Source organism: Amblyomma maculatum, chromosome 6, assembly GCF_055883805.1.
Source record: "Amblyomma maculatum isolate TAMU_Amacu chromosome 6, ASM5588380v1, whole genome shotgun sequence".
NCBI lineage: Eukaryota > Metazoa > Arthropoda > Arachnida > Ixodida > Ixodidae > Amblyomma > Amblyomma maculatum.
This window is the reverse complement of record NC_139349.1, coordinates 155,968,766-156,040,854: the sequence shown is the minus strand read 5'-3', so window position 1 is coordinate 156,040,854 and position 72,089 is coordinate 155,968,766. Positions and strand designations below refer to the sequence as shown.

The 72,089-nt window shown below is 46.2% G+C and overlaps 1 long non-coding RNA gene across 1 annotated transcript; it reads left to right on the top strand.

The window, feature by feature from the left end:
- Positions 1 to 23,258: 23,258 nt before the first annotated feature.
- Positions 23,259 to 49,909, top strand: LOC146187123 (uncharacterized). Its single transcript, XR_014707908.1, has 3 exons — positions 23,259 to 23,295; positions 43,249 to 43,310; positions 49,593 to 49,909. It is a non-coding gene; the product is annotated as an uncharacterized LOC146187123 (long non-coding RNA).
- Positions 49,910 to 72,089: the final 22,180 nt, after the last annotated feature.

Genomic DNA, 72,089 nt, shown 5'->3' with positions numbered 1-72,089 from the left:
TCTGATTCCAAAGACGCTACCCACATACATCTGAATAGTAACCACAAAGAACATTATGAGAAATACAATTGCCAGCAATAATCAGTATGTTCTTTGAATGCAATATATCACTAGAACAATATCACTTAAACAATGCAATAGGGGGGGAGCACACTGTGGAATCGCGATATCAACTGCAAGCAGTTCCCAGTCTAGTCGTAGAATTTTGTGTCACGCCTTCGCCCGATGAAATGCTTTTGAAGAAATTAACGTTAGGTAGCCGGCACCCAGGCCGCTAGTGGTACTGGACCCTGAAGTTCTGAAATGTCTTAACGAAAATGAGTGATTTGGTGAAAGCCAAGTTTCTTGAAGCAAAATTATATCTGGCCTGGCTGAAATGAAAGATACGATTCCGTAATCGTGAAACGAAAATGCAATTGAACGACATTTTGACTACACTACTTTAACCTCGCCATGGGTACTGTAATATCCAGGAGGCTGTAACAGGCTGCTTTAACTGATGACTTCTGGCGCTGCAATGTTCATCACATACACAAGATATCACAACAAGACGTCCACACCGGTGATGCGCATGCAACCAATTGGCTATTTACTTCTGGCTCCTTTAAGACTTTAAGACATCAGTAATAGGCCGAAGATTAGGGGAACTTATTTTGCCTTTAGTGTTAAAACGGGTAGACACTGAGGGAAAGGAAGAAGCGTGGCTCTTCATGGATGAACATGGGATCTCAACATTTGATGGGCACATGGTGGACAGGTGGGTATTCGCAGGAACCTGACTGTGCACTTTAATGGACACAGAAGGAGTCGGCGACGACAGGCTAGAGTCTCTAGTTACAGAGTCTATAGCAATATTAGAGCAGACAATTCTTGCCAACTGGTACAGCTGCAATTTTGTTAGGCTCAATCTGTATAGAAGTGACCTGCGACACGTCTTCAGTAGAACACTCCATGACTCCCTCAAGTGCTTTCTCCATGACTTAGACAACCGACTTTGTTAAGCCTGCTTCGACATCCGAACCTTGTATCCTTGCACAGCCTTAACCTCTGATGGACAGTTATCTCCCGCAAATGTCGCAATCATCGATTCTGTCAGCACTCTGGAGCCAGCACTATCTTTGCTGCACCAGAAGAGTAGCATGATGCCCACGTCAGCATCGTTAAATTACTCAATCATTTCCTGCTAAGAAGTCGATGAATTTATGCCAAATATATTAGCTTTTGAACATGCAAGCTGTTCAGGGATGAAAAGTTTCACTGGTAGTGATGCAAACGATGTGCGTCGAAGCGAATTCTACACACAATGTTGATCTCAGAACTTGCGGAGAATGCCACTCCTGCCTAAAGGACCCACCTCAAATTTTTTTAAGTACCAACTAAGGATAGCCTTTAGCTGCTCCTGGATTATTTTTAGGTTTTTCAGTTTCAGGGCTCCTTCTCAAATTGGCAAAACGCCACTGGTGTCACGCTTACTCCATATCACTCAAAAGATTCAAGGTCCGAGCTTTAGGTTGGCCTACTTTGAACCAGGATGCCAAACGCCTTGGGAGGCTAGGGACGTTATCCAAGACCTATGGAAACATGAACCCTATTTTCGAGTTTAAAACTCTCACCAATTCCCCAAAGTGTAACGGCCTCACCGGAGATATCTGTCAGGCTAGCAGACTAGACAGCCGCCAGCAATCAAGCGAGGATAGCAGAACACAATCACTGAACTTATTCACTTCAGTAATCTTTCACCAATTTAGTGGTCTTTATCGTCTGCATTTAGCCATGTTAATTGTTGGCTTCACCTTTGTTGTTCGCGAGCATTTTCTTCTTCTTTTCTCAATTGTGTTTGGTGCTCTTCATGCGCGTTTTCATCTTTTTTAACCTTTAAGTTTGTGCGCTTCATCTTCTGCGTTCAGCTGTGTTAATTGTTGGCTTCACCTATGTTGCTCATTATTCGTTTACTTACTCGATTACCATTTTGTTCTCCTTTATTCACCAGATTTTTGTTACACGTTGTCGGACCAGTTCTTGAAAATTGTTCTGGTTATTTCTCCCCTGTTTCGCGTGTTGGCGGTTTAAAATTGACTTCACTATAATGTTCTCACCTTGTTCCGGTTTCGTCCCTTCCGGTTGTATCCTTTTGGCCTCTTAATTTTGACTTTTCTACTTGTCATGCCATTTTTTGTTGCCCCAAGCGTCAAACATCGCCGCTAGTCGGTTTTGTTTTTTATTGAGGGAGTAGTCTGAAAATCAATGGACCTGGCACGAAGGCCTATTCAAGCGAGAGGGGGTAGTAGGATCAGGAAGGTCACATTTTGGCGTGAGTGCATGCCTCAAGTGCGAGCACCCAGAGGGGTAGCAGCGTGGATCAGGCTCGAGCGTTATCGCTGCGCGGCGTTGTCCAATCACTGAATGTGGTGACATGGCCCAGTCCCACAACATGTGTTGCACCGTTGGGCGGGCGTCATGTTGCGTTTTCTGCATTTAACTGCAGCCACGTTTTCACCGTTGTAATCCTGCTGATCGTCTGGCTCAGCTGCTAGCTTATGGTGCCTGGACTTTGAATTCGACTGCCATCTGACAGTCGCATCAGCGGTGAGTGCGTAGCCCCAATCACTCTCTATGTATGAGAACTTGGGCACCACGGGGAAGCCTAGGTGTTAAGAGGTTGGGATTAACAGGAGTCTGCGCTGATAATAGCGATAGGGTTGGAATCATCTAGTGCAGGCCGGACAGAGTGTGTGCATGGGACGAATCGGTAGTCGTATATAATCTCGCTTGTCAATGCGTGCGCGGCTCGTTGCCGACGTCGCCCGCGTGTCCCGGTACACATTACACTCTCAACTCCAAGCAATGGTCTCGCGAGAGTACATGGCTCCATGTTTTGATGTTGCCCAAGGTTGTGCTCATTCCAGGTGTGTCTCTAAGGCGCTTGATGGCTTTTCGGCGGTCCGTATATATAACTACTCAGCCTCCGGATCCTCCCACTTAATACCTCCTCTATTATTTTATGAACTGCAGCCAAGATCGTTGAAACCTCGATTTCAGCGAGCTGGCAGAGTGTGGTCGTACTGATGCGTAGTTTTTCAGCTATCATGAAGCGACACCACAGCAAATGTTGCGCGATTGTCAATGGGTCTGAAGCTGCATCTGTAAACACTGAGTTCTCTGTTTTGTCCAAAAGTGCTGCCGCCAGTTCGCGTTCGTCCCGGTTGTCTTGAGTATGTAAGCAGTGTTTTGGGCGGTTCTGGAATGAAGTTGAATTTCAGCACCAGTGTGTGTGTCGTCGTCATTTGTGTGTTCTGTGCCCTGTCGTGTGTCTAAGCGCTGTCAACTTACAATGAATCAGCACCAATTAGCCCGACAGCTTCTCTTATTGAAATGCTGCGTGCCATAGCGCATGTCGGAGTGGGTGGTGTTCCTGCCACGATCATTACTACGATGTGGTATCAAGGTAGTTTTGTTTAGTATGCAGATGCATGCGAGGTGTCGCAAAGTACAATCTGTAGATCTTAGAAGAGAACTATCGTCCGTAATGTACAGCACTAGACATCTGAAGTGACCCTCTTGGTGCACATCTTAGCCTCCAAGGCTACCCATTCAAACTGAGAGGTGAGTGATATTGAATCTGGCAGCCAGACTTCTTAGTACATGGCAACTCAGGCTGGGAATGCTGCAACACACCTTCAGAAGATTCACACCGTCACCTGAAAATTTATAGACACCGTGCTTCGTGCATACATTATATACACAGATTCACACGTGGAAGATACAGGACTCCGAAATTTGTAAAATTGTCAACGCTAAAGGCTAAATAAACTCCAGTCAAGTTTTCATATGAATGCAAGGTGTCACCAATGTAAAATAAATCACCGATTTGATTTTTTAATAGTTAGATGCATTTGGCTAGAGACACTGTAAACGGATGTTGTGATCAATTTTGAGACCCATTCCAACTAATTTTACTTTTTCTTTCTTGCTCATCCTATTGTGCAAAACTTTCTTTTCGCTGTCAGAAAACGCCTTTATTCGGTCGGGCTTCACAGCATGTCTTGCCAGGTGCAAATTTTGACGCAAAAAGGTTACTTCAGTTCAGCTTGCTACTAACAATTTTCTTTGAGTGCTGAATAGCTGGACATAGGGCTCAGGGATGAATCTGCATTTAGCATTAAGTGGGACCAACCGTGGCATGTTCGAAGCCAGATTGCTCCCTCTAGGTCATATGGTTGTCCGTGTAAAGAAACATAAAGCAACAATTTGAACTTCAGAAGGAAAAATGTTTGGGCGTGTTGGTTCATCGTCAACACAGCGAAGCGCTCAAAATCACAAAGGACGAGGAGGGGACAGGACAATAGAGCACTTTCAACAAATGTTTATTGCGGTTGCGGAGCATATATATATACACTTCAGAATCACAAAAAGAAAGAAGGAAAAACATCTACACGTGCCGCCAAAGGTAAGAAATCCAGCTCAGTTTTTGATAGAGCCACCGACGGTTTGCTGACGCATTCATCCCCTGATCGTGCTATCTGCGATGCTTCCACTATCTCCCTAGTTAGGCTGGTACGGTGGCGATACAAAGCAATAGTTTTGTCGAACAAAGGCTTGCAAGGTGTCTCGCTGTCACACTATTTGCAATGCGCAGCTAACTGTCTGTCTATGGCAATATTGCCGACCTTTTTAGAGTGCTCTTGCAGCCGAACGTTCAGACATCTCCCAGTTTGGCCGATGTAGTGTCTACCACACGAAAGCGGGATCTTGTACACAACATCCTTCTGGCAAGATACCAAGGGATCCCTATGTTTGATATTGCATGCTGGTTTTTGCGTACGTGTGGGACAACTTAACCTACAAAGGCTCATCAGCTTCTTTGGTGCCGAAAACAAAACTCTTACTCCGGATCGCTGCCCAACTTTCTTCAGATTGTGCGAGAAACCATGCACGAACGGAATGGCAGCTACCTTCTCTTTATCATGCCTTTCTTTTCTATTTTCTGCTGTCTGCTCGTTACTCAGGCTCGCCTCTGATTTCCGTTTGCGATTCAGGGCCTGCGCTACAACGCTGAGGTCCAAGCTCGTGCTTTTTCCTTCTGTATCCGATCCAGGATCCTCCCTCCCGCCGTTAGAGCCCTGCTTGGTGGCTTTCCTCCATCGGTTAACCGTTTGGTCGGCTGTGCAAGGTTTTCCGGGCTGAATGGCGGAGGCAGGCTCGGTTCTATCGTGACTACTTGTTCTCAAGTATCTTCAGCGACGGTAACCTCGGACGAGCCCGATGGAAATGGCGCCAGGTGTCAAGGTTGCTCGACCTGGCCACGGAAACCTTCTGGCTCCGTGTTTTGGAGTGCCTCCGCCTTCTGGTGCCTCGCAATGTATCGGTATGTGGTCAAGGCTTAGAGTAAGTGGTTAGAGCGCCCGTCTCGGCTGCGGGAGGTGGTCAGTTCGAAACCCACCGCCGGACACCCACCGGTAAAAATGGGTACAAGCGTCCCCCGGCCTGGTGCTCGGCTTTTACAGGGGTGTGCGTTTGGGAGAAGCTCCGTAAACCCCGCTGCGCGCCCCTCCTCCGCAGTGGGCCCAAACCCAGTTTCGAACCTCGCAGCCTGCAAAGGTGGTTCTGTTTGTCTTGCAAAGGTACTTCCTTTGACCCTCACCTGAAGTGCTCCCTTAGAGCCTCAGCTGCAGCAGTCCTAAAAAAACAAAACGAAAAAAAAAGGGCCACATAATGGGCTGTTGCCGCGCAAGGCGGACTTATTGTTGTCCGATGGCGGAACGAATCACTGCCTTTGTATGTTAAGTTGTCCCACACGTACGAAACCAGCATGCAATATCAAACATAGGGATCCCTTGGTATCTTGCCAGAAGGATGTTGTGTACAAGATCCCGCTTTCGTGTGGTAGACACTACATCGGCTAAACTGGAAGATGTCTGAACGTTCGGCTGCAAGAGCACTCTAAAAGGTCGGCAATATTGCCATAGACGGACAGTTAGCTGCGCATTGCAAAAAGTGTGACACGTTAGGGGGCGTCGACGTCCCGGATGATGTCTCCAGGACTCTGGCGCTCGGCCCCAAGTTCGCCGTACCACCGAGGCAAGACGCCGCAGGACTTCTCACCAGTGTCCAGGAAGTGGCAAGGAGGGCGACGTTGGACGAGAGTGAATCCTGTGTATCCCAAAGGGTTGAAGGTAGTTGCAAGGTGCAGACAGGAGCGACCTGACATGCGGCTGGAGCACGCGGCTACGTCTCTCAAGGAACTTGGTCTCTGTGTTCTGCCTGCTGACAAGGAAGGCGGATTTGCTGTGCTCAGGCAAGAGCTGTTCTGTAGTAAAGCGTCGCAAGCAGTGCTATCTGTATTTAAGCCACACCGAAATGTTTCTTTGAAAAGAGTAAAGTCGCGTGCTAAGAAGCTGTGCGAACAGCTCAACCTGTTGAGTGTCGTTAAGAAGATTGAGAGCAGCGATTATGACTCTCTTCAAATGTTTTTCTCAGCTAAGACTCTAAAGTGGAATGCCCTTTTCGCGTGATCGTGTCCGAATCGGGTACGTGGCAGAAGTGCGTTGCTGACTTCTTGCAATTGAGTCTTAAAAGGCTTGACGTGGACGACCCGTTTGCGACGAGGGACTCTGCTGTATTAATAGATTATCTTAGGTCATGCGACAACAACGCTCAAACAGCTTTTTCAGTAGATATAAAAGATTTGTTTTATTCATTGCCACACGATGGTCTGTTGTCCTGCGTCGAGGCAGTAATTGACGAGTACGGCGCGGTAGACTTTCAGAACGACTGGGGTGTAAGTGTGAGTGGTTTTTTAGAGCTTTTATCTTGTTACCTGACGTCTACTTTTGTTACCTTTGACAAAAGCATTTACCTGCAAAAGCAGGGTGTTTGCATTGGTTCTTGTATCGCACCGATTTTAAGTGAATTATTTTTGGCTCGTTGTGACAAGGCTCTTTTTGAACGGCTTGATGATCTTAAGATTTTAAAAGTGTTTCGTTATGTTGATGATTTTTTTTATTTTGTTGGATACTTCTGTTTTTATTGACCCGTTTGACAGCAGTCTTTCGGAAGAGTTTATTGCTCTCGGAGACCCTATTGTCTCGCGGATTTTAGCATCCTTTCATGCATGTTTTAAACCACTCACATTCACCACCGAATTGCCCGAGCAGAACAGCATTAGGTTTTTGGATTTGCGATTGTATTTTAAAGATCACGCGTGTTGGGTGTATGACCCAAGGGCCAACAAGCCTCCCCTACCATATAGTTTGTCGCATTCTAAGGTGGTCAAGAGGAATATCGTACTGTCCTTCTTGTCGAGTGCTATTAGAAAGTCATGCCAACACACCGTTGATGAGAGTCTTAGCTCACAGGTGGCTCGATTGGAGGCGGCAGGTTACCCCAGGCACGTGATAGTTTCTGTAGCGGAGGCCCTGAATCGCAAACGGAAATCAGAGGCGAGCCTGAGTTACGAGCAGACAGCAGAAAATAGAAAAGAAAGACATAATAAAGAGAAGGTAGCTGTCATTCCGTACGTGCATGGTTTCTCGCACAATCTGAAAAAAGTTGGGCAGCGATCCGGAGTAAGAGTTTTGTTTTCGGCACCAAAGAAGCTGATGAGCCTTTGTATGTTAAGTTGTCCCACACGTACGAAACCAGCATGCAATATCAAACATAGGGATCCCTTGGTATCTTGCCAGAAGGATGTTGTGTACAAGATCCCGCTTTCGTGTGGTAGACACTACATCGGCTAAACTGGAAGATGTCTGAACATTCGGCTGCAAGAGCACTCTAAAAGGTCGGCAATATTGCCATAGACGGACAGTTAGCTGCGCATTGCAAAAAGTGTGACAGCGAGACACCTTGCCAGCCTTTGTTTGACAAAACTATTGCTTTGTATCGCCACCGTACCAGCCTAACTAGGGAGATAGTGGAAGCATCGCAGATAGCACGATCAGGGGATGAATGCGTCATCAAACCGTCGGTGGCTCTATCAAAAACTGAGCTGGATTTCTTAGCTTAGGCGGCACGTGTAGATGTTTTTTCTTCTTTATTTTTGTGATTCTGAAGTGTATATATATATGCTCCGCAACCGCAATAAACATTTGTTGAAAGCGCGCTATTGTCCTGTCCCCTCCTCGTCCTTTGTGATTTTGAACGCTTCGCTGTGTTAACAATTTGAATTTATGTGTGTTTTTTTCGCCGAGCCCATTAAAGATATAGGCGTTGAAAAATCAGTGTTTTTATTTATTTTTCTGTTTTTGCATCTTTTACCATCTTTGAACACCCTACTTTCATGTAGCAAAATATGAAAGCAATATTTGTAAGATAAATTTGATAAAAATGCGTCTAAATCAGCCGCGGTGACCGAAAAGGTCGTACGTGCTGCCCAATCTTTGCCATCTTTGTCGAGCACTCCTGCTGTCACGTGACGTGAACCCGAGGCTGTCATTGGTTGTCGCCGTGCGGTGGAGTCACCCCTGCAATTTCATATCCGCTCGAGTCGCACCGGCTAGCATGATGCTCAGCGTTTCTTTGTTTTATCTGAAGTTTTCAATAGCCGGACTGCATACCCGTATAGGGGAAAGCGCAAGCAGAAGCGAAAGGGAGCCACGAACGCAATGGACGCCGCAAGCGCCTATACGCAAGTAGGGTAGAATGGAAGCATGTATTCGACCTCTGTATAGTCGAACGCGTCTGATTTTATCAGTGACGCTTTCGACTTCATGAGCACATCAGAGAAGAAGTTGGTAGCGCTCCAGGATGATGAGAGCTGAGAGCAGAACAGGTGCAAGCGACGTTATCTGCGACGTTGGAGCGCTGACCCGTCTCGTTAAAGGTGTCATTGTGGCATGTGCGAGAAGAGCGAACAACTCGTGCTGATTGAGGGTGAAAAGAAGTGGAAAGGCCTCGCTACGCTCCTGGATCTGAGGTGTAAAAATGGAGGATACCAGGCAGCAGTAATTTCTGCCATGTTCACCTCGCGATGGACTGGTACCGGTGGCGGGGAAGGCATTGACGCGGAGCGGTGCAGTAGAAGCCCTAGCGATATTTTGGCGATTAGCGTGAAATCAGTGCTCGCTGTGTGTTGAATAAAGGCTGGACATGATGACCTAACGAGATTTTGCGGCGTCCTTAGCCTTCAGAAAAGACTTCGCGACAAGACATTTCGCAACATAGAAAAGAAAATAGACACCGCCGAAAATCATGCAGGAGCAAGGCAATTAACTGCATTAGATACTGCTCAGACTGACGTTGCTGTCATGTTTGATGGGAACTGGCAGAAGTACTGGCACAAGAGCCACATGAAGTTAGCACTGCTATTTCTGTGGACACTGATTTTTCTGAGCTTTTGAAGTGCTGAGCAAATACTGCCAAGAATGTAGCAGCCTCAAAGCCCTGGGTGCTGAAGGGGAAGAAGTGTGAAAGGCCTACCATTCAGCGGTGTGCGAAACGAATGTTGAGTGCGCATGCCTTGCTATGCAAACACAAGAACTACGCATCTGGGGCAGGATACAGCACAGCAACATGCCGTTCACATTTTTTTGAGTGATAGTGACAACAAAGCATATGCTGCAGTTTCTGAAGGCGAGGTTTATGGGCCGATGGCAGTGACCGAAAATCACTGTACAAACCGTGTTTCTAAACGTTCTGGTACTGTACTAAGAAAGTTGAAGATACCGCTGCCACGTGGACAGAAACATGGTAACCAGGCCATCCAAATGCTGCAGAATTATTACCAGACTGCAGTAACGAGCAACAGAGGCAGTTTAAGAGGCATTGCTGGTACAATCAGGGCTTCTAACTCCATTCGTGCACCAGCAATGATGCAAGCAGCCACAAGTTTTGCCCTGATGGGAAGGAGTCGTGGTGCAAGCAAAAGAGAGTTCAAGCCCTGGGCAAACAGCTCCGGACCATACACCCCTCCTACTAAGTAGGAAAAGTGCTGCCAATTTACAAACATTTGACAGACTCTAAACATCTTAACCACATTTTGCAAGGGAAGACTCCGACGATGGCGAGTACCTAAGTAGTAAAATTGGGATTTGTGTTCAATCAGAGGAGATTGCCACCGCCATTGTAGTCGTGTGGTGCAACAGGGGTCAAACTAGCTTTGAAAGTGGGCTATAAAAACTGTGAGTCCTCCCTTCAATGCAGGTGCTCAGGCTCAGCTTGGAAGTGACCAGAAAAGGATCAAGACGATGTCTGCCAAGCTTGCTACCCAACCAAAATCTCATCACCGCAGCCAGGTGAAGTTAGCCCGTACGGAGGACACCATTTACAAGAATCGTGTGGGGAAAACATTTGCAGCAGGAGAATTCTCGTAATGTGAGCTAGTGGCCGACATTCAGAATTGTTGTAGGCGCGAGCGACGAGGAAAAGCCAAAAGGACGACCAACCGACACGGTTTATTCGCACGCTAGTGCATAACAGAAAGAACACGGAGCGTCCGGCATACAGCGTTTATATGAGACGCGCTATCAGTGTGACGTCACACTCTCTTCGCACAACACCACACTCCTTCCCACAAAGTTTATAGCCTGTACTAATCCGGAGGTTTCCTTGCACAGCACTGCGTCGATGTCTGTGCCCCTAGAGGAAAGGTAGGTTCTCGAAGAGGCGTCGACGGCGCGGAATCTTAGAGTAGAGCACCCGGCTGATCCAAGGGAGCCTAGTCTTCGGGTGGCTCCGCGGTATTGTCACAGAGCTTGGAGACTCCAGGGAAGGAAGAGAAGGCCTCGTATCGGAGGCCTCCGGCACAGGGTCCTAAATTGAACTTAGCACCAAACAAGGAGGATCACTGTGCCCTTGTTCGTAACTTTCAAAATAACGAGGACGTAAATTATCTACATGAACGAATCTGTTCTCCGGTCCTACACGCACAAAGTACATAACGGCACTGCACTTTTTTCGACGAGCCCAGGTAACCATTGGGCGTCACCCGGACAAAGACCTTGAACAAGAACTCTTTCGCCCTCTTCAAATGACCTCCACGACCCTCCTTTTTGGTCGACTTGGCCGTTTACCTTAGAGAAACGTTCTTTCATTCGTCTCTCTAGGTCTAGCTGTAGGAGATTCAGACGAGTGCGGGGCTTCCACGACAGGAACGGTTCAGCTGGTGTTTGCCCAGTTGTTGTGTTCGGAGTGTTTCGGTACCTGAACAGAAAGAGGTCTATGCGGTGTTGTAGGGTCTTCCTAGCGAAACAGGCATTTGTGAAACTTCCTCAATCCAAAGACTTTTTGTCGAGAAGCTGTCGCAGAAGGTCCCGATTAATCATCTGGACGCATCTCTCAGCGCTTCTGTTTAGCGCAGGATGGTACGGAGGTGTCCTGGTATGACACACTTCGTCCTCGAGCAGAAACTCTGTGAAGCTCTTCGCAGTGAACTGCGGCCCCGTTTCAGGGACGACCTCTCCCGGAAGGCTATACGGCGCCAACACACACCGCAGCTTTTCGATAGTCTCTTCTGTCGTTGTTGAATTCATTACGAATACTTGAATCAATCTGGAGTGTGCATCTACCAGCACCAAAAGCCACTGGTTGTCTGTGACAGCAAAATCCAGGTTGATACGTTGCCATCTGCGGCTCGGCCAACCCCAAATTTGTAGTTAGGCCTTCGATGGAGCGTTTTACGTCAACTAACAGGTAGAACAGCTCTTAATAGCACATTAAATACCTTCGGTTTACTGCGGCCACCATACATAGGCACGCGCGATCATTTTCATACGCGAACTGCAGGGTGACCTTCATAGCAAAGTGAAAACACTTGTTGCGAAAATAGTGAGGAACAACCACACGATTTTCCCATGTGGCGCACTGGTGATCTACAGACAGCTCATGCCGACGAACAAAGTACGGGCAATTCACTGTTAGTTACATCCACAGGCCAGCCTCTCCTTGTGTACATCAGCACTGACGGTAGCACGCCATCGGTGCTTGTTGATTTCCTGATTGTTTCATTAGACAAGGGAAGTTCATCGACACGTGATGAGAAGGGTACGTAATATAAGGTATCTTTATCATTCGCCAACGGCAACCGCGAAAGCGCGCCAGCGTCCCCAGCACTGCTGCTTTTCCGATACACTAATTTTAATCGTACGCCGCAAGCAACAAAGCCCAGCGTTGCATGCGTGTCGCTGACATTACTGGAACGGGCTTATTGTGCGCCAGAATGCCAGCTAATGACTGGTGATCCGAATAAGGGACACAACTACGCCCAAACAGGTACTTGCCAAACTTCATCAACCCAAAGACAACGGCGAGAGTCTCTTTTTCAATGCGAGCATATCAATGTTCTGATTTGATCAATGCCCTAGACGCATATTCAATTGACGTTTCCTCCCTACCAAACTTATGAAACAGAATGGCGCCAATGCCGTATGTGGGTGCATCACACACAAGCCCTAGCTATTTGGTTTGGTCGTAGTCTGTCAAAACCAGTTCTTCAGTTAGCCACCTTCTAATCTGCTGAAACGCTTGCTCTGCCTCACGCGACCACTAAAGCTCTTTCCTTGATTTACGACGTCGCACTTTGCCTTAGGGCCATGTTGGTAACAAACTTCCCATAAAAAGTTAATCAACCCCAGGTACGCCCGAATCTGTGCCTCATTTTTTGGTAGTGGTGCCTCTGTTATAAATTTCACTTTTGCATCTGACGGGCGTATCTCCTTTTCGTCAAGAATGTGCCTCAAATACAATACAGAGGTCTCAAAGAACTTGCACTTTTCTCACTCCGAACGTATGCCTCTGTCCTAAAACCGTGCAGCATACTTTCCACTTAATGAAAACACTCGTCAAATGTAGCTGCTGCTATAAGTATGTCATCTAAATAGCATGCCACACGATCAAATCCTTTCAACACGTCATCCATGACTGCCTGAAATATCGCAGGTGCACTCGTAATACCATGGGGCAAGCGCGCCCGTGTACCTGAAAAATGTAGAAGGGTAGATACTTGGGCTTGTTGGGCTTGGAAGGGAACAAAATGTAGCGCACCAAGACAAGGACAGAGAAAGAAGACACACACAGCGCTACAGTTAGCGCTGTGTGTGTCTTCTTTCTCTGTCCTTGTCTTGGTGCGCTACATTTTGTTCCCTGAAAAATGTGTGTTGATCGCGATTGGCGACTGCACCTGCGGATGCAATTCCAGCTGCTGATATGCAGTAGACAGATTAAGCACAGTTATATATTTGCACCCCGTCATTTTTACAAACAGATCCTCCAGGACGGGAAAGGGGTAATGATTCATTTAAGGCATGGGTTTAGCGTTACTTTGAAGGCAGCGCACACCCTGACCTCTCACGACATCTACAGGCATCGCCCAGTCACTCTGCTGAACATGTACTAACACTCCTGCCTTCACAAGATTCTGCAATTCCGAAGTCACTGCTTCCTTAAGCGCAAATGGCATCGATCTTGCTTTACAAAAGCCGGGTGTACTACCCTCTTTCAGTACTAACCTGATTGCACTGTTCTTGATTAGGCCTCGGGTAGGCTCAAAAATCTTAGCGTAGTTTTCGAGTAAATCCGCCACTTTATCCAAACAAACACAATGAACCATAGACCACTCCAACTTTAGTGCTGCCAGCTAGTCACGTCCCAACAGCATAGTTTTGGTATTCTCGTTTGCCTTCACGACAATTAACGGAAGCCGCTTGTGCTCACCGTGGTGCTTTACTGAAACCATCATCTTCACCTGTCGTTAACGGCAGCGGAGTACCTCCGTAAGCTCTTAGCTTTAGATTGCATGGGTCTTTAGGTAGGCTGGGCTAGTATTTTGTTGTACAGTGCCTATGGCACAACCAATACAGACGCCCCGTATCAATCTGCATGAGAACATTTTTCTGCTCTAATATTAGGCAAATTTCGTAAAGTACGGTGCTTCCCTCACAAGAGTAAATATTATGCAGCACATGTTCATCCACGTCCCTATCCTCTGGTATCGCATTCACAGAATCTCTGCTTCTGTACTTGCACATCTTCGCTATGTGTCCCTCACGTTGACACATCCGGGAACAATACTTGCGATATCTGCAGGTAGCCGCTTCATGCGCTGAGCCGCATCGGAAACAGTCCGGTGACTTCGTCGCCCTGTCCACAGCGGGCAATGTAGCAGCGTCTTTCCTCGAGGGTGGCGTGCGTTCGCCCCCATCTCCCTTGCGGTAGAAGAATGCTGACGGTTTCTTGCCCCACGCTGGGCTGAAAAATCCTGGCTTTACTTGCGGACCAAATCGATACTCTGTGATATCGAAGGTATTTTTGAACGTTAACTTGCTCATCGTTAACAACTCAGTTTCACTTTCTCTGTCACATAACCCAGCCCAAACGGCCGCGAAGAGCCTCGCTAAGAAACGGCCCGAAACCGCAAGACGCCACCGACCGATTCAACTCAATCGCGAACGCTGCGGCTGTTGCACCGTCTTGCTAGAAACGCCGGTTGAATCTGAACCGCTCGGAAGTTACTGAGGGTTTTGGTTCGCCTTGCTCTCGCAGTATTTGCATCAGCTGTGCGTGGCTTGTTTTCAGGTTCCAGCAAAGTATTTAGAGTTTTGTAGTCTTTCTTCCCTATTGACATTATGAACACCGACATATTCAGGTCATCGCTCACCTGGAAGGCCTTCAGGAAGTGTTGGCATTTTTCCACATAGTACTCGAGATCTTCATCGCCATCCTTGATGAACTGATCGAACCTTACACTCGTTGCCATCCTCCCAGTCTCCTCGAAGCACACTCCGTGACCGCTGCTAGCGGTTTTTTGTCACCCGGCGGATTTCGCATCCCATCCTCGTTGCCAGTATGTTGTAGCCGCAAGCGACGAGGCAGAGCCAGAAGGACGCCCAACCGACACGGTTTATTCACGCGCTGGTGTGTAACAGAAAGAACCCGGAGAGTCCGGCGAACAGCGTTTAAATAGCAATATGAGAAGCGCTATCAGTGTGATATCACACAAGCTTGGCACAACACCACAAGAACTATATTAGGGCTAACCCAGGTAGCACAGTTAACCGGCCCGATATTGGAAATGGGCAGGCAAAGCATGGCCAAAGGTTGGATTATTGTTGTTAGTTTGTTAGTGATATTGGGCATGCCATTCTATAAGCTGGTTACAACGGGCCAGGTATGCCATTGCTTGCTAACATTACTATGTCTGGAAACCAGTGGCATAAATATTGTCCTCCTATACGTATGGCTTGCCAATTTTTCGCATATGCTGGTGTCAGCTCGGCAACACCATCCATCAGATCGATCGGTTTTCCCACATTTCATATACTTTCGTGTGCGCTAGCAAATATTGGCAGCTTGTTTAAATTGGAATGCGAACATCTGATATACGTCCGTGCTCGTTTACAAATATTGCTCGCTCATTGAGGTATGACTGCCAACATCTGATATACGCATATTTATGCCGGCAAATACCGTTCGCTCATTACGACCGCGCTTCCAACATGAGGTACATCCTCCCATACATTGGTAAACATTGCGCGGTTGTTTAGCCAGACAGCCAGTGAGCGTTGGTCAACATTTCCCCCTTAGACTGATACTGCCAACATCTTACGTATTTTGACATGTACTTGCTGACAACACTGTTCCTTTGATTAAGAGACTTCTTTTCAGAATGCGACCTTCCTCTACGATCCTTGGTGTTCCAAATCAGTCTTTAGAGCTTTAAGATAAACAATAAACATTCCAATGAACTTACTCGTGTGCATAGGTAATGCAAACAGGCATACACAAATTGAGGGAGTAATTCTCGACAGCCTTGTCTGATAGCGGTTCATGAATAGTCAGGCAACATTAGCTACCGGGCAGTGTTATTTTAAAACTATAGAGGCAGTCGCATCTCTAGGATACTCAATTCGGTTGCATTCTCAGTTTACGTGCGGCTACGAGACATACGCCCCGAACTTTACCATTCTGCTCATGTGAATACGCACGCAAGAGAGACACAGTTCATTAAAAACATCCTTAACGTGGTTACCCTATTGGAAAAATTGTATGAGGCAATAACCTCACATTTTCTCACACAATCTCACTCAATTCACATAAGAAATCACATACAAGTCGCATATAATTGCATAAGGTCTCATAGTTTCTTGTACATTATCATAAATTATATACGATATTTTATGATATTGATGTCCACCGTATGAGAGTCTATGCGATTACATGAGCTTTTATGATGTAATTGCCCCGTAGAACTTTTGGTTTTTCAGTAGGGTAGCTTTTGACTGGACGTTTCTTGCACTCCGACATCCAAAAGCGAAAGATAAAGGCCTGTCTTGTACGCCATTGGCACATGGAGTGTCGCGAAACACTTCGTCACAGCAGAAGCCGCTTAGGCGGCTATGATGACACTTGCACATGAATGCGAGAACCGAAACTGAATATTTAGAGCAGAATCGCTGGTAACCCACGCACTCCAGAAGAGTTCTGCAAATTGGTATTGTCTTGAAATGTAACCGTCTCCAAGTTTAAAAACTAATGATGTAAGAGGCTAAATATTTTATTACTGCATAGTATTTAAATACAGGCTTGACAACAGCGATTACTTTTTTTTTTCTGTCCGCCTATCCGCATTACGTACCTGCGAAACCGCTTCGATGTACTTGTGATTATTTATTGCTAAAAATCTGCAAACTGTGTACATGAGCGATGCCGAACTATTTTACTATTGATGTGTCTATTGTTTCATGCCGACAACCAGGGCAGCCTACATTTTGTTACGCACTTTACAGGAATGGCGCTGGACTACACTCAGGAAGAGATAACACAGTGGAGATAGTTTGAAACAGAAAGAAGGATGACAATGGGAAAGTGACACTAATAAAGATCAAGACAAGCATCAATGCACACAATCAAAAAATCTGTAACAACAAAACGGGTAGGAAATGTGACCATGTTTGTACTTTGATTTATGCAGAAAGAGAGCTCGTTGGCGTGATTTGCGCGGCAAATTAGCATTGAAAAAGCTCGCACGTGACGTCACTCTGATGAAAATTACTAATGGCATTTCAGCTCCATCTCATAAAGAGAAGCGATGGCCCGGGTTTCTTTGGGCGCACTTAGCTGTGCGCTATCCCGCTCTTTTTTTTTTACCTTGCAAGAAATACAGATTACAAATATTGCCAGCTATATCCATATACCTGGCCTTCTTCCACAATATAACAAATGTGTATATGTTCATAGGCATCTAATTTTTTATTGCTCACTACTTCAGCCAACAGCGCTGATAACGTTATGCGGCCGTGTATGGGTTTACCATACGATAAACCCATACACGATAACTATGTCAGAGAATTTTATTCTCGTTAGCAGATAGCCATCATACATGGCAAAATTACTTTTGAAAGAGAATTAAAATATATTACTAATTACTTTGCTGAAAATCGTAGAAAAGAAATTAAATTAAATTACATTACTCATTACTGCTTCCAAAAAGTAACTGAAATTACAATACATTTACTTTTAAATTACTTTACAGATTTCATCCATGCAAGAACAAAGTAAAGCTAGTAAACAAAACAGAAACTTATTCTCCAGACACATTATTTCGTCTTTCCGCAAAATTCCGTCCCAGAGAGCTATTCCTTCCCTCTCTCCTACAGCGCTTGCCATTACAAAAATAAGACAAACGCAATAAAACAACAGAACAACAAAAGCAGACGTATGGTCAAACGCTTATTGCTCGCCTGGAGCTGTCTCCGCCATTTGAAGGGTCCGAAGAAGCTAGGTTATTTATTGCTTTTGGCTCTTTATAGCGCTTTCGTGTTTGCGGCGACTACAGGAGCACAGTTAACGCATTCGTCAAGAAGACGGCGTACCCGCTATCGACAATTGCGGACGTATTCGCAAAGTTGTGTGCTTGAGCCATCTTCTCAACGCTGGATCTTTACCATGGCTTCTACGCAGCTAAAGGCCGATGACGAGACGGCCGCAGCAGTCACCGTAAACACCACCAACACGCTAGAGAGATTTAGCTTACCGTGATCCGCGACCCGCTACCGTGATCCGCCACCGCGCGCTCCACTGCGCATGCCCAGATCCCCTTGACGCCGATAGATGGCGCCACATACTTGATGTCGGCACATAGACCTGCCGCGTCGGGACCAATCAGCTCGTGCGCCCCGCCCACGCACGGTAGAGGGTCACGGTGGCGGATCGCGGATCACGGTAAGCTAAATCTCTCTACTGTTTTGAGTGAAACGGCTTCCGTTTGGAATATCCGCTTCGCCAGCCATCTTACAGCGTATGAAGGGGGCAACACTTTCAATGATTCCAGGAGTGCGTGTTTATCTTGACGACATTATTGTCAGTGGCAAGCACTCCAGAGAGCATGCACAACGTCTAGACAGTCATTTCGAGGCTAAGCGAGAAAGCCTATGCCTCAAGCAAGAAAAATGCCGCTTCGGCATCAGGTAAGTCTAATTTCTCGGACATGAGATTGACGCGCGAGGAATTCACACAACTGATCCAGGCAATCATACAGGCTCTAAAGCCGATTGACAAGAATTCTGTGCTGGCTTTTCTAGGCCTTTTGGCATTTTATGACCAATTTCTAGAAAGCAGAACTACGGTTGCCGCAGAGCTGTACAAGCTTCAGGAAAAAAACACACCCTGGACGTGGGAGAAAAAGCACCAGATTGCTTTTGACAATCCAAAGCGCTTGATTAGCTCTTCCAATGGGATTGCGAATTACGACCAGACAAAGTCCCTAGTTTTGTCTGTGGATGCGTCACTATATAGCATCGGCGCGATTCTATCCCAGAAAGATGCGTAAGGCAGAGAGACCCGAAATGCGTTCGCGTCGCGAACTTTGGGTGCCGCAGAAAAAAAATACTCCCAGCTAGACAAGGAAGGTCTCGCAGGAGTTTTCGCCATGAACAATTTTCACCAGTACATAGCTGTCCGGCACGTGACAGTACGAACGAATCACCAACCGCTCCCCGGAATAATGGGAGAAAAGAGACAGTTACCGCAGATACTCTCGGTTAGGATGACTCGATGGTGTCTGAAGCTGGCCACGTACGATTAAAATTTGGCGTACAAGCCTGAATTTTTGCACCGACATTTTGATGCACCTAGCAGCCTACCACTGCCCACCCAAACAGATGAGCCACACCTACTCATGCTGGCTTCCACGCCGAGCATCAAACTGTCTCCACATCAACTCGCAAAACTGAGCTGAAAAGATCCATTCCTATCCAGCGTAATGAGAGCTATGTCAGGCGGAGATCTGCATAGGTCGCCCGGGCACGAAGTTTCTGCTTTCGCTATGCTGCGACCTGAGCTCTCACAACAGGAAGGTTGCCTTATTCGCGGTACCAGAATGGTTATTCCGGCGGAAGCGAGAAAAGACGTACTCGATATGGCACATCCAGGTCACGTGGCGTTGTAGCCTTGAAAGCGTGCCTTCGAGGATACGTTTGGGGGCCCAGGATTGATAATGACATAGAGCGTCTAATCAAAAATTGCGCAACTTGCTGCCAGCATCACAGAACGCCACCTAAAGCACCACCGCCTGATTGGAAGCGTGCGACAGCTCCATGGCACACACTCCACGCCGACTGCACTGGCCCCGTGGAGGGAAGGATGCTGCTAATTGTTGCAGACGCTTACAGCAATTGGCTCGAAGAGTGCTACAGGCGCAACATACTGTCACCGACTCTAATCGAGGCACTGCATAACCAGTTCGCGACTTTCGGCCTTCCCGAAAGGCTGGTAACGTATAATGGCCCGTCCTTCATTTCTACGGGACGATTTCCTAAACAAGCAAGGTGTGACGCACATTACAAGTGCTCCCTATCATCCGGCCACGAATGGGCAAGCAGAGTGAATGATATACAAGACTATAAGCAAGCATTGGCCAAGAATCAGCCTAGAACATTCTCGTGCATGCTTGCTTGGTTTCTGCTCAAGCAGCAGACAGCTCTATCAGCTACAACGGGCAGAACACCAGCCTCACTTATGTTCGTACGCGAGCTTTCGATGGCACTCACACGCATTTGAAGTTGAAGTTGAAAGTTTATTTTTGAATCAAAAAACAACTTACAAGAATATACAGCGAGAGGTCCCATGGTACAAGACCGCAGGTGGGACCTCCCAGGGTAATAGATTTCGATAGGCAACATAATGAATAATATTATTGTAAGAGAATTTATGAAGCAACACCGAAAATAAATAACGAAATAGGTAGTAAAGAGTTCATTGAAGACAGATTTAAATACAAAAACAGAATACAGAAAAAAGTACAAAAAACACGTGAACCCCGCGACACAAAAGATAATAAAGAAATCACAAATTAAGAAGAATTTTTTCAAATTTCAACTTGAACAAAGAAAGTGTATTAGTTTGCTTAATGGCAAAATTCAAAGAATTCTAAAATGATATGGGAGAAAATTGAAGGCCTTGTTTTCCGTAGTTAGTATTGATCTTAGGTAGTAGAAAATTATTACGTAGAGCGAACCTTGTAACGCTGTTGTTTTTGGTCATGCCGGGAGGAAAAATGTTAAATGGGAACTGATAGTGAAGAATCTTAAAGAATAGAATACCGATATTATAAAGATAAAGAGCTGAGTGGGGTAGAATATTTAAATTCATGAACAAATTGTGCGACGGTGATATGGGAGGAGGTTTTGATGCGTATGGCTTGCTTTTGCAGTTTTATTAATGGCCAAAGATGAACATGATAGGCGTTACCCCCAGGATGAAATGCCGTAGTTTAAGTGCTGTGGACGAAAGCGTAGTAAAGTAATAGTAACGTGTGCATTGGGAAAAAGGATCGGGCTTTGATTAGTGCGCGTAACCCAAATGAAATTTTCTTGCAAGTTTCCGCTATATGATAATGGAATTTTAGGTGAGGGTCAATAACAACACTTAGAAGCAAAATTCGGTCTTGCGACGCAATGGCAGTGGAATTGACGTATAGCAGTGGTGAGACGGGCAATGGCTTCTGAGGGGGATGGAAAATCTGAAAGCAAGTCTTAGTAACATTCACAGTAAGGCAGTTAATATGGCACCAATGCTCAAGAGAATTAATGTTATTTTGAAGGTTAGATATGAGCTGGTAAATGTCATAGTGCGATGTTATCATAGTAGAGTCATCTGCGTATAATATACAATTACAATGCCTAAAACAAGATGGTATATCGTTAATGCAGAGTAGAAACAATACAGTGCCTAGATTATAACCCTGTGGAATCCCAATGCTTGTGGGAGCTTGATTAGATGCATGGTTATTAATACAGACTATGTGCTCTCGGTCACGAAGAAAACTCTTCAAGCATTAGTGGAGGTTCTGATACGCCGTACGACTGAGGTTTCTGAAACAAGATGAAGTGATCGATGGAATCAAATGCTTCGCTAAATTCAATGAAAACTGCCCCTGAAAACTTTCCTTCATCGATAGCAAGCCTGATATAATCTATGAGAGAAGCTATAGCAGTATCTTTATGTAGTCCGCGTCGAAAACCGTGTTGAGTATCAGTAAATATGTTGTATTTTTCAATATATCCCGACAGCCTTATTTCAAATCATTTTTCTAAAATTTTGTCAAAAAAAGAAAGAATGACAATTGGTGGATAATTATTTGGCATAGCTGAAACGGCGACCTCGGTAGACAGTGTTACGAGGCGAGTGGCCGTAGGAGTACCGGTTTTCTTCCGCAACATCCCAGGAAGCCCTGCTTGGATAGAAGGAACCATACTGAAGAGACTAGGACATTGATCTTAGCTAATCAAGTCAAAACCGGAACGGTTCATGGGCACCTTGATCACATAAAACTAGGAGCTAAAGCCTACCCGATGGAATATCCACCACTGGATGATCGGACCAACGGAACAGCAGCAAGCGAACAATAATCCAGACTGCCGGCTCCTTACGTGATCGCAACGCCAGCGGAAACTTCGCCTGCACACGATCAGCTAGCGTCCCACTCCGAACATGGAGAAGCTGAGGCCCGGCAAAATGACTGCGCAAAGCAACCGTGCGAGGACCGGCTAAGCGAGTCCAGGCAAGATCAAGCTCCGCCAAGGCTTCATCATGAACGTTGTCCATCCAACCATTACGGCGACCAAATTTAAGGAGGAAGGGATGTTCCGTACGCGAACCGACGCACAGCTACACCGCCTCCAAGCTAACGGACGTACGGCCGCTCCAGCTACAATGCTTCCCTGCACACATGAGCTGGCCGCTTCGGAGCAGACATGGCAGTAATTGAATTACTGTATTTAATTACTGTCTCGGTAATTTGTAATATAATAAATTACTTTTTCGGTTTGGTAATTTAGTAACGTAATTAATTACGTTTCGGTAGTAATTTCGCAGCAGAAATAATTAATTCCTTTCGAAATTACTTTTAGTAAACTACGCCACTGCTCCTTCAACAGACAACAAAGTAGAGTGTCATGAAAGCAGGAACGACGTGCGGCAAGCCAAAGCCAGCGTATCGAAAAAAAGAGAAAGAATTTGGCAGAATAGTGCGTCTGAGACCTCGTGTGTAGCAGGGTCACTTAGAGTGGCTATCCAACAGAAACCATTCTCCAAGCAGCAAGATACAGGGCGTGAAATGAATGCCGAAGGGAGAGATGGTGCAAGAAGGCTGGTGTAAAACTAGTTGGGAGGGCCACAGTGGCGCCTGGTTATACTCGTCACCACGGTGCGAGGAAGTATTGGGGTTGGGGGAGGTAGGCGGAAGGGTCCATGGCGTGAGGCCCGACTCCAAGCAACTTCCTACGCGTCGCATCACGCTCTGGTGCGACGAGTGCGGCGTCGCGGCGGGCGTCGAAAGAGGCCTCCACCTCCAAACACGCGCCGGCACACGGTACGGTGTTGATGGCCTCCTTTCCATCTCTGCTATCCACAATTCATTATCAACTTGTCTCGCCCACATCTCCATTGCTGCTGTTTCCTAGATGGCAAGGAAAAAGCAGTACGAGCATTCAGGCTGCTCGAAACCTCATTCCGGATGTGGAATGACCAGTTCGTTGTCCGATTGGTCTACGCCGGTCATGACGCCTGCGCGCCGGAAACGACGCGTACGTCGCACGCGCCAAATATCTGGCAGGGACAGATCGGAGCGTCGACGCTCGCGTTGCCTGCGTCAGGGCCCGCGCGCATGCGCAGACTGAGTTTGGCTGACGCACGCGACGTCGGCGCGCGGCAGCGCATGACGCGTGTGTGTTTGGAGTCGGGCCTTTACTGAGCAGTGAGCACAAGGTGCCGACGTGGATTCTTGGGTTTGCGGAAGCAATAAATAACCTGGCTTCGTCGGGCCCTTCAAATGGCGGAGACAGCTCCGGGCCACCAAGACGCTGGGTTCGCCGTTCATTTCACAATCGTTTGACCATGCTTCTGCTTTCGTTGTCGTTTTTTTCTCTTGCTGTTGTCTTGTTTTGTAATGGCAAGCGCTGTAGGAAAGAGAGAAGGAATAGTTCTCTGGGACGGAATTCGGCGGGAAGACGAAAGAATGTGTTCGCTTCGCGTCTGGAGAACAAGTTGTTATGCTTACTAGATTTACCTAGTTTTTCATGAATGGAAACTACAACGCAATTTAAATGTAATTGAATTACCCAGTAGAAGTAGTTGTAATGTAACTTTATTACTTTTTGGGTGCAGTAATGAGTAATGTAATTTATTTACTTTTCTGCGATTTTGAGCAAAGTAATTAGTCAGTTCAGTCGTGTCCGACTCTTCGTGACCCTATGGACCATATCACGCCACGCTTTCCGGTCTCTCACTATTTTCCTAACATCACATAACTTCATCCGCAGCGGCTCGAGGATGCAATCTAACCGTCGCGTTCGCTGCCTACCCCTTCTCCGGCGGCCCTCAACCTTTCCCAACATCAAATCTTTCTCAAGCGGCTCCTCTCTTCTCATCAGATGACCGAAGTAGTTGAGCTTTAACTTTAGAATTTGACCCTCCAATCAGTAGTCAGGGTTTATGGTCGACAATATCGACTGATTTCATCTGCTGGCAGTCCAAGGAACTCTCAAGTCTCCGCCAGCCCCACAATTCAAACGCGTCAATTCTTCGGCAGTCAGCCTTCTTCACAGTCCAACTCTCGCATCCATACATCACAACTGGAAAAACCATAGAACGAGTTATACGGATCTTGGTTGGCAGTGTAATGTCTCTGCTCTTTACTACGCGGTCAAGGCTAGCCATGGCTCTCTTTCCCAGAAGCAGGCGTCTCCTAACTTCATGGCTGCAGTCTCCTTCCGGGGTAATGTTGGAGCCTAAGAAGAGAAAATCTGTCACAGCTTCCACTTCTTGTCCCTTGATGCTCCAGGACTTGATAGGGCAAGAAAGACACCATGATCTTTGTCTTTTTAATGTTCAGTTTAAGCCCAAATTTCTCACTGTCTTCTTGTACGCGCATCAGAAGTATCTTGGGTACCACTTCACTTTCTGCCATTAAAGTGGTATCATCCGCATATCTAAGGTTGTTGATACGTTTTCCAGCAATCTTCACTCCAGCTGAAGACTCGTCCAGACCGGCCTTCCTCATGATGCACTCAGTGTATAGGTTAAATAGGCAGGGCGACAGTATGCAGCCTTGTCTCACTCCTTTCTTAATCGGAAACCAATCAGTAAGACCATGCCCGGTTCTGACTGTGGCCTCTTGCCCTTCATACAGGTTTCTGAGGAGACAGATGAGGTGAATTGGAACTCCCATCTCTTGGAGAGCTTGCCACAATCTGCTCTGATCTACGCAGCAAACGCTTTCGAATAATCAATAAAGCAGAAGTAGATGGGTTTCTGGAACTCTCTTGCTTTTTCCATGATCCAGCGAAGGTTGGAAATCTGGTCTCTAGCTTCTCTACCCTTGCGAAACCGAGCTTGCACGTCCGGAAGCTCCAGATTCACATACTGCTGCAGCCTACCTTGGAGGATTTTCAACATCACCTTGCTATCATGCGAAATAAGCGCGATCGTGCGGATGTTGGAGCAATCTTTGGCACTGCCTTTCTTTGAAATAGGGATGTAAACTGAACTCCTTCAATCTTGTGGCCACTGCAGGGTTGTCCAAACTTGCTGACATAATGCATACGGAACGTTTACAGTGTCATGGTTGAGGTTTTGAAGCAACTCAGCTGGAATGCCATCAATTCCGCTGGCTTTGTTCTTAGCAAGGCTGGCTTAGGCCCATTCAACTTCACTCTTTAGGATGCCCGGCTCGCGATCAGTAACCACAACCATATTATATTGGGTTTGCACATCCGGGTCTTTCTTGCACAGTTCTTCGGTGTATTCCTGCCACCTCTTTATCTCTGAGGCTTCAGTGAGGTCCATACCTTGTTTGTCTTAATTATCACGCCCAGCTTAGCACACAAGCTTTCTTTGATATGTTTGATTGTCTTATACAGAGCTCTTGTGTTCCTCAATTGGCTGTTGTCCTCAACTGCATGGCACTGTGTGTTCAGGAAGGCATTCTTATCTCTCCTTGCTATTTTCTGAAAATCTGCATTGAGAACCTTGTATCTTTCTCTTTCCCCAATAACTTTTGCATCCTCCTTTCCTCAGCTATTTTCAAAGCCTCTTCAGATAACCAGTTTGCTTTCTTGCATTTCTTTTGCTTTGGAACTGCCTTAGTAGGCACTTTTTGCATTATATCAGGAACATCAGTCCACATCTCTTCAGGCTCTCTGTCTTCTAGATCTATTTCTTGAAATCGATTCCTCACTTCCACAGCATACTTTGATAGAATTCGATCCAGATCATACCTGAAAGGCCTTCTAGCTTTCTGCGTTTTCCGCAATCGAAGCTTACATTTGGTAACAAGAAGCTGATGATCGGTGCCACAATTGTTCCCAGGCCTTGTTTTTACTGCTTGTATAGCGCTTCTCCATCTCTGCCGGCAAAGAATATAATCAATCTGATTCCTGTGCAGACCGTTCGGTGAAGTCCATGTGTACAGGCGCCTCTTGTGCTGTTGAAAATGAGTATTTGCTAGGGTCATGTTGTTTTCTTGACAAAACTCTACTAGCCTCTGTCCAGCTTCATTTCGCACACCAAAACCGAACTTGCCTGTAATTCGGAACATTTCTTCACTCCCCGCCTTAGCATTTCAGTCTCCTATTAGAATAAGGACGTCTGAAGATGGAGTGCGGTCTAAAAGGCGTAGCAGGTCAGCACAAAATCTCTCAACGTCAGCTTCTTCAGCAGTAGTGGTTGGTGCATAGACTTGGATAACTGTGATGTTGAAAGGGTGACCTTGGATTATTCGGTCATTTTTGGGGTTGCACCCTAGCACTGCTTTGCCCATTCTTCTGTTTACTATGAGCGCAACACCATTCCTTCTCCTGGATTCGTTCCCACATTAAAAGACATAATAGTCGCCGGAATTAAATTCTCCCCTTCCGGTCCACTTGAGCTCGCTGATACCCAAGATATCAATGTTCAATCTGTCAATTTCTCGCTTGACAACAAGTTTACCTTGCGTCATAGATGTTACATTCCATGTGATATATCTCCTTGTAACATCGGACTTTCCGGTCTTTTCCCGACACATCCACGACTGAGCGTCTTTTTGACTTTAGCCCAGCCGCTTCATTCGTCCTGGAGCTACTAGGAATGGCCCTTTGTACACCCCCAGTAGCATGTGGGACGCTGTCTAACCTGGAGGGCTCATCTTCCGGCACCCTACCATTAATGCTATTGTGACTGGCCATAGGGTTTTCTTGGCAGGAAATACTGAAGTGGGTGCTATTACCTTCTCTAAGGAATCACATTTTGTCAGAACTCTCTGCCGTGACCTTTCTATCTTGGGTGGCCCTACACAGCAGAACTCACGACTTCATCGAGTTTGGCAAGCCCCTCCGCCACGACAAGGCAGTGATCCATGAAGGGGAAAGTAATTAGTAATGGAATTTCATTACTTTTAAGAAGTAGGTTTGCCCTGTATGCTTCGGAGAGACAGACAGGTGTCCCCCTGCCCGCGACGACGACGACGAAATCCGAGCCATACGGTTCCTTTGAAGTCGACCCTCCTCGGACCGTGTGCGCGACCAATACGCGAGAAGGCATGCTTCAAAGCGCTCGCGTGTCTTTCTTTTCCTCTCTTCCCTCTCTTCCAAATGCACAATAAACTAACAGCCTCTACCAAGCAACCGAGTTCAGAAGTTCCTCACTCACGGAGCTCCCACGCCCCGAACAGAAGAGAGGGGATGAATTCCAAGGAACGATTGATGATCAAAACAGGAAAATCAGGAAGGTAGGCCCGGAAATAAATATGCAGAATACTGCAGTAATCTTTAACAGCCTCGAAAAGGAACAGCAGTTTACAATAGGTATCGAAGCACTGGAAGCGGTAGGCAAATTCGTCTACTTCGGACAGGTAGTAACTGCTGATCCGTACCATGAAAGGAGAATAGCTATAAGAATAAGATTGGGATGGAGCGTATTTACAAGTATTAGCAGATTATATCTACCAGCTTACCGATATCGCTCAAGAGGTAAGCATATAACAGTTCCACGTACCTGTACTGACTTGTGGGGCTGAAACGTGGATGCTATCGAAAAGGGTTCTACTTAAGTTGAGGACAACGCAGAGGGCTATGGAACGCTAAATGGTAGATGTAACGTTAAGAGCTATGAAGCTTGCTGAATGGGTCAGAGAAATAACTCTAGTTAAAGACAATTTAGTGGAAATCATAAATACAAAGTGGGAATGGGCAAGACATGCAGTGAAAAGAGAGGATAACCAATGGTAGATTAGCGTAACGAATTGAACTGCGAGGGAAGAAAAGCGTAGCAGGGGCCGGCAGAAAGTTAGGTGTGCGAATGAGGTTAAGAATTTCGCTGGGGTCAAGTGGATGCAGCCAGAACAGGACGGGCTTAATTGAAGGAATATGGGAGAGGCCTAAGCCCTACGATGGGTATAATCTCCCAGGTAGCACAGAATGTGGGACCCCAGTAAGTCCGATGTAGGCAAGTGGGCTGGGGCAACCGTCATAAAACCTGCATATCGGTCCCCGATGGGGCAAAAGTGGGAAAGCCCCATTTGGGCTTGCCCCTGTTCCTCCTGCATGGGTCCTATATCGGCGTTTCTCGGGCTAATGCAGAGCACATTCCTGCATCCAGACCACAAGAGCTCCTTGTCGGATACTTGAGGGCAATCCAGCCTAAATGTGGGCTCTTTATGGGAAAGCCCTCATAGATCCGAAATGAGGCCGCCTCCATTAAATCTTTGTGGCACCAACATCGGCTTTAGTGGGGGAAAAAAACGGAAATACCCACATGCTGCCCCAATCGGCCCTTTGTAGGTTACATGAGGGCGGGTGAAATATGAATTAGGGCCCAATTTGGGCAATTCCTCGTGAAGCCCAAATGAGGAAGACTTAGCTAAACCGCCTTAGGTCCCACATGGGCTGTAATGGGGCTGGAAGGCGGTACCAAAATGGCCCACATGGTACCAAAATCGGTCTCTTGTGGGGACTTTGAATTCACATGCAACAGCAGGTGGGCTCTATGTTCAAAAATAACACCCAGCTCAATTGGGGCTGCCCACACAAAACTGCTTTATATCCCACATGGGCCGTAATGGAGCTGGAAGGCGGGATAGCCCGCATGATATCAAAATCGGTCCCTTGTGGGGAATTTGAAGGCACGTGCAATAGCAAGTGGGCTTTAGGTTCAAAAACAACACCCAGCCCAATTGGGGCTGCCCACACAAAACCGCTGTAGGTCCCACATCGGCCGTAATGGGGCTAGAATTCATGCGTGCAATTGTGTTCTCATTCTTTCCAACCTTTATTTGCATTAGATATTGCCATAAATTACTATTATAAATTATTTGTATAACAGCTGTTGCCATATTTAATCGGTTAGAAATATTACATGGCTTTAGTTCTCGCGCTCATGAAAATTGCGATAAAAATACTCAAACATACTGATTGCTAACTGTTGCTCCTTATGTGGTTGCTGTGGGCAGCCTGCAACTCTCGGCACAATATTACTGTTCAGAACACACATCTCCATAGCATGAGAAAATTTACATGAAATCATTTAGGCTACATTAATGTAATGAATTATTGTAAAATTCAATATTATGGCTCTTTAGAAAGTGGAGCATGTATAAAATAATTACTCAGTTGTGTGCATAAATATTGATTGGGAAAACTTGGACTAGGGTTTCCCATAAATTTCTTGCGTCGGACCGCTGTGGGAATAATGTGGGCAAGCCCAAGTGCGGCTTGGGCTATAGAACCCGCATCGGTCCTACGTCATTATCTGAGGGGCTAACCTAAATAAAAAAAAATCATCAAGAGCGGCTGCCGGAATCTGTCCAAAGTAGGACCATCGGGGGGAGCTGGCGGGATGTGCCCCTTTGGCAATGCGGGAAAAAAGTGGGCAGTCCCGCAAGGGCTGCCTGCATCGGCCCTTGTGGGGCCCATCGGGGCTTTTCCCACAGCCCCCTTCAGGCCTACGTCGGCCCCTCTTGCAGCACCACATTGAGCCTACCGGGGCTGCCCTGCATTGCCTACATCGGACCCACCGGGGCCCACCCTTCAAAGCTCCCTTTGTGCTACCTGGGCTGGCTGATGATGATGACGATGAACACGATATATCTGCTGAAATATTTGTACAGCAAAACTTGGAAGTGCATGAGCCATCCAGTTTCGATGAAAGGGCAGACTAAGCTTAAACAAGGTTACCTCCTAGCCTCACTATTGTACGATATGGATTTAAGTAAATCTCAAATTGCGCTCCCTTCTCGTTACTCAAAAGAAACCAGTGTAGTGACTCTCAAGCAGTCCCCCCGCTCCTCAGCGCTAATGACAGGCGGTGTCATCTCACGCGTAAGCCTACATCACGCATTTTAAGCGATAGCTTATACAGCTAGTTCGATCGAAAAGGCGTCGCCGATGGCGTGGCCATAACCCGCAAATGCGAAAAACATGTCAGCAATAGTACAGAAGCGATTTAGTACAAAACATTGACGAAGCCGTTTTGTGTGAATACCGTTCAGGGTGCTGTCATACCATTTCGCTCTAAATTTAGCGTCCTTCTGCTAGTCAAATTGAAGGCTATTGTGAGAAAGCGATTCGAGCTGACCAGACATGTGCCTCCAATCACACGCTGTTAAATGCAGCTGTCCATCGAAGAATGAAACAGATACTGAGCCTTTACTTCCCCCAAACAAAACCATTTAATGACGTTTAACACTGTCAAACTCTGTGTCAGTCTCCGCCAGAAGAAACCTGTCCAACCATACCTAACAGGGCTTTCGCAAGTATTAATAGGGTTAAGTGAAGGCAAATCCCGGCTAGTATTACGCGATAGCGTACAGGACGTGCCCGGAAAACCTCCATGCTAGCACGTCTACTCTTGGGCACTGCCTACGTTTCTCCCAAGATATTTTACTTTAATACAAAGTCACGAATATTTTAACTAACGACTCCTTTACGAACGTTTCCCCGCCTTTGAAAAAATAACGCGTCAACAAACGTAACAGGCCACACGGCTTCTTAGGACTAATTCTTCTCCAGTGCAATGCCGCTCTGAAACTCGTCGCCTGCTTTATGCACAGATCATAAAACTTTCTTCGAAAGAGCAAGCACTCGTCTGTTACAGCGTTACATCACTTCTGCTCACTTCACATCAAGTTTTCTTTACTCTCTGTAGAATTCGGATATTACTACTTCCATTATCATGTCAATTGTCCTCTGTAGTTAGTCGTTCTTCTGTCTACGTTGCTTATAATTTTTGATCGAAGTTCGCTCATGTATACCAAGAAGCACCTCCCCCATATATTAGCCATTAGAGGAACAAAGTTAGGGGACACGTAGGTGCCGCCATTGAGGTTATGACGCAACAGCGATCTACGCACACGAGTGATGTTTATCCTTTTTTATTTTTCTAAATTTTTTATTTACTATACTGAGCATCAGCAAAAAATGACTTTTAATTTTGACGGGTTGAGGTATTTTAACGCATTTTTACTTTTTCAGTTATTTCAAATATTTATTGATAAGCTGTACAGTTTAAATTTTCTTAATTATCACCATCATACAAGAATTGCCTTTTCATTGTGAGCTTCTTGACAACTTTGCTCGAACCGCCTTTTTTTCGATTTCTAATTTGGTTCATTTTTTATTTCTTTATTTCGTCAATTAGTCAATTATTGCAATCCGTACAGTTTATTGTCATCACGCACCAATTTAATCATGAATCCTTAGAAGCTTTAGCACGGGTGCGATTTTTTTCACGCAGTCCCCGATTACTTCTGACACGCGGCGCCGACTGCTACAGGTACGGCTTTCAGACCGAACGAGCTTTATAAGCTATCGCGTAATAAATGAAGTGCCATAGGTACATCTATTATGCTGCAACCATATGTAACGTCCTGCCCTCCACGAGGAAAAACAAACACGTGCGACAGACAGGGCACTCTCCTTAAAATATTCCTCGAGAGCCTGAATTAAGACGGGTGGGCTTGTGCGTCTGACGATAGCGAGATCGCTCCGTCGTACACACTTTGCCAAAAGTAACTAGGCTGCTTCGAAGGCTGCGGGAGCAGGCGCCCTGCCATGTGGCGGCGTAGCGCTCGCTGGCGCTTGTCAGTGCTCGTCAGCTCTGAGGGTGCGTACAACAAGCGAAACTTGCATTGACCCCATGGGGACCGACTGAGAGAGGCACGAGTTTCTTTTCAGCGCGTCGCCCTCTGAGATAGGTTCTAAATACTAGTGCTAATAAAAAACTAACAAAACAGCATGACGTCACAGTGACGTGTGTTTGGCACGGATTTCAAATCTTTTTTTCTCGTTGACATGAAAGACAAGGCTAATGACGACGAAGACGGAACGATGCTTGGCCAAGTCGGCCAAAAAATTAACCCCGTAACGGTTGTGAAATTTAGTTTGACAGAAAATTTCACAACCAATTTAAAGCAACTCTTGGTGTTGCACAGGTTCTATTCTTAGCCGACTTGTCCAAGCATCGTTGAGTCTCCGCCGTCGTTTGCCTTGTCTTTCTGTGCGAGTGATATAAAATCTTGCAGCTTTACACCACTAGTTAATCCACATTTATTCTTCAGGCATGCATTGGCCTGATGAGTGACAAATGCACCGTAGTGCTTGCTCACCACAAAAAACCCAAATGCAGGATGGAGTATCGGAGAAGCAGTAGCAGTTTAATGTCAGCTCTTGGACGTGATCAAGCAGCAACATGGTGCAGTAAATGGAACAGAAAGTCTTTAAAAAAGATGGAATATGCAGCTCCAACAATAGCATAAAGTAATATGTCACATCAGCAGTACGGCCAAGCTTGTAGAGGAAAAAGACACATAACAAAGCGTGTACTGTTAAGAAATCTTTTTTTTTTTCGACTGTATAGTTATTTACAAGATATATTGTGCACAGCTATGTGCCCACAGAATCAGGGGATACAAGTGAAGGAGAGCACGCATGGAAACGAATGAGCGGGAGTCTCCGCAACAATTAATGACCGCATTCTGTATAAATACACTATTAGATGAAAATGTATTGCATTCGGTGGAATGATCTATTTACAAATAGCAGTCAGCTTGCACACATCATGCGAAGGCAGTAAGAGTCCGGTCAACCCAAGTATTACGCAACGAAAATATATGCATGCCACAAAACAGCCCTTCACTAACAACCGCAATAAAACTTTGGACATCTGAATAGACTCAAGAACTTAGCCTTTGTACCTGTGTACTGCCTTCGCATGAGCAGCCCCGTAACAAAATTCGGCCTTTCTTTGCCTCGCAAACCAATGAAGCCTAGCTCGTGTAAAGAAAGAAAACATTTCATCTTACACAGCACTGCTGCCCACTGCCAAGAATGTTGTACTTTTTAATCAAGGATGGAGCAAAGAAACGGCTTGACCGATATTGTCTCGAGACACTTTTCTCAATAAAGGCCCCAAAAAAGGAATTCACATGCACCAAAAATAACCAACAAAATTTTCCAGTGGCGTTCCAATGCCTCTAGCCATGAACACTAGTGCCTTATCGTAAACATTCTAAACCTGCATGCTGCAGTATTCCACAAGGCCTTCAAACTTATCGAAAGGTGTGTTGCAGGACTTTTTCTGGATGTGCATCTCATCTAGCATTATAGTGCATGTACGCCAGGGTGTCAAAAAAGAAGCTGCTTGCTTCTTACTAGAGCAAATATATTGTAGAAAAAACCTATTTTCAAGGGAACACACCTTGAACCTGAGCTGCAGTGTCCCGAGTTATGTTCCTATGAAAAACTGTCTAAATTATTTAAAGCCTTTGCAGGGATGAAAGTGAAGTTCCAGGGCAAATCCATTGTTGTAGCTGCTGCAAAGGCAACCACAGCGTTTAACGCTGCTTAGCTTCAACCAGTGCAGCAATTGATGGCGATACATATGTGCTTACATCATTTACTATTTCGGCCAAGATCCTCTGACGACGTCGGTGTGCGGATTGCTGAAGTTTCTGGATGTGCTCTTGAAGAAGCTGGTACTTATTTCGAGGCTGGGGATGTTCCTGGTAGCAGAATGGTGACTAGTACAGGAAGCTGTAAGATGCAATAGAAACAATTGAAACAAATTCGTGCCACACTGCATAATAGCTGAGGGGAGATGAAAACCGAGCAGACACATTGACCGAGTCTTGCCGCTGCCAGTATATCTCATGTATAGTACGCATTTATCAAGCCGGTAATAATCACCTCTGTAAGCTCATGAATAAGCGCATTAATATGAAAGTGGACATTTTAAGAAAAACTAATGAACACTTCTATTAGTGTTCGATGTCGGTAATTCACTTAGAATTCGTGTGATGTATTTAAAAGTCTATTTGAGCACTATAATAAGAAGTGCTATAAACTCCCAAATGAGTATATGTATTCTATCACTGCATTATGAAAGGTAACAAAAACGAGAACTGAGGAACGCCAACGAGGAATTCAGAGCATGCTGTTGGGCACGCGGATGCGCGAGACGTCACCGCCGCATCGGCAGCGTCATTTATCAACACTTCTTTTGAACATATTCTTTTAATACAGCCACATAATTCATGTACATCTATGGTCCACGCGCCTACCCGTCAGTAACAACTCCTCGAGCGAATTCATGCCGTTAATGCTGGTTAATGCAGCGCAGTAACCAAAATGCGCAGCAAAGCTAACAGATGAAGGCCCTACAGAATGCCACACGCACCCAGAAAGGATTTTAAATGCTGGCTTGCTCACCTTCTAAGTTAAAATTCCAAAGCGACGCATTCAAACGCAGTTCAAGCAGTGCATGCCGCCACTTGCCGCGACGGGACGTCTCTCCGAAGCGCTGACGCAGCACCGTCCGAAAAGTTTTGCACAATACAAGCTTTACCGCAACCAACACAATAACATGCGCTTACGTCTAACATATTAGAAACTACGTCCATGTCGTGTGCCGCTTCCAAATGGCAAGACGACGACTTGACGATACATTTGCTTCCCCCGTGTGACGATATAACGAAGACACAGTGCTGAACCGCCATCTTCCCGCACATCGCGTTCTGGAAGGTTCCACCGCGTTTGCAAGGGCAAGAAAGACCGCTAAAAATAAGGTGCACTAAAATAACTGCACAATAACTTGGTCGCGTTCTTTAAAAGAATTAAGAAGGTAAATTGCATGAACAGAAGGTGAAATTATTTTATTTATGTTTTTTTATTCACTAGTTTCAATATTCACACCCCATTTGAAGATGTCCTGGACAATGAGTTTTTGTCCCAATTTGGTAACAAGTAGCGCGACTATGCATGGGTACAACAGCTGACAACTTCGCACTCTCACTCTGACTCTTTGGATGATAAAAACTAGGCGCGTGTGATGTGCGGTCTGCGTTTTCATGTGTGCGAAGGCCGGTTGTGTCTAGCGAGGGCGCTCAGTAAATTAACGGTGATATTGGCTTTTATGAAGCAGATATTGGCCTCTAGATCGAGCAGGGTCGCCACCTAGCGGCATAGCGGCGAACCCTACCCAGTGTGGATGCGTGTTCGCGTCGCGTGCCAGCCTGAAGTGATTTACGTGCGCGCGTGCGGCGTGTATAAAAATGCTTTTTGTTTGTTTCGCGGTTCTTGTTCGCTTTTGCTTACCTATATGCCTCTTGCAAAAGAAATATGAACAGGCTATTACCCCACGCTTAAAAAAAAATAAAATACTTGTCCATATCGGGTATGTCACGCTGGAAAAGACATATCATCAGTCGCGGTCTTCGGCGCTTGAGATTCTTTGACAAGCGGTGTCTCAAACGAAGCGCTGCTATCGCCAGGCGCCGTGTCAAAGCAAAACAGGTCGCTGCCTTCAATACAACTTAATGCAAACGCTCAAAAATTTCCGTTTCTGTTTGTAATACTGCAACTACTGAAACATGCGACCGCAGACTGCTGTATAGCAAAATCCAGTTTGAAAAAGCCACTCTGTGCCTTCTGTATCCACGATACAGTTATCTGAGTATTTTTTGGTTAAACTTCTGTCGCGGTGCCTCAGTGGTAGGGTGCTCGACTGCTGATTTCAAGAACGGGAGGTTTTCCCGACTGCTTCAAAAGGCGCTCCTCGGCTGTGGGATTTGACTGCACGGTAAACAATCCCGCGTGGTCAATGACACCGAGGCTCGCCCTTACATCATCCGTCGTATAGCCGATGTCGCACGTTAAACCCATATATATATATATGCATTTCATTTCTGCATTTATTTTTCCTGTTGAAGAATTTTGCGCATCCGTAACAGTGGTAATGGGAACATTTCGCTTTAGAGAAATGCTCGATCGTTCGAGGAGCAAATCTTCGCAGCACCTGTTACACTAAATATTACATGTAATACAAGCAGATCAATGTACACTGGTAGCCCGGTCATTAGAATAATCAGAACCCCTTTTCGTCTGTGCTGTCTTTCGAACAGACTGGCTGTTTCTGACAAGGGGAGTAAAATAGCTTCATACGGGCTTAACCATCGGTGTTTAGTTTGGGATTAAACACATATTTATAGTATATGATAGTCACTGATTCCTAGCTCGCACTTTAACGTTACTGAAAATTAATGGCTGATAGTCCTGAATTTTGTCAAGTGTGTAAAAGTTCTGTCAGATCGTAAAATTCATTGTCATTGAATAAAAATAGTTACACTACTACTTTACCGTTTATAAACATCACACACATCAGAAAGTCCTTATACTTACCTCGGTTTCAGGAAATCATTTAGAGTCGTTTGACAGTGCAACATTATATTATCTGCCATAAGATGCATCCGCCTTGTTCTGAGCTAGTTAAATTCTATCCACTTCCCGCTCTACACGTGAGCAGTGTCCTGTGCGGCGAGGTTTCCTGTACAGTGTCGGCGTAATCTAATTTTTTGGGGAATACTTGTGTCTGGTTGTCTAGCCAGAGTTGATGTCCACTCAGTCTACGGCAGCCCGCCGGGCAGTACGCTGTCAGAGTCGGGATTCTCGATAAAAAATTAAAAGCGCTTGTGTTCTGTAATTCGCTGCTGAAATGCGCCAGCACAATTGCGCTTATCTGCTTGTATGATGCGCCTGTAAATTAAAGAATGATAACGCACCTCTAAATTCCAATATGCTTTCTCCGAGGTGCCTCGCGCACTGCCATTTTGGGCGCCGTAGCTCCGGCACAAAGATATTTGGAAAAGCTCATGAACCCTTTCGAGCTCAGTTATCTCTCTTTCAGGTTTGCAAAGCGTTTATTGGCGCCTTGAGTAGGCTGTGCATAAATAAGTGCCATCGTGTATTCTAATAAATTCTGGCATTTGCCTGTCGTTAGGTTTTTGGTTTTAGTGAAAAACTATAATAAAACCTAGCTCACGCTTAGCCATTAGGTTCACATGATCATTTTCTCCACCGCGCAATACGTTATTTCAGGGCAACACTGTCTTGCAAACCTAGCACATTCGTCGAACCAGAGCGCACCGTGCCTACTATCACCTGATTTTCTGTTTTCCGTTGTTACCGAAAAGAGCAAATAGCGCCATCGCTCAGCACAGTTGGGCTTCGCACAAGTGAAAATGCAGCCAACATACACTCCTAGTTTTTATCGTCCAAAGAGGAAGAGTGAGGGTGCGAAGTTACGTCAGCTGTTGCGTCCTCGAAGCTGAGGAGCACCGGCCACCGGCCGCGAAGCAACGCCGCCAAACGGCCGCGCGCCTGCTCCTGCAGCCTTCAGAGCAGCCTGGTTACTTTTAGGGAAGACGGCACGTAATATTATTTCTTCATATATCATATCACTCCTCACTGACGATGCAACGAGCAGGAGAAGAAAGTTATTGCAAGCCCCGGACATCGCTCGCTTTGGTGAGAAACAACTTAGGGATAAGTCTCTTGTGGTTCCTGAAAATAGAACTGTGCTCTTAGGTGATTCAGGTTTCCTTGCTACTCAGTTCGCGATGTTGGTTGTTTGTGCCAGTTAATGGAACCTTCATTCTTTACTAAATTACAGGACCGCATTTCACTTAGGAGTTCAATGGCGAAAGCTTGTACCCCTCGTTCTTTTCAACATCTTCTGTCTACCTCTTCTCGTCTACATTTATCCTAAGTGTTTATGTACGTGTTATAATTTAATTTCCTTCTTTCTTTTTATTGGCTTCATAGTCAAGGTTCGAGAATGAAGGCCTAACTAACCAAACGAGGAAATTATGTTGCCGTCAGAACCTATTGCGGCATTTACGGACACATATTGCAGAATCTCGCGAGCCCACCTCGTGAACGCGAGATTTTCGCCATGAGCCTGAAAATATTTCGCTTTAATGCCAATGTGTTTTCAGAAGTTTACTCCTTGTTTATTGGAATTACTGTTTCAGACGTTTGATTACATCGAAAAACACATGTATCTACTCCAGCCCGGATACATGCCCTGGCTGTCACTCGACGGCGATAATAAAACAGTTCTGTAGTACGCTATAACTGGTTATACTCTGTAGCGAGAGCCGAGTGCCCTTCTTCGTTTCAGTTTGGCACCATTTTCCACGAGTAAATGCAGGCTAACAATGTGAAATGGGAACCTTGTTATACTACCTCTTAACTACTAATTACTGCCTCTTTAACGTGAATTGAATTGAAGTTTATTTGCACCAAGTACAGTGTACCTGATACAGGAGGCGTGAAGAAAAAGCTGCCACAAGGACAGCTTGACAAAGCCTCATGCCACCAGCTTGGAATTTTAGGAGCACAGTTATCGACTTGGCGTCTGTACAACATATACTTTGGTTACAACTAAAACAGGTTATACATACATGTAAAAAAGAGATAAAAACAATTGCAGAACATTGACACTATAAGGAAGCAGATTTCATGACAATAATAGCACAAAAGTAAAGAAATGTAGCATCATGATGCCACACAGCATTGTAAATGTTATACAAATGACTTAAAACAACGAGTTCACACGTATTGTAGAAACGTTCAGGCCGAGCAACGGCGCTTAATTAAACAATGGTATGGAATCGGATTCGAAAATGCTACGCAAAGCTTTGAAGGAAAGTTTCTTAAAGTCTATATTGCGACGCTGAAAACAGTTTAATATTCTAGGTAGTATGTTTTCCAGCATTTGTTGCCCATATGTAACCCTGTATGTTTTCACTTTCCAGGACTCCGTATATCGTGTTGTGTAAAGTGAAGTAGTTCTTTCTAATTTTCCCAATTCTTTCAAAACATAGAACCATTATATACTCCCTGCTTATATACTTTACACAGTCGGTAATTGAATAGTTCATTAATCCGTAACATATTATACTTCGAGAATAAGTGATGTGTATGGAAATAGCATGGAACATTTTCAATAATTCGTAAGAACCTTTTTTGTGGGACATGTGATTTTTCTGTATTCTGCTGAGTTGTAGATGCCCATACTAAAATACAGTAGTTAAGCCTGGAAGAAAAAAGGGTGTTGTATATAAGTATCATAACAGTTCGAGGCTGTATTTGGTGCTTTCGGTAAACTACACCGATTATCTGAGATAATTTGGCCGCTATAGTAGCTATATTTACACCTTTGCGCAAAAGTGGAGAGACCACGCGTTTTGACAAACCTGTACACCAGCATTTTATGAAGGTGTAGCGGTGATGTCAAGGTTATGCATGGGGTAGCCTAACTAATATGCTTGCCATCTTGTCCAAGCATATTTGTCAGGTGCATCTTTTTATACCGAAAAATAATGATTCTAGGGGGTAGCGTGTCTCTCCACTTTTGCGCAGGGGTGTACATCCAAAGGCAAGGTATCTTGGAAGGTAACACCTAGTGTCTTCAAGCTCAATACAACATCAATAGAAGTGGAATTAAAAATATTGGTTGTTCCAGAGTAGTATTTCTGCTTTTGCTTCATAAATATCATTGCTTTTGTTTTACTTGTGTTAATTTTTAAACCATTTTCTTGTGCCCCAGAAATTCAGTCTCTGCAGCATACTGTTTGCGTCGTTCGTTAATTCCTCAATCGTATCCCCCCCCCCCCCCCAAAAAAAATGCTGGTGTCATCATTATAGATAATAAATGTGGCAGCGGGAGCAATAATTATGATGTCGTTAATATATGTCGTTAATATACATATTAAAAAGAAAGTGTCCGAGAATGCTTTCCAGTGATACCCCCCAAGAAGCCCTCAAGAGATCAGAAAATGAATCACCGATATTTACTATTAGCGTTATGTGCCGCAAGTAGCTAGGACCCAACCAGACATGCAGCTTTTCCTCGGAAACCGTAATGTTAAAATTTTGTTCCAAGAATAACATCATTTTGTAGTCAAATGCTTTTGTAAAATCGACAAATATTCCCAAAACCAGTTTCCCACCTTCCTGTGCGTTGAGAATTAATTCGCTTTTTGCTAACAGTGCAAGTTCAGTAGCAAGCCCTTTCCGAAAGCCGAATCGGGCCTTGGACAAAATATTATGTTTACGTTCGAAGTCTACAAATTATAATAAAATTACCTTTTCTAAGACGTTTGAAAATATTGGCAGTATGAAAACTGATCTATAATTACCCATGTCGTTTTTGTCTCCTTTTTTATGGAGGACTCTGATTCGTGCTACCTGCTTTTTAGAAGGAAAAAAGCCCTGGACAAGGCGTAGGTTAAAAATGTAAACTATGCAAGGTGCAATAAGGTCTGATACATTTGGAGGTCGTCAATATATTTTGCATTACTGGTCTTAATATTTCCAATTACAGACTTTATTTAATTTTCATTTGTAGGTTTAACAAACATGAAACTTTCATTGCGCTGAATAGTGTCGACGTTAGCACCCGGAGCTACCTCAACCGTCATGGTGCTAAAATGTGAATTAAAGGCATCTGCTAGTTCCTTGCCCGATATTTCCCTCTTATTTCATTTACAACTTCTCAATATTATCGGTAAAGCTGTGATTCAACACAGATTTCAACCTTTTCCATAGTATATGAGAAAAACCGATCAACCAGCTGAACACGTTTGCAAGGTAGTCATATGTCTTGCTCTCTTTAAGTCTTTATCAAGTCGATTCCGATACACTTTGAATTCCCAAAAGATATCAGTGTCTTTGCCAGTGATAAACTTGTGATATAATTTATTCTTCTCTTTTCTTTTCGCTAACGCCTTGCTGACCCATGGATGCGAGTTTTCCTGTTGTGCTTAACTTTTTGATAACGGAAACTAGCTGTATAGAACGGCTTGAGTATTGCCATAAACGCATGGTACGCGTCATCAGCAAACTTCTTGTCGAACAGTATTCCATGGGGCCTGCGCAACTTTTTCGCGAAAAAGAGACAGACTGTGTTCTGTAAATGTTTGCACGGAATAGGTTGTCTGATATAATTTGGGGCGTATGTATCCCTTGGAACATATGAAAATTGGAAAGTGATCACTGAGGTCACTAGCTAGAGCGCCTGCTTTAAGGTTTTCTGCACTGATATTAGTAATAAAGACGTCAATTAATGTTGGTGACCTGCCCGTCACTCTAGCTGGCAAGGTAATCACATTTTGTAAACAGTGCACCTTAAGAAGAACTTCAAGCTTCAGTTTTGCAAAATCACTTTTTAGCATATCAATGTTCAGATCACCATCACAAATAAAATTGACACGCTCGTGAATAACTAACTCAAAAAGTGTTTCTAATTATGTTAAAAATGAATCTACGAAACAACTTGGAGGGCGGTAGCAAACTGCAATGATTGTATTTTGCAAAAGAATTGGCAGAAGCTCACAATCATTTGATATAAAGGCAAAATCTGGCAACAGTTCACAATCAAATTCATTCTTGACCAATATACATACACCACCACCACGATGAACTCGATTCAGATAGCATGTTTTGTATCCTGGGAGTCAGAATACATCACTTTCATCTGTTGACCATGTTTCTGTGAGCAGTATATAGTGTCGAATGGCATGCCTAGTTGGTCAAAAAGTAAGCCAATGTCAGATTACTTATTTCTACTAGATTTTACATTCACGTGGAATGACCTAAATGATTGTCAAAAATGCCGACCTATGTGCTCTTTGAAATCATATGCTAGAACGTATATGTCACGATTTGCACTACCCATAGCTTAGATAATCTCCGGAAAATTTTGACAAGGAAAGAAAAAATTGCTCTATGTTTTCCAGATCGCTTTAGTCATGGATGCGAAGTGCGGTCTCACCATGTGCTTTCCTGACGTACAACTGTCCATCCCTTTTCCACGCGAACTCATAGCCCTTGTCCTTTGCTTTGGTTCGCGCTTGCCAAAGAAGCAATCTGTTCATGGCGGCAATTGGTTGTCAAAGAAACGAATGTTTGCAGTTTGTTTCTTGTCATTCAGGCGAGAACGAGCTTTCATCCACTTTCTTTTCAATGCGCATGAAGAAAACCGTGCAATCACTACCGGTGTCTTTTTTGGATTTTGAGGGCAGTCGATGTAGGCCCTCAATGTTAGAGGGGGTAAGTTATGCAAGCCCTAACACATTAGCCGGGGCGTTGACTCTCTCAAGCAGGTTTTCTTGCTGTTGTGGTTTTAGGCTGTGAATCTCGAGATTTTGGCGGCGGCTATACAACTCTATATCGTTTATCTGCTTTTTCACTTCTTTCAAGGTTGGCAAATTGCCGGACTCAATGTCCTCTACTTTCTTTTTCAGGGCAGAAACATCTGAGCTATTCTTCCTAATCTCGGAAAGCACACTAACATATTGTTCCATTGACGCTTCAATATCAAGTATTTTTTCAATCAGCTTTGAGAGCGCATCGACCTTGGACACAAGTGGCAGCAGTTGGGTAATCCTTCCATTCAATTCCTTCTTGTGTTCAAGAACGCTGCACTCATCCTGTTGCCAGGACACGACGCCACTTTTTGTAAGCGCTGATTCACATGTTGAACAACTCCAGGCAGCCCTAAATGATTCGCCTTTGCTACGAAAGCTGGAAGCTGATACTCCAGAGCACTTCCCAAGACGATAGTCGCATTTGCAAGATTTGCATGTCATAAACATGCCATCAGCTGATACTTCGTCATGACACACTAAATATTCACTCATAATGTAAGACCACAGGACAGTATTGAACGGCATTGAACGCATCTGCAGCAGCAGCACAAGTGGAAAAGTAAGTAACTGATTTAACGAAGAACATAAAACTACCACCAACCTGGAAAATTGAAAGAAACCAGGTGGGAGACCAGCTGCACGTCTGCCGCTGCCGCTACCGTGCGCCAAAATGCCAGAGATGCAGTATGGTGCCGACTCTTTTCAATGTGGTGTGATTCCATTGACGCAGTCGCAGATGTCACTTCGTAATCCGAGAATAGGAAGTTGCAGTAATGTTGTTTCCGACGGCGCCGAAACCTACATCATGATACCACGGTAAATATATAGCAGCCTGTAAAATCGAAAGAAACCAGATTCGAGACCAGTTGCACGTCTGTCGCTGCTGCTATCGTACGCCAAAATGCCGGTACCCCTGGTACCTCAACTTTATCAAGCCTTCCATTACTAGAAGTTCCCATAACCTGAGCAATGAGCATTACCTATTTCTTCTCCCGCTCACAGACTTTCAAACACAGCTACATTCCTCTGACCATTTAACTCTGGATTTCGCTGCCTGAAAACGTGCGCTCGCGATCCATGGCAGTTTTTGACGTCCATTGCTCCTTAGTGTCATTTCGACTTTTTTTTTTTATATGCTTGTAGTTTACTGATAAATTTTTACCTCCCTTCCCACTGTTGCAATAGCCTCATCGAGGCTGCATTATGTATGAATAAACGATTTATATATAAAAGCTGCTTGTGCGAGTCTTCTTCATTGCATTCCTTACATCACATTTCTGATAAAGATTTCTTTCCAGGATAGCACAAAGCTTTTTTCTGGCGCACCTCGACGCAGAAGCTTCAACTCCACCCGTTCATGGTAACTTGTGGTTGGCATTATTATTGCACAACTGGGTTGTTTCTTACGGGCCCGACGTAAAAGGCACTCTTGACTTGACGAACATCATCGGGCCAACTTCAGTGATTTGTTGATTCAGTCCGAAAGCTTCTTCGCCATCAAATATTGCAAAAAGGCATTCTGTGACGGGTTTTCTTTGGTATTGGGTTGAGGCGCGTCCCCAATAATGTAGCACCTTACACTGATAGGGCGTGATAGGGGAATAATGCAGCAAAAAAAAAGAAAGTTTCCGCCGTTGCTATCGCAATTCAACTAGGGTTAACCAGAGTTAAACCACAACTAATGTTTTCTATTGCAGACTTCGTGGTTATATCTGTGCGCATATCGTTGATTGCTCGCATATTAAGGTCGTCGTTTTCAGTTTTTTTTTTATTTATTTACAAAATACTGCGGACACTGAGTCCAAGCAGGGTGGGTGAACAAGTCAATCAAGGTACAAAAGAAAACGCAACACTTCAAAAAAAAAAAAAAGAGGACAACACAGTATAGCAGCAATTGGTTAAAACTCAAGGGACAGTGGATTAACTAGCTGATTCCAATCTGTTATTGTGCGTGGAAGGAACGAAAATTTGTAAGTGTCTGTTCTAGCGAATATAGGGGTTAGGGGTCTGGGATGGTGTTGACGAGTTTGTCTGGTTGTCGCCGGCGTTAAGTATGATGACGGATCCAAACCGAGTTTGTTATGTAATAACTCATAAATAAACTTTAATCTAAGCTTTCTTCTTCGATGTTCAAGTAGTTCAATTTTATTTGTCTCCATTAAAGTGGTTGGGGAGTCAGACCTTGCATATTTATTAAAAATAAACCTGACAGCTCTTCTCTGTATTCTTTCCAGATTTTTTACGTTAGATTTAGTATACGGGTCCCATACTATGCATGCATATTCGAGTTTAGGTCTAATTAATGAAGAATAACAAAGTAGCTTAATGTTAGAAGGAGCATTTTTTAGTTTGTGTCTTAAGCAGCACAATTTTCTAAATGCAGCAGAGCAGATATTGTTTATGTGCAAGTTCCACGATAGATTGCTGCTTATGGTTACTCCTAGGTATTTGTAGTTGGATACTTGTTGAAGAGGGAGAGAGCCTAATTTATATGTGTAGCTATGACGTATGGTTTTTCGAGTTATCGGCATATAAACACTTTTATCAGCATTCACAATCATGTCCCATCGGTCGCACCATTCGGAAACGTTGTTCAAGGCACTGTCCAGGTCACATTGATCTTCCCTATTTGTAACTTCTCTGTATAGAATACAATCGTCAGCAAACAATCGAATTTGCACTGGTGGGTTAACAACTTCAACAATATCATTGACATACAAAAGGAAAAGCAGAGGGCCCAGAACGCTTCCTTGGGGAACACCGGATGAAACTGGGAGAGAGCCCGAACGTTGTCCCCCCACTTCAACAAACTGTTTGCGGTCTTTTAAGTATGCATTAATCCATGTTACTAAAATATCAGGAATGCCAATTTCTTTCAGTTTAAAAATTAGTTTATCATGAGGAACTTTGTCAAATGCCTTGCTAAAATCCAAAAATATTGGATCGATTTGGCCTTTATTATCTATAGAGGAAGCAAATGAATTAATTACTGTAATTAGCTGTGTTACCGTCGAGAGCCCTTTTCTGAACCCGTGCTGGAAGCTAGATAGCACGCGATTTTTTTCTAAAAATTCGTTCATACAATGTGCAACTATATGTTCTAATAGTTTACAGCATGGGGACGTCAATGATATTGGACGGTAGTTCTGCAAGAGAAGACGGTCTCCTTTTTTAAAAACGGGAACAATTCGGGCTGTCTTCCAGTCATCGGGTATTTTACCCAATGACATTGAAGCGCGAAAAATTATTACGAGGAATTGAGCCAGAGTTTCGGCATAGCGTCGCAGAAATGCGTTTGGAATGTTGTCAGGGCCACATGACGTTTTGGTTTTCAAGTTCAGCAACATTGAAAGGACACCAGGATAAGTAATAAAATTCACTTCGGCGGGGTAATACACTCGGCTATTGTCGGTACCTGTGCTCGGGGCAGAAAATACGCTTTGAAAATAACTATTAAAATGTTCAGTAATAGCTTTTGGATCACATACCGTAGTGTTGTCCACCAATATTTGTGTGACTGCTTTCTTTTTTTCACTAATGTAATTCCAAAACTTACTTGGCTCGGTTTTTATAAAGTTTTGAAGGGATGTGTTGAAGAAATAATCTTTTCAATCACGTAAGGCACGTGCTAGATTGTCCAGTAATTCCTTTAGCACATCAGGATCTGCGCGTTTTTTCTTGTACCGTTTTACCCTTCGCCTCATTTGAACTATACTGCGTGTCATACATGGCGTTTCCTTTCTTTCTTTTTTGTGCCTGTTAGGTACAAAAGTATTGATACAATGCGAACAGATTTTTTTGAAACTGTCCCAGAGTGCGCAGACATCGGCGTCATCGAAATCAACAAGGGAAGTTTCGAGATGTTCAATGATAGACGCGTCATTGGCACGCGAATAATCTTTAAAGTAACGTGAAGATAAGTGTTTCTTTTTTGTTTGCCGTACTAGGGGAAAGGAAGCACTAACCAACTGGTGGTCAGACAGGCCTTGTTCCACAGAAACCGTAAAATTCACGATGTCGCGAGGGACGAACAGCAAATCTAACAATGAATTCGTGGGACCGACAATACGGGTTGGTTCATGAACTATTTGCGTCAGGTTGTGGGTAAGCATTATTTTAAACAATATGCTGGCTTGCTTTGTGCAAGCACCGATACACTCAAGGAGTTCCCAATCCACACCTGGCAAGTTGAAGTCACCCATCAATAAAATTTTACTGTTTTGGTACTGTAAGAGATGATTTTCTAGTTTAGTTAGGTAGTCAGTTCCAGAACTAGGGGGTCTATAAACAGCATATAAAACAAAGTTTTGTCCCCAACAGGAGAGTTTCACACACAGGCATTCAATATCATGTACGTCATCTTGCAAAACAGCTTCAATTTGTTTCTTAATTAGGACAGCCACTCCACCACCCCTAGATTCCCTGTCTTTTCGAAATACAGTATAAGAGGGAGGGAAAACGTCCTCATCATTCACATCACTGTGAAGCCATGTCTCAGTAATTACTGCAACGTGCGGATCATGGTGTAATAGCTCTAATTCGAACATGTCTGTCTTATTAACTAAACTACGCGCGTTGATGTTTATTATGCGCAAACGTTTGTTCTGATCTTGCACTTCTCGTCATGCTTTGTCCTGCTGATCTACTCTCTTATCCTGGTACACTATCTTAACGCGTTTATTTTGTGATTTATCCCAGAAAAACATATCTTTATCCACTTTTAGCTTGTCGTGAATAAGGGTGACCTTTTTTTTTTGATCCCTCTCTTCTTTCGCGCTATCCCAAAGTAGTTTTCGTGTCAGTAGCGTAGACTGGGAATAATCATTCTGAATTGATATTCCTGAGCCTTTTAGCTTTGTAACATTTTCCATTATTGTCTTTTTTTCTGAAAAATTCTGTAAATAGAGAATAACAGGACGTTTGTCGTTCCGACGCCCCAACCTATGAATGCGCCCGATAGATTGGCAACTGACTTGAAGCTTGTCCTCGAAAACTTCTTTGATTATTTTATCTTTCAGTGTAGCTTCTGTTTCGTTAGGTTCCTCAGTAATACCGTGAATTATGAGGTTGGACCGTCGGCTTCGATCTTCGAGATCGATCAGTTTTTTTGCTTGAAAACCCATTACATTCTCTATTGATTTCAAAGTTGTGTGTATTTCCTGCGGCTGCTCGGTGAAGGATGACGTTTCGTTCAGCTTTTTCTCCATTTTTTGTATTAGGCTGTGCAGATCACTTACCATATTTACAGTCTTAACTAGCTCTGCTTTCATTTCACTAATTTCGTCTTGAAGAGACAACTGGCCATCTAAAATTTGTTCAATAACTTCCTTTTGGGTCGGGCCAGGATTCGTTTCGATGTCGCCACAAAGGATCAACTTGCAAGCAATAAAACATTCATATGCCAAGGCAAGACAACGGCGGGGGCACGGCAAGACCACGATACCTCGGCAATCGCTACGAATGGTGCTCGAATAGCTACCAACCTGCAGAACGTAGAAGAGCGTCCTCGTAAGCAACATGTTGGGCCCAGGTCCGCCGTGCCCACTGAAGGTGAATTCTTGTGTCGCTGCTTTTATACTCGTGGGATCTGATGACGTCACGGTGCGATGGATGAATGCAGTCGCTGGTAGAACAGTGTCATCAAATGACGATACCGAGTCCGATGCGTTGTCGATGTGAGGTAGGTTTCCATCGCAGCCATAGATGACATCGGGCCACACGTGCCCAGTTCGTAACGCGGCGGAACCCAGGATAACCTGCAGAACGTAGAAGAGCGTCCTCGTAAGCAACATGTTGGGCCCAGGTCCGCCGTGCCCACTCCCAAAACAAAGTTAAAGCCCAAAACATTCCTGCCCTAAGAACAAGAACTTTAATTACATCTTAACGCTAACTATTTAACTGTTCAGTCCTATTGGCTGCTATCCGCTATCTGAGTACTTTACAGCAGGCTCGAGTTTTATTACATTACTTTTTTGCTCCTGCTATTAGCTTTTGAGCCCGTTCTATTCTGTCCGTGAAGTTAGAATGTTTCATGCTTTGATGCTTTCTAATGAGCCCTTTCGTCTCATGTGAAAGCTTAGAGGCAGCCAGTTTAGCAGTAATGCCCCCTATTTTTATACCCGACTTCATGATGATATTAGTGCAATTATTGTTCTTTTCACGCATACTATGGTCCTGGTCCTCGTTTAAAGCCCGATTCCTTTTCTGCACTGGGGAATTGAATTATATATTATATATATATATATATATATATATATATATATATATATATATATATATATATATATATATATATATATATATATATATATATATATATATATATATATACATATATATATATATATATATATATATATATATATATATCTTAACGCTATCTCGTTGATGACCTTTTTGTTACTACTATCCTCCAGTCACTTTCAACTGTTGGCCAATTGAAGGCTTCCCCATCATGTGGTCACTATACCGAATTGCCGATGGCTTCCGCGCCATATACTCTTCTTACGTGAACACGTCTACTTTTTCCTTAGTCACGCCAGTCGGGCCTTTTCAGCCAACATGCTGTTTTTGCGTTTGCGAAGGAAGTCTCACCACGTATTTAAGATTCCTATCCGACTGCTCAATTCTACTCAGAGCTGCTAACCAAGTGCTGCTCGTAACACCGGTTGTTTCGGCAGTTTCGTTTACCGCCAGTGCCAGAAAAATGAAAGCCGATGACACGGAGTGCTCCTCCTTCTCATACTGACTAAGAGAGGACGATGCTAATGAAATTGTTGACAAGACGAACTGTTTTGGTCTCTACTCTCCATAGACGTCGACAAACACCCGCTAAACGTAGCCATCGCTACGAAACTGCAATTGATGCTGGTGAAGATCGGTAGATATGCACTGCTACAAATGATAGATACCAGAATGCGGTTCTCGTGTACTAGTACTTCTAGTACTGGGGTATTATTTTGCTTCCCTTCATGCAGAGAAGGTCCCATGACATTTCACCTGAAATATATTTATAGCAACATGCATCACAGTTCGTCCATGTGACACAGCACAAAGGGATACTACAATTGTGACGGCCTCTTAAGAGTGGACGGCCCCTCCCGGTGGTTGGTTCGTGCTTCCGAGTTGAGGGGCGCTAAAGAAAGAGGTTTCAATCGCCATTCCGTACATCTGATACAAGGATTGCTTTCGCGATACGTACACGGCCGCATTCAGGTCTGGCGCAACGAATGCTATCGGGACAGCGAGAAAACACGGCTCTTTGCCAGTGTTCTTTTTCTGACAGCCTTTCGGTGAGCGTAGAACTTTTGCTCTTTTTTTCATCGGCAACACGAATAGGATGAGAAGACATACGGGCGTGCATTCAAGCCTCTCTCGCGCCTCTGGTCGTAAACGTTTCCTTTCATCGAATTCTCCGCCTTGGCGTTCGTAGTCCGGCCGCCAGCGATGCGGCACATCGTCCCCGAAGAAAACCTCTGCCGCGCAGGGCAGCTCACGATCGTGCCAAATCAAAAGCGAGAGTTCCTTTTTGTTGACCCTCGCTCGATAAATCCAGGAGCGAGATTTACTCTGCCTGGTTTCGGGTCCAGGTTGTGGCGTTGCCGCTGGCGGTCAGTAGCGTGCAATCTTTTTCTTTTTGCAGGTCATGCGCCGTCGATGCGGATGGCGATCCCGCGGTGCGGTGTCCATTGGTGCTACGACCGTAAATACATCAGCAGCGGCACCCAAGTGGCGGCGGGCCTATTCACGAGGGCCGTGTGTGGCCTTCCTGGGCCACGTGAAGCATTCCACATTAATTACGCGGCGCGACTTGACTGGAAGCCGAGCCAGCTATCACTGCTGCGGCTAGTCCGACTATGGCCACATGCACAGTGGCCGAAAGAAAATGATGCTCGAGAAAGGCATACCACGCCTGGGTAAGAAGACAGCCAACATGCATTCGCGAAGATAGCACTTTTTAGGGACAATAAAATGCAAAATGGAACCATTCTTGCAGATCTTCGGTTTATGCTTTTTGTGCTAGTAGCTTTGAGGAACATTTCACTATCCATCTTTCTCTACAAGGTACATTTTTACCTACTAATGGGTTGCCAGAAGTAGGGCCCATAGGAAACAGAAAAAAAAAGAAAATAGAAAGAAGAAACTCACCAGATACACAACGCGAAAAAGAAACGGACGAAGATTACGAAAAAATGTTCTCACGGAAAAAAAAGGAAGAGGAAAACAAAAAGTAGAAGGATGTATGAGACTGTAAGCGACAGCTTGCGGGTGTTTTCGTTTTCTGCCTCCATTTAAATGCTGACGCTGCTGTCGATATTATTGCGAAAGCAATACTACTCTAGGTTTCGAGCCTTCAGCGTAGCGCGTTCGGTAGCCACGTCTTACCCACGTGAAGCTGTGACGTCACGTCCCACGTCACACTAGGGTGAGAGCTGGGCTACCGACTCAAGCGATCGGCAGAAGCTGCTAACTTGGGTGTCTCGTTCACATGGGACGGTTATGTCAGAATCGTCCTGCTAGGACCCTGGCATTCACGTTACCCCTACAGGCCACTAAGGCCCGTTCATACGGCTTGGTTAAAGCGGGGCTTTACATGTGGGCTGAGGAAGAAGAAAAAGAGAACAAGAATTAACGCTCGGTCACCCGCAGGTAATGCTTCCGCTGAATATTTGGTTCAGCAGCATTGAATTCTTGTAACTTTTTCACCTCTCCAGAGTTATATAAGACTACAATGACCTAAAGAAATGGAGCTATTTTCGCTTTTATGTGTTCTTATTTAACATTTGTTTTATTTTTAATTTTTATTTACCTTTTATTTTCTATTATAGTCTTTTTATTCTTATTTTTTGTAATTTTTGTGTCATGTTGTGACGTCTTTTTTCTTGTTTTATATGTATGTTGTTCTCTTCCTGGTGCCAGAAGAAGTTGAAGTGAGCGCTTGTTGTGTGCACTTATGTCGCCCGCATTTAATGCGCTCTTTTTAGTGGCGTATTCATAACAACTCGCCCAAAATTCTCCTTTGAGGCAGCGGTGGATGACGACGAGGAGCTGCCCCTTGGTGCTGCTGGCTGATATTCCAGGCATTCTGTGAATACCTTTTTAAACATTAAACTTTCCCGTAAATAATGGTGGAGGTGTGGCCTTTGAACCCGGCGTCTGAATCCGCACGACGGAACTCCACAGCGGGCGCCAGATTTGCTACCCGACAATGCCTCAACATGTCATCACCGAACCTTGATATCGGTCATCCTCACCCAGCCCCGATATCCTGACTGTTTCACTGGTTGGGACACTGCAGATGTCGAAGAATGCCTATTCAAGTACGAGCATGTCAGTGCATACAATCGATAGGATGCCACACTCATGCTAGCTAATATTGCTTTCTACCTCGAGGGCACAGCGCTAGACTGGTACGAGACTCACTAATAGAAGTAGAGAAGGTGAGATATTTGCAAACAGAAGCTCCGTGAACTCTTTGGAAAACCACTTGCTCCACAGCTTACCGCTGAGAGAAACCGCGCGAATCATGCCCAGACAAATCATGTTTCTTACGTGACCTACCCTTTTAGCTCTTTATCACAAAGTAGATGAAAAAATTCGGAATCTGCAAAAGTTGGCCAGGTCTTGAACTGACGATGCATATAATTTGATTGTGTATAAAGACTGCCGCATGGTTGATACCAACATAAAAGAATTCCGTTGTTTTGAATGCGCTAAAAGCCGTCGTATCGCGCCGTCATTCCCTCGCCTTTGCTCCGACATCTTCGTGCCTAGACTTATCGCCCCAATACCTGCGAACATCGACAGGAAATATTGTCACGGGTTCTATCACTACCCGGACGGCAGTCCAGAAGGACAGGGTCAAAGGACGGGGTTGAGGCACAGGAGGCAGAGAGCAGGCGCTTCACCAGGCAAAAGCAGCGGCGTCCCAGAACCACGCGCACTCCGCAGAACTTCGTCTTCTTCTCCCTCCAGAACTGACACGGTTAGCGCGGGTTACACTACTCCTCCCCCTGAAAGGCGCATCGTCCCGATGCGCGCTCCAGCGTTACTGAAACGTTAAATCGAGCAGAGCTCAGAGTCAGAATACGTGGTTCTAGCGTTCACAGTAAGTTTTGAGGCGAACCACATGCACCACTTCAGGATGAGGGGGCCGACGAGATGTGCTCGGAACAATCGGAATCACCTCGTAATTCACGTCGCTTACACGGCGAACGACCTCGTATGGGCCAAAGTAACGTTTTAGCAGCTTCTCGCTGAGACCGCGACGGCGAACGGGAGTCCACACCCACACTTTATCACCAGGTGCAAAATTAACTTCACGATGCCGGAGGTTGTACCTGCGTGCATCGACGTGCTGGCGGTCTTGGATGCGTAGTCGTGCCAACTGTCTGGCTTCTTCTGCGTGCTGGGTTACCAGTTGGACATCGTCGTAAGAGTAGGCCTCCGGCTCATGGGGAAGCATGGCGTCAAGCATGGTAATCACCTCTCGGCCATGCACCAGGCGGAACGGCGAAAACCCGGTTGTTTCCTGAGTTGCGGTGTTATAAGCGAAAGTTATGTAGGGAAGAATATCGTCCCATGTACGGTGCTCGACATCCACATACATAGATATCATGTCGGCCATAGTCTTATTAAGGCGCTCTGTGAGCCCATTCGTTTGGGGGTGATATGCGGTAGTTTTGCGGTGGTGCGTGTTGCTTAAACGCAAGATCTCTGCCATTAGCTGGGACACGAACGCGGCACCGCGATCTGTGATCAAGACTTCGGGAGCACCGTGACGGAGGACGATGGACTCGACGAAAAACTTCGCTACATCAGCCGCTGTTGCAGAAGGTAAAGCTCGCGATTCGGCATACCGTGTGAGGTAATCCGTAGCAACAGCAATCCAGCGGTGTCCCGAGTTGGACGTAGGAAAAGGTCCGAGCAGGTCCATGCCTACCTGCTGGAACGGAGTCATAGGCGGCGGAATGGGGTGAAGATGTCCTGCGGGTTGTAAGGGCGGAGTCTTACGTCTTTGACATTCGCGGCAGGTCCTGGTATAGTGACGAACAGTCTTAGCAAGTTGAGGCCAGTAATACTTGGAACGAATTCGTGCGAGTGTTCGGCTGTATCCCAAATGCCCGGAAGTTGGGTCGTCATGACAGGCGTCCATAATTTCATTACGCAGGTCAGCCGGAATAACCAGTAGCCAAGACCTCGCACTCGCTGCGAAGCTCTTTTTGTATAGCACATTGTTGCGAAGACGTAATGCGGGCAGAACGCGCAAGAAGACGCGTGGAATGGTGCCTTCTTGACCTTCCAGATGGGCGATTACTTCACGGAGTTCAGTGTCGTGTCGCTGCCGCGCTGCCATATCGACCGTGCTTATGGTACCTATAAAAGCATCTTCATACTCGTCGTCTTGACCGTCAGATACTGATTCTATAGGGGCTCTGGAGAGGCAGTCAGCATCTGTGTGCCTGCGACCGGACTTATAAACTATTGTAGCATCGAATTCTTGCAACCGAAGTGCCCACCTTGCAAGTCGCCCTGAAGGGTCTCTCAGAGTGCTGAGCCAACACAGAGAGTGATGGTCGGTAACCACCTGAAATGGGCGTCCGTACAAGTAGGGTCTGAACTTATTAATCGCCCAAACTACCGCGAGGCATTCTTTTTCAGTGGTCGAGTAGTTAGTCTCCGCCTTCGATAATGTTCGACTTGCGTAAGCGATTACACGCTCGGTCCCGTTCTGTTTTTGAATGAGCACGGCTCCGAGGCCCTTGTTGCTGGCGTCTGTATGAACTTCAGTCTCGGCGTCCTGGTCAAAATGCCCGAGTACAGGGGAGGTCTGTAAACTTTGTTTAAGGCGGTCGAATGCACGCTGCTGTTCATCCGACCACTGGAAGGCGACGTTCTCTTTCGTGAGATGAGTAAGCGGTGCAGCGACATGAGAAAAATTGGGAACAAAGCGCCTATAGTAAGCACAGAGGCCCAGAAACCTCCGTACGGCGTTCTTGTCTGATGGTGTAGGAAAGGAGGCGACGGCGGCTGTTTTATCGGGATCTGGACGAACACCCGCGCTACTGACGACGTGGCCAAGAAATTTTAATTCATCGTAGGCAAACTTGCACTTTGTTGGCTTCAGAGTGAGGCCTGCGCTTCTTATAGCTTGCAGTACTGCTCTCAGGCGAAGAAGATGATCGGGGAACGTGCTTGAGAAGATTACAACATCGTCAAGGTAGACCAGACAAGTTTGCCACTTCAGTCCGGCCAAGACGGTGTCCATAACGCGCTGAAAGGTTGCTGGGGCGGTACAGAGGCCGAACGGCATCACTTTAAACTCATATAGACCATCCGGGGTGATAAAAGCAGTCTTCTCTCGGTCGCGCTCATCCACTTCGATTTGCCAGTAACCACTTTTCAGATCTATGGATGAAAAGTAACGGGCATGTCGTAGATGATCAAGTGCGTCATCAATGCGAGGAAGGGGATAAACATCCTTCTTGGTGACCTTGTTGAGACGGCGATAGTCAACACAGAATCGAAGAGTACCATCCTTTTTCTTTACTAGTACCACTGGAGCTGCCCATGGGCTGTGCGAGGGTTGGATTATATCGTCGGCCAGCATTTCTTGCACTTGGTTCTGAATAACTTCACGTTCTTTGAAAGAAACTCGGTAAGGCGACTGACGAACAGGGTGAGCAGCGTCATCGGTAATTATTCTGTGTTTGGCAATGGTCGTCTGGCGAACTCCGGATGACGTAGAGAAGCAGTCTTGGAATTCTGCAAGCAGCGCTATCAATTTGGCCCTCTCGCTCACAGAGAGATTAGGTGCAATGCTTACACCCAAAGGTGCATCGTTCTGCTGCGAAGAGGAGGAGAAAGCACCTTCGGACAGGGCAACAACTTGTATAGGGGCGGTAATGCTCTCCATGGTACCGAGAGCCGTGCCTTTCGTAAGGCGCTGTGGGGTGCCACAAAAGTTGGTGACTAGGACGTGTACGCAGCCAGTATCCAGCTGCGCGATACCTCGAGCAACACCAAGACCCCGTTCAAGAAGCAGCTGAGCACTTCCTTCCAGCAGAACTTCGCCAGAAGCAACGTGGTTGGACGTGACAGGGAGAAATACGCTAGACTGGGGCGGTACGGTTACGTGCTCCGCCAAGACGCGTGCCGTGCAAACTTGGGGCTTTGTTTGCGCCGAGGTATATCGAGGTTGACGAAGCGTGAGGCGGTGGTCGGTAAAGTCGATTACAGCGCTGCAATCACTCAAAAAATCCATTCCGAGAATAATGTCTCTGGAACATTTCGATAGTACAACAAAGGTAACCGGGCACCTGAGACCGTTAATCTCAATACGAGCAGTGCATCTGCCGATTGGTCTCACGAGGTGGCCTCCAGCGGTTCTGATATCGGGGCCATCCCACTGCGTCGTTACCTTGTGAAGTCGGCGGCATAGCTCCCCACTCATAACAGAATAGTCTGCACCAGTGTCAACGAGTGCCGTCACGTCGTATCCGTCGATCACAACATCGAGGTTATTGTACACTGTGGCGCGACGGTCGTCGGAAGCTCCGTCGGGGAGTTCGTCGTGAAGTTCGTCAGAAAGCTCGTCGGAAAGCTCGGCGGGAAGCTCGGCGGGAAGTTCGGCGAGAAGTTCGGCGCGAAGTTCGTCGGGAAGGTCGTCGGGTTGATCGTCGGGTCGCGTGGGGGAGCGGGGCGAAAAACGTGGAGGCTCTTTAACAGGAACGGGTTCGGCAACGTCACCTCCAGACGTCGCCGGGCTTAGTTTTCCCGATGAGGGGACAGGCTTTGCCGTCGATTGCTGCGAAGGGGAGAATCGTATCGGCGGGACGGTGTCGAGCGAAGGTCGCGACGTGAAGACCGGTCGGGTGGTGGTGAACGGCGCAGATAATCCGCGATGTCGCGGGGTTGCTCGCCGAACTCCGGGCGGGGAGCATTCCGCTGGAAACCGCGAAGACCAAGCTCGCGGTAAGGGCAGCGACGGTAGACGTGGCCTGCTTCTCCGCAGTGGAAGCATAGTGGGCGTTGGTCGGTTGTCCTCCACACGTCAGCCTTGCTCATCCATTGCTGCTGCGGACGAAGATCGTACACAGGGGTACGGGGTTGTGCAGGCAAGTACTGTCGACGAGCAGGCGGCGGTGGTGGCTGCTGCGGCGGCGGGCGACTAGCAACGGACGCGTAAGTCTCAATGGGCTGAGTAGGGGGCTGAGTAGGTGAAGAAGCAACGGAGCACTGTGGATAAAGGGCACGCTGTACTTCTTCGCGGACAGCATCAGTGAGGGTGCAGGATGCAGTACCATCAGCAGGTGGAAGCAGCTGCCGTATTTCCTCGCGTACAACTTCGCGGATGATCTCGCGTAGGCTTGCGGTGTCGAGGGAACCAACAGGGAAACGAGCAGCTGAAAGGTTCGAAACGCTGGGACCTCCAGCAAGGCGACGATAATGGTCCGCTCGCGTAACCAAGGCTCGCTCGATGTTCGTCGCCTCATTTACAAATTGTGCCACTGTAGTCGGCGGATCACGAATAAGCCCGCCGAAAATGTCACTCTTGACGCCCCGCATGAGTGCACGCACCTTTTTTTCCTCGGTGGCACGGGGGTCGGCACGGGAGCTAAGTCGTAGGACGTCTTGAACAAAACTCGTTACAGTTTCGTCGGGTCGTTGTACTCGTGTTTGCAGAAGGTCTTCTGCTCGCTGTCGCCGATACTGATTGGCGAACGTCCGTCGCAGCTCTTCCTTACAGGTGTCCCAGGATGTAAGGGAGGCCTCGTGGTTTTCGAACCAGTGCCGAGCCGTACTGTCCAGGCAGAAATACAAATTCTGAAGACAGTTTTCGGCATTCCAGCCATTGTGGCGGGCCACACGTTCGTACTGCTCCAGCCAATCCTCCACATCTTCGGAGGCATCGCCATGGAACGTGGTAGCCGCTCGAGGAGCCATTGGCAGGTACACCACGGACGGTGCGAGAAACGAGTCCGTCTGTTGACATTGGGTCGTGGTACTCCGGGCCATTGTAAGTTGTGGTGAGCCGGAGTTCGGCAACAGACCAAATTCAGGAGCAAGTCCTTGAAGTCGCCGGCTGGCACGTATCTCGGCCTCCTCGTCGAAGGGGCGGCGGCTGAGACTTGGGGGCGAACTCAGAGTAGGTGGTTTTGAGGGGCTGTGCTGCATTTACCCCGCACCTCCACCAGAATGTCACGGGTTCTATCACTACCCGGACGGCAGTCCAGAAGGACAGGGTCAAAGGACGGGGTTGAGGCACAGGAGGCAGAGAGCAGGCGCTTCACCAGGCAAAAGCAGCGGCGTCCCAGAACCACGCGCACTCCGCAGAACTTCGTCTTCTTCTCCCTCCAGAACTGACACGGTTAGCGCGGGTTACAATATGACCGTTATTGTCCGTCGGGAACTTGAGGCCATCTTTTTCACCTTTCTTTGCCGCCACATTCTGCTTACAGCTACAACTCTGAAGTTTCCATAATCTATCAGGGCATAATCAATGGCGTTGCTGTAATTCACACCGGAGCTCGCTAACTTGGGTGTCAACTCTGTTGCTGCTATCATACCATCCAGTGCAGCCGATGTTTGCTCAGTTTATCGTGACCGACCTGCTTCAGATGCCGACGGTCGCACAGTTTATCCTGGCCAACCTGCTTATGTCATCTCGCGTCGGCGTGATCCAGACGACTGAAACACATCCGATAAGAGGCGTTCCTGCCTGTTCCTTCGTCGGCCATATCGCCCGTTATTGGCGAAACCTTTAGTTCCAGCAAAAAAGGTCCCGCCTTCAACCCTAAGTTCCATACGATTATCGCTCCGAACATTTCTCGCCTCGTTACGAACCTTCAAGCACCGCCGTTGATAACGAGCCATCCCGGTTCAGCCAAACGGTCTGCCCACACGGCCGTCAATCATCCCGTTCGCCCCACCGCCGCCGCTTTCTTCTTCAAGTCCATGTGGTCAATCCCCGAAAGAAAACCAGGCTCTGCATTGTTTACAGGTGATGCTGCAGTAGGGATCACGATTACAAATCCTCGTCTAGCTCTTCGTGCGCGCCGTACTTTGCCCAGCATAATCGTCCACGGAGTAGTCATTCAAGTCCTGATTAATACAACAGCAAAAGTTGCCTTAATGAACCATGAACTTCCCTGCCCTTAGCAATAAGCGCTAACCCCTGCCTTTACATAAGTTGTGCGTGTCAACTGTGTCGCGACGCCTCCGGTCGTCGGCTTGTGCTCTGCCCGGGTTAAAATATCTGTTGCAATAGTATCGTTTTGTTTACAGTTCTACAGCCTTGCCTTACAATGTCTTTCTTGGGCATGACTATTTCTGATCATGTGTGAGGTGCGAGGCACTGCAGGAACGAGATTCGCACACGAAGCGGTGGAATGCAAAAAACCAAAAACTGTAATTTAACACTGATAATTTGAATTAAACATGTAGAAGCGAGAAAGTGAAAAAAAAAAGTACTCGCAATGAACAAAGAAGGTAGTCTAAAATGAAAATAAAAAGTCTACTCAGATATTTGTGTCCTTGTGTATGGTGGTGCGTCAGGGGAAGAGTTGTGGCTGGGCGTCAGCGGAGTCGGTGGTTCTGGCTGCGTCTCGAATAGAGGTGCCAGGTAAATGGCAGCGTTTGCAGCAGTCCTTTGCGCTGCAGCCTGGACCCGTTAGTTACGAGACTCCTCCGCGTATCTCAGATAGCTGGAGCAGCGTGTGGGAGAGACGCGGGTAGCCTACATTCTGTCAACCAGGTGGTGGCCACGTCACCACAGCTGCAAACCATGGGATGTGCCAGAGAGCAGCGCCGCTTGTTGTCTGGATGAAGGTCGGTCTGGGTCTGGAGGCCCTGACGTCTCCGGCACAGGCTCAAGCCTGGTAACTCGGGTAGCCAGCAGACGCACTCCGAAAAAATCTGTCGCTGACTGCTCTCCTCCTGTTCTCCCTCTGCTATGCTCTCCACGCGCTATCTTCTCCACGTGGCTCGTTCTCTATGCCACGCGCCATGCCGTTCGTTTCGCACTCCTTCTCTTCGTTATCTTCCTGCGTGCAGCTTTGTGATGCTGGCTTCTCACAAATGCCACCCTTCTCACAAGCTTCTCACAAATTCCCCTCGAAGGGTTTTTTCCTTCGGAGAAAATTCGAACTTGTGCAACCACACACTAGTTAGATGCGGAAAGACGCGATGAAGAGTTGGGCTCCATAGACTCCGTTGTGCGCGCACCACACGACGGTATACATAACACGCTACATCAAAATGTACACACACTGAACGAAAACATCGGTTCGCACAGGCTCAAAGCTTGGACCACTAACGCACTAAACACTTCACATAACCAAACTTCAATAGAGATTACTAAACAGTGTACAGAAAGTCCAATGACTCTGTAGATCGAGTACATGAATTTCGCAGAATCTGTGTCTAGGATAGTCCGGTAACAAGCCGATAACACAAACTAAACGAAAAAATACTATAATCTTAAGAAACACGTGAAAGCAAGTATTGATAAATGTACCAGATGGGTACACCCTCCATGCTTTTCCATTCACTCATTTTTCGGTTGGCAATTAGCGGTTCCCACACAGTAAACATCCGCTAAACTACCTCAAGAAATCGCCCAGCACTTAAACACGCCATCTCTTTCAACAACAATCGCACTGGCATTCACCCTTACACAGAGTAATTGTTAATTCCTCACACGCATATGTCCCGTAAACTGCATGACGTATGCGAATCTGGTTTTGGCCAAAAGCTGTCATTTGATCCAAGATGTAGACTATCATGCCGCCAGGAACCTGCTTTGACTTGCAAGCGTTTGTTATATTGTGGGGCGATAGGGTCGGTTTGGTTAGCTGCACATATTCGTTGCCTGTCGACAACTTTTAGGCGGCGCTCGAGCATTGAGGAGCTGGCACAGCCTGGCTGTTTCCCTCGTGCATTCCTTTAACTTCGAGGACGAAGCTACCAGATCAGAAGTTTCTGTGACCGATGCTGCGGCTTCTTGCTAGCCTCGCACATACTACATCTAGCAGAGCACTGCGTGTCATAGCGGCATCCTAGAAAAATAGAGGACGCAGTTCCGGGCTCAAGGCGGCAACCCTCGGTGCTTCCATTGTAGTCGCCTAGTACTACATCAAGGCTGCACACTTGACTCCTGCGGCATCCCCAGAGTCTCTCTGGAACTTTCACGACAAGTGGCCTTTCTTTCTGCTTTTAAGACGAAAGCCTTTAATGTCTCATGCTCGCGGCCACGATCATGTGCGTCTGCCCTTCCGTAACGCTTTAGTTCGATGACGTCATCAGTGATGTAGTGTGTCGTACCTTGAAATAAGTGATGGCGTCATCAGTGGTGTAGTATCTAGTAGCTAGAATGGATGGATAGAAAAAGCTTTATTTTCTACAGATTCGATGTGTTTGTGACCGTTGCTGGTCACTTGTGCGCCGTGATCGATCCTCGGTCCCTGATGCCGCACTTCAATCCTGCCATTGAGGCTCGGAGTACGAGATATCTCTTCTTCTACTCGCTGGCCAGCAAGTGCTCCCACTGCGTCACATCGGGGTTTCTATTTTGGAGTCCAAGTCGGCCTCAGGATATGTCCAAGCGACGGGCTCGAGTGTCAGTGTACTGTGACACCATGGACATTCATCTTTATATTGCGTAGAGAAAATCTTGTGCATATTGTATAGGTGTGGATAAGTACCGGTTTGTAATCTGCGCCAGTCTACTGCCTTCTCTTGGGACTGGGTAGCGTTTCCGCTGGCCTCTTTAATGATCTAGTACATGAAGATAACAGGGTCAAAGGTACCCGTGGTGCAGAGTGTTGAGTCCACTCGGTCTGCGTACCCTCGAGCTAACTCATCTACTGCCTCGTTGCCCCTCATCCCCTCGTGTCCCGGAGCTCATACTATACTGTGTTTAGTGTTTGTTACATGTCTTGTCGTCATTTGTAGGATACGATTGGCGATTCTGTGAATTCTGACCCTTGTGTAGTTTCGGCACGAGTTGTTGGAGTCCGTCACTATACTGAGCTACTGTCCCGTTGCATCACCGTGCACTATTGCCAGAGCGATCGCGGCTTCTACGGCTGCCTCTATGCTTTGGCTGTTTATTATTGCGGTGCATATTTCCCTCCAGTGTCCGTTACCACAGCGACGGATTTGCGGTGGTATCGGTACTTTTCTCCGTCCGGGTAGACAACGCTTCGATTATCGATGAAATCACTGTTGAGTGCTCGGACTCTGGCATGTCTTCTATCATGTCGCATATTGGAGTTCATGTGTCTGGGTATCGGTCGTACCCCAGTGTTTTTTGTTTACATCCTTAATCGGTTCCTTGTTCTCTGAGTGGCCATGGGTGTTCTTAATTTCTCCGTTAGGTGCATTCCCATTCTTGTTTGAAAACAATCACGACGTCATCAAGGGTGGAGTATGTCATGCATTCAAATGAATGATGACTCATCAATTGTGTAGTATGTCGTACCGTGCAATAATTGTGTTATCAGTGGTGTAGTATGTTTTCAGTCAGTTCAGGCGTTCAGTCGTGTCCGACTCTTCGTGACCCTATGGACCATGTCACGCCACGCTTTCCGGTCTCTCACTATCTTCTTAACATCACATAGCTTCATCTGGAATGCCTCGAGAATGCCATCTAACCATCGCGTTCGCTGCCTACCCCTTCTCCGGCGACCCTCAACCTTTCCCAACATCAAATCTTTCTCCAGCGACTCCTCTCTTCTCATCAGATGACCAAAGTAGCTGAGCTTTAAGTTTAGAATTTGACCCTCCAATGAGCAGTCAGGGTTTATGGCCGACAATATCGACGGATTTGATCTTCTGGCAGTCCAAGGAACTCTTAAGAGTCTTCGCCAGCACCACAATTCAAACGCGTCAATTCTTCGGCGGTCAGCCTTTTTCACAGTCCAACTCTCGCATCCATACATCACAACTGGAAGGACCATAGCACGGGTTATACGGATCTTGGCTGGTAGACTAATGTCTCTGCTCTTTACTAGGCGGTCAAGGCTAACCATTGCTCTCTTTCTCAGAAGCAGGCGTCTCCTAATTTCATGGCTGCAGTCTCCTTCCGAGGTAATCTTGGCGCCCAAGAACAGAAAATCTGTCACAGCTTCCACTTCTTGTCCATTGATGCTCCAGGACTTCATAGGGCAAGACGCCATGATCTTCGTCTTTTTAATGTTCAGTTTAAGCCCAAACTTCTCACTCTCTTCTTGTACGCGCATCAGAAGTCTCTTGAGTTCCACTTCAGTTTCTGCCTTGTCTATGTATGTCTTACCTTGAATTTAATGATGGCGTCACCATTGGTGTAGTATGCCGTACCTTGAAATAAATGATGACATCATCAGAAGTGTAGTATGACGTACCTTGAAATTAATGACGCCGTGAGTGGTGTAGTATGTCACACCTTGAAATTAATGATGATGTCATCAGTGGTGTAGTATACCGTGCCTTGAAATCAGTGACTATGACGTCATCACATGGTGACGTCATCTTCCGTGACAGGATGACTTCATATCTGGTCAAGACATCATGACTAGTGATGACGTCATCAGGCGATGCACGTTTGTACGAGTTGTAGATAAACAGCTCCGACTTTAGCGGAGAGCAAGAAAGGCCCCTTTCGGCGATAAACATCCACATAACAGTAGACGGCCAAACAGTGCAGAAAGTCGAACAAATTAGGATCCTGGGGCTGTTTCTAGAAGCAAATGGGTACAACAATACAACGGTAAAGAAGCTGAACGCGTACGCCACGCAAGTCACGGGTCTGTTCAAGAGAGTCGCACTCAAGGGTCGGGGCCTTAAGGAACGAAGCCTCCTGAAACTAATGGAGGCTTAAATCTCTAGGCGCATATGTTACGCCACACCATTCCTAAATATCAGATGAGAGGAAAAGCAGAGAATAGATGCACTTATCAGACAATGCGCGAAGAGGGCTCTGGGACTACCCATCTCGACTTCGACTGAACGCCTCCTCGATTGAACGGAACTAGCGGAGGCTGTGCGCATGACGCAACAAGAAATATTGAGCAGAATCACCACGGGCAGAGTCATCCTCGGCTGAGTGGGACTGCAGTCAGATAGAGGAACGAGCGACAAAGTGGACACTCCACGAAAGTGTCGCGAATATTATAATAGTGCCCCCCTACCTAAGAACAGCAGTTTACATTAGGTAGCGAAATACTGGAAGTAGTAGGCGAATATGTCCACTTAGGTCAGGCAGTAACCGCAGATCCGGACCATGAAAAGAAAATAACAAGAATAAAATTGGGATGGAACGCATTTGGCAAGCACTCGCAGATTATGGCTAGAAGCTTACCGCTATCGCTCAAGAAGAAAGTATACAACAGTTGCATCTTACCTGTACTCACCTATGGGGCTGAAACGTGGACGCTAACCAAGAGGGTTCTACTTAAGTTGAGGACAACGCAGAGGGCTATGGAACGAAAAATGGTAGGGGTAATACTAAGAGATAGGAAGCGTGCAGAATGGGTCAGAGAAATAACTTAAGTTACTGACATTCTAGTGGAAATCAAGAAGAAGAAATGGGCATGGGCAGGATTTGCAGTGCGAAGAGAGGATAACCGATGGTCGCTTAGGGAAACAAACTGGATTCCAAGGGAAGGAAAGTGTAGCAGGGGGCGGCAGAAAGTTAGGTGGACGGATGAGGTTAAGAAGTTCGCAGGGGTGAAGTTGATGCAGCTAGCACAGAACCGGGTTAATTGGAGAAATATGGGAAAGGCCTTCGCCCTGCAGTGGGTATAGTCAGGCTGATGATGGCATACTCTAAGGAGAGGAGTCAAAAGAGGCCGAGATGCTCGCAAACAAATCACGGAAAAAGAAACCGAGGGAGGTCGCCTACGTGGATGCGATTACCGGGAAGTCGGGGGCGGCGGTGGCTGCGGTCGTCAACGGCCGCGGCGTACCTACCGCCGCTGCTTCCGTTAGAAGCCGAAATGTAGACACGGTTGAAGAAATTGTGATAGCACTGGCTTGCGTTGGAACGGAAGCCAGCATAGTTATTAGTGAGAGCAAAACGGCTTTCTGGAACTTTGGAAAAGGGAGGGTCTCGAAGGAGGCAGCCAAAATTCTAGAGAAAGAAAAATTGGAAAGAAGGATTCGAAATATTTGGACCCCGAGCACGAATCCGTTCCCAGCAACGAGGCGGCGCACGAGCTAGGCCGAGCTCTCAACTTCCGGGCACCCGTAGAGCTGCCTGATTGCGATTAAATGGACGAAAGGCTGAAAACATATAAGGAAATCTTAGAACACAACAAACTGAGCAGAATGTCCCTGCCACCTCCGGACCGAACGCTAAAAAGAAGGAGGCCATCGCTTGGCGGCGCCTGCAAGTTTAAAATTTTCCAAGTCCCGTCTGGCTTTTCCACACGCAAGTGGAGGAAAAAGCGGACGATAAATGCGAAACCTGCGGAGAAAGGGGTACTCTCGATCATATAATCTGGCAATGCCTTGACTCCCCTGGCGCGAAAGAAAACATAAATAGCAGAGAAGTCTGGGAACTGCGACTCCGGAGCGAGTCCCTCGCCAACCAGCTGCAAGCTATCCGCCTGGTGGCTGAAGCCGCGAAGAAACACTGTCGCTTCGCCTGTCTTTAGTCGCGGAGGCTCCGGCCTCCGTCCCATAGGCCTGCGTGCCGGGGGCGGGAAGTAAGGGTCCTCCTACATTGGCCTTTCAGGTATGATCTGGATCAAATTCCATCAGAATATGCTGTGGAAGTGAGGAATCGATTTCAAGAATTAGATCTAAAACACAGAGAGCCTGAAGAGATGTGGGCTGATGTTCGTTATATAATACAAGAAGTTGCTCGAGAAGAACTGATCTCGAGCCGAGCATCCTGAAGGGTGAAGTTGAATGGGTCTTAGCCAGCCTTGCTAAGAACAAAGCTAGCGAAATTGATGGCATTCCAGCTGAGTTGCTTCAAAACCTCAACCATGACGACGCTGTTAACATTCTGTATGCATTATGTCAGCATATTTGGACAACCCTACAGTGGCCACAGGATTGGAGGAGGTCAGTTTACGTCCCCATTCCTAAGAAAGGCAGGGCCGAAAATTGTTCCAACTACCGCACGATCGCGCTTATTTCGCATGCTAGCAAGATGCTGTTCAAAATCCTCCAAGGTAGGCTGCAGCAGTATGTGGATCGGGAGCTTCCGGACGTGCAAGCTGAGTTTCACAAGGGCAGATGAACTAGATACCAGATTGCCAACCTTTGCTGGACCATGGAAAAAGCAAAAGAATTCCAGAGACCCATTTACTTCTGCTTTATTGATTATGCGAAAGCGTTTGACTGCGTAGATCACAGCAGATATCGCAAGCTCTCCGTAAAATGGGAGTTCCAATTCACCTCATCTGTCTCCTCAGGAACCTGTATGAAGGGCAAGAGGCCACAGTCAGAACTAGGCATGGTCTTACTGATTGATTTCCGATTGAGAACGGAGTGAGACAAGGCTGCATACTGTCGCCCTGCCTATTTAACCTATATGCTGAGTGCATCAGGAGGAAGGCCGGTCTGGACGAGTCTTCAGCTGGAGTGAAGATTGCTGGGAAATGTATCAACAACCTTAGATATACGGATGATACCACTTTATTCGCAGAAAGGGAAGTGGAACTCAAGAGACTTCTGATGCGCGTACAAGGAGAGAGTGAGAAGTTTGGGCTTAAACTTGTGGGGCCCCACAGCCCCTTTTAGCGTTTCGAACCGCGCGCTCTTTTTTCTGTTTGTGTCGGTGTCCGCCCGGGCAGCGCGAGTACGCATGAGCGAGCTGCCTGGAGCGGGGGAGGCATGTTATCGGCGTGAGACAGAGGGTAGATAAGCGCGTCGGAAGCATTGCTCGGGGCTTTTTCGCCGGGCGGCCGGCCAGAGAAGGGGGGCGTGGCAGCGTCTCAAGCCGGCGGGTTGTACATGGACGATGGAGCGGAGTCCTGCGCGACGAAGACGGAAGCGGCGCCTCGAAGAAAGCCTTACGAGTGTTAGCGTGAGTGCTGCCAAGCGAGTAGCTATGCTTTTGTACCGTCATCAACGCTTTGGCCCTATCCGCGCCGCAGTGTGTTTTGTGTTTTCGCGGTGAAGCCCTGACCCATGTTCCGTTTTATTCTGCATAGTCCATTGTCGCGCACTTTGACGGCATGTTTCCAGCGCAGTTTTGACCAATGCTGTTTCTTTTCTATTTTTTCTTTTCTGTTGATCCGGAATAAACCGGTGTTTTGACTTGGTTTTCCACTCGTCGGGCGAGACCATCGCTCGCGGACCCGTATTCTAGAAGGCGGCGCCTTCAAACTGAACATTAAAACTACAAAAATCATGGCGTCTTGCCCCATCGAGTCCTGGAGCATCAAGGGACAAGAAGTGGAAGCTGTGACAGATTTTCTCTTCTTGGGCTCTAAGATTACCCCAGAAGAAAACTGCAGCCATGAAATTAGGAGACGCCTGCTTCTGGGAAAGAGAGCCACGGCTAGCCTTGACCACCTATTAAACAGCAGAGACATTACACTGCCAATCAAGATCTGTATAACTTGTGCTATGGTCTTCCCAGCTGTGTTGTATGGATGCGAGAGTTGGACTGTGAAGAATGCTAACCGCCGAAAAATTGACGCGTTTGAATTGTGGTGCTGGCGGAGACTCTTAAGAGTTCCTTGGACGGCCAGAAGATCAAATCAGTCGATATTGTCGACCATAAACCCTGACTGCTCATTGGAGGGTGAAATTTGTAAGAAACTCTCGGTATAAAATCCCGAGGAATAAAAAATGACACCAGGAAGGGAACAATCCGGATTCAAAATTCTTAACGTAAATTGTCGCAGCGTCGTCAATAAAGTTGGAGAACTCGAAGGTTTACTGTTCTCACATGATGCGGACGTTGCCATGCTTACGGAGACATGGTTGAGCAGTGAAGTATTTGACAGTGAATTTGTACCTAAGGACTATAAGGCTTTTCGTGGTGACCGTGACAGAAGAGGTGGAGGAGTGGCAATTTTGTTTAAATCATCACTGCAACTTTTTAGAATGCCTGATGCTCCAGGCATTGAAGCCGTATTTTGTAAAACATACATCAACAAGGTCCGCTTTGTTCTTGGTGTTTTCTATAGGCCTCCCAGTTCTTCTGTTACGGTCTTGGAAAACTTAAGAGCATATTTACAATGTCATGTCAAAACAGACGATAGACTAATACTGGCTGGGGATTTTAACTTACCTAATATTGATGGCAATATTTTTCATCACGCGCTGCCCATAATGCTGATTCTACCATGCTCGACATTGTGTTCACATTTGACTTGTTGCAAGTAGTAAATAAATTTACGAGGGTGCAAGGAGCCATAGGATCCATTCTTGATCTATTTTTTGTAAGTGGTGCTATCCGTAATCTCATAACCTGTGATGTCACAAATGGGATATCTGATCACAAAGCTGTACTTCTGAGCTTGTGAAATGTGTACCCAGATCGCCAGAATAATGTGCATTTCTTTCCTAATTTTTCGCGTGCTGATGATGAGTCTATTCTGGATGTGCTTGATTTATGTTTTGATAGTTTTAGAAACAGTACTGCTAGCGTGAATGACCTATGGCTGTCGTTTAAAAATATTGTCTCCGACTGTACTGACCCTTTTGTTCCCAAAATTGCAAAAAAATCTGTTTACCGTAACCCATGGATCTCTCGGGAGACGTTGCGCTTACAGCGAAGACTTAAAAGGTTAAAAAAGAAATCAAATAGAAACTTATCATTAAAACCAATCGTGGAAGAAATTTCCGAACAACTTAAGCAGAAAATAATTTGCGACAAAGAAAAATATTACGGAATGTTCCTGCCTTCGTTCATTAGAACGTCTCCTGAGAAGTTCTGGCGCCAAATCACGCCAAAGTCTTCCTCCACGAATGAATTTATTGTAGACGGCAAATGTGTACGTGATTTGTTCTGCGTTCAACAAATTCTTCCAATCGGTATTCACACAAGACAATGGTTGTGTCCCCAACTTTTCGGTATCGCTCCCTGCCATAACTGATGTTGTCATTTGAGAGACCGGTGTTTTTAATTTGCTCCTGGATCTTGACGTGAAAAAATCTTCAGGCCCCGATAAGATACCAAACGCATTTTTGAAACGGTATGCAGAGTGGTGCGCGAAATACTTGTCAATTGTATACACTAGATCTTTACGTGATGGTTCTTTACCGGATGACTGGCGGACAGCCGAGGTTAAACCTTTGCACAAAATCGGCAAAAAAGCACACATTGATAATTATCGGCCTATATCCCTGACGTCCACATCATGTAAAATTTTAGAACACATAATTCATAAACATATATTAGGTTTCTTGGAAGAGCACAAAGTACTTACAAATGTTCAACATGGTTTCAGGCGTGGGTTTTCTACAATTACATAATTAGTTGAGACAGTAAACGATTTCGCTCAATCGATTAATCAGGGAAAACAAACCGATGCCATATTCATGGATTTTCGCAAAGCATTTGACAAGGTGTCGCATAACAAACTAATTCATAAACTAAGCTATTATATAAAAAACGACCAGATACATGGATCACAGCCTACCTTTTAAACAGATGTCAATTTGTCACCCTAAACCATACTTCTTCCAATAGTGCCCAGGTTGTGTCCGGCGTCCCCCAGGGATCCGTTTTGGGACCACTTTTATTTTTGCTATTAATTAATGATATTGTGTCTGGCCTTTCTGTCCGCGTGAAGCTTTACGCAGATGATTGTATATTGTACAAAGAGGTTTCTTCAGTTGATGACCAGGTGTGTTTGAATAATGATCTAGAAAAGGTGATTGCGTGGTGCAACGATTGGCAGATGTGTATTAATTGTGAGAAAACCGTTTTCATGAGAATTACACACAAGAAAAGTCCTCTTCATTTTGTGTACGGTACTAACAACACATCATTATTGGAGGTAACAGAATATAAATATTTGGGCTTATGGAATTTGGGATATTTGGGGATCTGGCGCCGACATGGCAGCCAGACGCTTACACCTTGTTCTTCTTCAGGTGCTGCAAATGATGGCAATTTTCGATCCTGCCGCGATGTCGACGTGCCGGCCAATGAACGGAGCCGCTTCTACCGAGCAAATCTGTCCTGCTGACCTGGCTTTTTTGAGTGACGCTTCGCCGTCGGACCTAACAGTACTACCGGCGCTCGAACACTTCATCGACTGGCAACCCTGGACCCTTCTGCACAAGCATGACCTACATAAGCAGCTGTTGTACCCAGCCACACCGGGATCTGGCGCCGACATGGCAGCCAGACGCTTACACCTTGTTCTTCTTCAGGTGCTGCAAATGATGGCAATTTTCGATCCTGCCGCGATGTCGACGTGCCGGCCAATGAACGGAGCCGCTTCTACCGAGCAAATCTGTCCTGCTGACCTGGCTTTTTTGAGTGACGCTTCGCCGTTGGACCTAACAGTACTATCGGCGCTCGAACACTTCATCGACTGGCAACCCTGGACCCTTCTGCACAAGCATGACCTACATAAGCAGCTGTTGTACCCAGCCACACCGGGATCTGGCGCCGACATGGCAGCCAGACGCTTACACCTTGTTCTTCTTCAGGTGCTGCAAATGATGGCAATTTTCGATCCTGCCGCGATGTCGACGTGCCGGCCAATGAACGGAGCCGCTTCTACCGAGCAAATCTGTCCTGCTGACCTGGCTTTTTTGAGTGACGCTTCGCCGTTGGACCTAACAGTACTACCGGCGCTCGAACACTTCATCGACTGGCAACCCTGGACCCTTCTGCACAAGCATGACCTACATAAGCAGCTGTTGTACCCAGCCACACCGGGATCTGGCGCCGACATGGCAGCCAGACGCTTACACCTTGTTCTTCTTCAGGTGCTGCAAATGATATGAACGGAGCCGCTTCTACCGAGCAAATCTGTCCTGCTGACCTGGCTCTTTTGAGTGACGCTTCGCCGTTGGACCCAACAGTACTACCGGCGCTCGAACACTTCATCGACTGGCAACCCTGGACCCTTCTGCACAAGCATGACCTACATAAGCAGCTGTTGTACCCAGCCACACCGGGATCTGGCGCCGACATGGCAGTCAGACGCTTACACCTTGTTCTTCTTCAGGTGCTGCAAATGATGGCAATTTTCGATCCTGCCGCGATGTCGACGTGCCGGCCAATGAACGGAGCCGCTTCTACCGAGCAAATCTGTCCTGCTGACCTGGCTTTTTTGAGTGACGCTTCGCCGTTGGACCTAACAGTACTACCGGCGCTCGAACACTTCATCGACTGGCAACCCTGGACCCTTCTGCACAAGCATGACCTACATAAGCAGCTGTTGTACCCAGCCACACCGGGATCTGGCGCCGACATGGCAGCCAGACGCTTACACCTTGTTCTTCTTCAGGTGCTGCAAATGATGGCAATTTTCGATCCTGCCGCGATGTCGACGTGCCGGCCAATGAACGGAGCCGCTTCTACCGAGCAAATCTGTCCTGCTGACCTGGCTTTTTTGAGTGACGCTTCGCCGTTGGACCTAACAGTACTACCGGCGCTCGAACACTTCATCGACTGGCAACCCTGGACCCTTCTGCACAAGCATGACCTACATAAGCAGCTGTTGTACCCAGCCACACCGGGATCTGGCGCCGACATGGCAGCCAGACGCTTACACCTTGTTCTTCTTCAGGTTTTTTACTCTTACCTTTCTGTTAATGGCAAACCGTTTAGGAAGTCGACGCCAGATCCCAACTTTGCTGTGTGCATGTTTTTACGCCTTCTGTACGATGTGTCCGCGAGCTGTTCAGGATACATAGGTTTGTTTCAAAGAAGGCTCTTGCTTGCGGGAGACGTAGAGCAAAACCCTGGGCCTCTGTCTGCTGAGCAGGAAAAGCGGATGTTCGATACTATCATGACAATACCTGTCATACAACAGCAACAGACCGAAATATTGGACGAACTACGTTCCATTCGGCTTGAGCAAAAGAATCTCGAAGATAAACTAACAAAACTCGCAGAAAAAGTCAAGAGCGTTGAAGATAATGTGTCACTGGTGCTCCCGCTAAAGCCTGAAGTAGAAAGATTATCTCAAAGTTCCCAGAAACTTGCTGTCGCGTGCACGGCCCTCCAGTCATCGCACGATGACCTGGAGAACCAATCACGAAGAAACAACTTAATATTCTACGGCATCCATGACAAAGAAGCCGAATCGTGGGAACAGTCTGAGACTAATATTATCTCTTTTTGCGCTGAAAAGCTAAAACTTTCCGTTGACGCCGCTGCTATTGAAAGAGCGCACAGACTCGGAAGATATGCGCCCGACAAGAACAGACCCCTGATCGTTAAATTCTTGTCTTTTAAAGAGAAGAATCGTGTTCTTTCAAATGCTGCCAAACTAAAAGATACTGACTGGGCGATAAGCGAGGACTATTCGGCCAAAGTACGGCAACAAAGAAAAAAGCTCATGCAGTTTGCTAAGGCACGCGGCGGAAAGTTGAAACTGCGGTTTAATAAGCTAAACCTGGACAACAAAATCTATATGTACAACATTGAAACCGACGATATCACTTGTGTAAACCAATAGCCATCACCGAGGCTTTTAGCTAGCCCACAAACTGCTATTAAAAATGAACTTGTCTGTATTGTTGTTAATTGTCGCAGTCTAAAAAACAAAACTGACCAATTCTTCTCACTCTTACAAATGACGAACGCAGATGTGGTAATTGGAACCGAGTCATGGCTAGACAGCAACATAAGCGATGGTGAAATATTTCCTCCATCCTATACCACGTATAGGAAGGATCGTAATGTACGCGGTGGTGGTGTGTTCATCCTCGTTCATAGCAGTTTGAGAAGCGTGTCTGTTAACTTAGAAAACGATTCCTGTGAAGCTGTCTGGTGCAAGGTACGGCTGGGCGATGGTACTTCTTTCGCAATTGGCTCTTTTTATAGGACGCCCGGTTCAACCTGCGCACAGCCATTCTTTGAACTTAGCAACACATTATTAGCCTTAGACGCAACACATGTTATCCTTGCCGGTGATTTTAATATGCCCAGCGTAGAATGGTCTTCTTTTAAACCAGTAATTCGCACTGCATCCCTCTTGTATACCGCTTTCCGTGAAGTAATTAG